The following is a 72,089-nucleotide window of genomic DNA, read 5'->3' on the forward strand; positions in this document are numbered from 1 at the left end:
TCTTGAGTTAGGTATTTCATGTACTTTTTCAACACTTAAACCTAGTTCTTTTCCTTTTATTTGTTCAAAGATTATATTATCAAATATAATTTTTTGTTCTGATGATTCTTTATTTTAATAGTCTTCCTTAGATATTATCTTTATATCATTTTCATACATTAGATTTCTTCGTTCATTGAATCATTATATAGATCAATATTCGTTTCTTCATTTCCTAATTCAGTTTCTATATCGTATAATTCATATATACTATCATTTTCGCTTAAATTCATAGTATATGTAATCGATCTGCATGTATTCGTCATTATCTATAATTACTTCTGCAATTTGTTTTCTTTTTGGATTCTTAGGTATCTTACAGTCTCTAGCTAAATGTCCTATCTTTCCACATTTGTAACAAGTACATTTTGTTAGTTTTCTTTTAGGTCTATACGGTCTTTTTATTTTATAATTTTTTACATAATATTTTTGTCTTGGTTTCTTGTATTTATATCTAGTTTTGGCTTTTCTATAATTTTTGTGTCGTCTAGGTCTTTATTTTTTATAATATTTATCTGTAAAACCAAACTGTGGTGCTGTTTTATCTTTAAAACATACTAGATTTTTAATTAGTACTTTCCCCATTTTTATTTTTTCCTTATAGTCACATAATTGTACACACCATTGTTGTAGAAATTATATTCTAGCTTCTAAAGTATCTTTTAATCCTTCATTGTTCCAATCTTTAATTATTTTTGTACTAAATGGTTCTAGTAGTTTTGTAAAATACTATTTTCTTATTTATTTTGCTTCGTTCGTATCATATCTTGCTTTATAATAATATCCTTTAAATGCACATGTATATTCTTCTATATAGCACATATTACATATAGCTAATTTTATCATAAGTTGTCTATTTATTATTTTTTCTCTATTTTGTTCTTTTATTTCTGTAGTCATGCAACCAAATTCATTTCGTATTGCTAATTCATATTTATCTAGTATATCTATATTTGTTGTTGATGGAGATCCTTCTATTTTCTTATCACCCCTATGTGTTTCTAGACTTTCTGGGGGTAAATTTCCTATCCATAATTTCGTTGTTTCAACAAATGTTCTTTCTATATATCCTGGTGTTTCTTTTGTTGTTATTTTGTTATCAATTATTTGTTTAGATATATTTCCTACCGATAGTAAGATTGCTTTATTTATATCTATGACACATTCTAGATCTAAAAAGTTATTGGTCTAGGCGTCCATTTTTTATTTAATCTGCTATTCCATATTGCAGTTGTTCTATCTGATCGTTCATAATTATCTGTATAATAAGTTGGTGTTGTCCTTCTGGGACTACTCCTAGGACTATTTGTCGGGGTTTTAACTCTTGATGTGCTAGGTTGATTTACATCTCCTGTATTTATTTCTAACTCTTTCGAGTTATTTACTTGTTCTAAAAATTCTATGTATGTTCCACTTATATCACTTATTTCTGATTTTTGATCGTTCATTGTATCTGATTCATTTATTTCGTCTATTTTGTCTATGTCAAGATTTTCATGTAATTTTTGTTTCATTTTATTTATTTCATTAGTCAATTCAAGGTATTTATCTTTTTCTAGTTCTTTATTTTTTTATTTTTTTTTCATATAATAATTTTAGCTCGGCTAATTCTTTTTCTAATTCACTTATTTTTATATTTTTAGTTCTTCTAGATGTTGTACTTCCTGTTTTGCTTGTGTTTTTATTTTCTCATTTTCTTTTGATTTATCTATTTCTTCGTTTTCCTTTGTTATTCTTACCATCGCTGTTAAACTATCTTCTAATTTTGCTATTTCATTTTCTAGCATTAAATACATGTTATTTCCTATGTTTTTTTATATCGTCTTCCTAAATTTGAAAATATTATTTTTATTACCAGTCCGTCTTGATTTTCATATGTTTTTTCGTCTACGGCAAATTCTTCTTTATTCATTATAATTCATGTTGTAATTTATATTCAAGGCAATTTATTTGGATTTCTAGCATAAATATAACTTTTCTTTATGCTAATATCGATTTATTACATACTCCTACTAACATATTTTCTTCTAGTCTTTCTTTTCTATATTTTAACTCTTGTCGTCTTTCAATTATATTTTTTATCAGTTGTTGCTTATATTTTTCATTGTTCATATTATTTTTTCAGATAACAAACATATTTATATTCTGTTTTAGAAATTATATCTATCAAATGATTTGTCTTGCTAGTATTTGTTTTAGTAAGTTGTAATAATTCATATTCTATAAATAACGTTTTTAACTTTTTCTGTATCTTTCGTAATTTTCTTTCTATCTTAGTTTTTGTCATGGTAGTTACTTTATATGTTGTCGAATTGTTCTTCATGATTTTAAGAATAAAATATTTTCCGTAATATTCTTTTTTAAGTTGATCTAATCGTTGAATTTCATTAGCTTTATTTGCAATATATTCTAAATATTTATTTTCTCGAGTTCTTAAATACTTGTACAAATTTTCAATTAGTAGCTTTTCAAGTAGTTCTATTTCTTTCTTAGTTTCTCTCCATAATTGTAAGTATAGATAATCAATCATTGATCTATGAATAATTCTAGATCATTATATAAATCTATGTCAAAATCATCTGGTATAATTAATTCTGCTCAACTTTGGGTTGTTTCTTCGAATATCTCGTATGTCAATAATTTTTCATAAATTATTCTTTTTATATCAGTATTAAGATCTTTCAATATATAGAGTATCAATATCTTGTAATTAACATCATCATCTAGTAATAAGTATTCATTTCAACATGTTTTTGCTAAAAATCTTATTCCTTCTAACCTCTTAAACAGATTATACTTTTTTATTATGTAATAATAATGATTTAATAGTCATCTCGTCTGGTCACTACTACGGTTTTCTTCTTTAATCAGTTACCCTAACAGCGCATCAACTCTGTTTTCTCCCCTAATCGGCCTTCTTGCCTACCGGTTTCAACTTTAGAATGGCATAGTATGGGCATACTTACTCGCAGAATATTTCTGTTACAAACTTTCTAAAGATGGTTATTATAACATTATTAAAACATGATAAACAATTATAATGAACAGGAGATTATTAAGAATAAAACAGTTTCGCTACTCATGAATGTAAATGAGTATAGCTGTTTTTGTAGATTTGTCATATCTGATTTGCTTTCCATAGCTTCAGTTTTAATGTCCTTTTTATTTAGATTAGTTTTACCTTACTGCTCTGATACTAATGGAGGGTGGAAGCGGGATTAGAAGAGAATATTAAAGAGGAGAGAGTTGTTTGTAAATGATGATTTTATTATTAGGGGAAGCCTCTTTTTATACAAGAAAAACCTACTACTTTGGCCAAGTGGCCGACACATTCTACTATTCTACTTTACACATGGATCTTTTTATTTTGGCCGACACAAAAAAACAAAAAAATCATTGTGTGAAAAATGAAGATATTGTTTTGAAGTTAGGACACTAGTTGCAATACAGGAAATATAAGCACCTCGGTGAGAGATTGAAGAGGATAGGTATTAGTGCGTGGTGAGTCTGTTTCATGGTCTGATTCCACATAATTCAAGACTAATAGTTATAGCATGCATAAAATAATGAGACTGATCGGGATTGATAGCCAAATGATTGCGAAAGATAAAATATGGATACTATTGTACAAAGATTTTGTCAAGAGTCATAGTGTGTCGCTTGAGGACAAACAACGAATTAAGTTGAGGGTGTTGATATACCGTGGTTTCACGGTATTTTTAATGTTTTTTCCTTAAGTTTAGTGTGTGTCCAAAAGCCTTTTTGTATTTTCCCTTTACACATTTCCATTTCTATAACTTCTTGTTAGGGTTTCTTTCCTCACCCCTTATTTACCCATTCATTCAACAGATTTGATGGAAAATTCATTATCTGGGTTGTTTTGAAATCCCAAGAAATCAGTAAAGATCCAAACTTTGAGCTCAAAAAAAGTGTCCCAGATTGGTTTTTTAGCTTTTCTTGATCTTACTTTCATCTTGTTAATTTTAGAAATTTAGCTGAAATTTTTGGATTTGGGGTTTTGTTAAGGGAATACATTGTTTTTGGTAGTTTAGATTAGTTTTTATGTAAGTGTCTCTTTATTTGCAGAAAATCTGTCTAAAAGATGAACGCGGAGGTTTTTGAGCAAGAAATGCAGAAAAGTACCACCTACGGAGTTTGTGACGGATCGTCGTGTCCGTGACAGCCCGTACGTGGCATCGTAGTGAAGATGCTTAAGGAAGATGGGGAAGTTTGACCAAGTGTGGGGTTACGGAGTGTGTGACGGACCATCGTCGCCATGACGGTCCGTCCTGCTGGTTCGTCATGAAGATCAGAGAAGTAGTCCAGTACCCAAATTCCAAGAGTTCAAGTGTTATGGAACGGAGACCTCGACGGACCGTTGTGACTGCGACGATTCGTCATACTTGCCGTCGAGGGTAATGAAGAGAGCAACAGAAGAATTTGCATAAGTATGGGACGACGGAGTCCATGACGGCCCGTCGTGACCACGACGACCCGTCGCAACGTCCGTCGACCCAACCGCGTTTTGATAGATTTCCAGCAAATAGAGTCCTTCTTTAATTAGGTTTTTGTTTTTTTATAAATAGTTCAAAAAACCTCGTTTTTGGGGTTAGACTCTTTGGTTATTAGACTCTCTTATAGTTAGACACTTGATTAGTTTAGTTTCTTTTCTAGATTAGACTTGGTGATTATTATTACACTTTTGGAGAATCTTTAGTCTTCAATTAATTTCAGTTGTTAATTGTTGGTGATTTTGTTGATTAATCAAGTAAATTTCTGGATTTTATTCTTTCTCATTGAAGTAAGTGCATCAATTCATATATTACATATTTGAATATTGTGATTATGACTATGTGTAACCAAACTCCATAACTAGGGTTGTGGGAACCATAGGTGAATAATGAGGTAAAACCTAACTAAAATAACAATTCTAGAATAGTGTCTTGCATGTATTGATAATTCTTTCGCTTAGAAGTCTTTTAAACGGATGGCCAACGTTAGAACTCGACTTAATGCTACTTGCCAGACCAAGGAGGTAGATAATAGGAAAAGAATTATCAACATAGATTTAGTGTATACTATCTTATAGGCTAGCATTGATTGGTACGAGGTTGTAACTTAGTCAAATATCGAATACGATGCTCAATATGAGGTAAAGGTAAGGGTTAGTATAGAAACACATGTAGCCGGACCAAGGTGTGGAGTGGAATTTTCTAGATGCTGGACCAAGGATTTAGAAATACAAAACTTATCACTTTGCATGCAAGATACTAGGAGTGAATTGTTATAGTATGAATTATCAAGTTAGGAACCTGTGGGGAACACTTAAACCGTAGTTACTTTTTTTAATTGATTTAACTCAAACATTTGAAGCTGTTAGTTGTCTCCTTTAATTTTGCTTGTTATTTTCATTCATTTAGAAGTAAAAAAACCCTTTTATTGTCTTTGTTTTCCAAGGAAATAATTGACTAAAGAATAGTAATAATAGATTTAAGTTAAGTCCAAACTATTTTCCTCGTGGGAACGATCCCAACCTCATTAGTTGTGTTGCTTACTTGATACGACCTCTTTACTTCTTATTTGAGAAGTAAGTTTGAGCGTATCACCTACCTCAACCAAAACTCACATTTGATATACTTGGCGAATAGTTGGTTTTTCTTAAGAACTTATAACACCACCCTCAAGCAATCCATGTGTTCACTCTCATTTTTCGAATATAGCAAGATGTCATCAATAAAGTCAATGAGAAATGAATCTAGGTATCTTTGAAACACCCTATCATGAGATCCATAAATGCCACCAGGGTATTAGTGAGACCAAATGACATTACTAAGAACTCAATGTGACCATATCTTGTCTGAAATGCCATTTTCGGTATATCTTCACCTCTCATCCTAAGATTGTGGTACCCCGATCTTTAGTCAATATTAGAAAAGTAGCTTTACCCTTGAAGTTGATAAAACAAGTCGTAAATCTGAGGGAGAGGATGCTTGTTCTTAATAGTTGCTTTATTGAGTTGGCGATAATCGATGCACATTCTAAGGGTCCCATGCTTGTTCTTTACAAACAAAACTGGAGCACCCCATGGAGAAATACTAGGTCTAATGAAGCCTTTGTCTAGTAAATCTTTGAGTTGAGCCTTAAACTCTTCAAATTATTCCGGAGCCATCCAATAAGGAGGAATTGAAATGGGGTTAGTATATAGTGGCAAGTCAATACCAAAATTAATTTCTCGTTCGGGAGGTATTCAGGGAAGATCATTAGACAAACCTTTGAAAATTCAATTATTACGGGGGCTAACTCAATGGGAAGATTTTCTGAGTCTAAATCTTTGACTCTTACAATTTTATAAAGACACCCTTTTTAGATCATTTTACAAGTCTTAAGACAAGAAATTATACGACCTTTAGGAATAAAATTCCCCCCCCCCCCTTCCACTCTAAAACGGGTTTATTTGGAAAATTGAACTTGACAATTCTAGTTCTACATTCAATGGAAGAAAAACAATCATGCTATCAATCCATCTCAAAATTACATTGAAATCGACCATATCAAGTTTTACTAATTCAAAATAAGTAATTCTATTGGGCAACATCATAGGACAATTTCTATATACCCTCTTTGCAAGCACCGACTCATTTACCGGGGTAGTTACCATGACAGGTTCATTAAGAATATTGAGAAAAATACTAAACTTTCTAGATATGAAGGGAGTAAAAAAATATAGTGTAGAACTTGGATCAAGTATATATACATCAATAGAGAAGACTTGTAACATATCGTCACCACATCGGGAGAACTCTCTTGTTCACCCTAGAGCAAAGTGCATAAAAGAGGTTCTTCTTTGGAGGATCTACATTAGAACCACTATCTTACCCGCTACCTTTGTCTTGGCCCTTCACATTTGGTCAATCCCTTACCTTGTGGACACTATTGCCACACCCAAAGCAACTGTCCGTCCCAACAAGGAAATACCATAATATTTCATGCCACACTTTCCACAAGTTGGCTTCTGGTTTGGTGAGCTAGTACCTCTTTCCTTTTGTGACTTAGGGCTAGACACCCTATCATCATGAGCATTGGGAAATTTGGATGTAACTTGATTAGAAGACCTCTTCTTAAACCTAGACTTATCTTGGATATGAAGCCTACCCTTGGAATAACCACCATCAAAAGACATTTTCCTATTGGCATCTCTATTCTTTCTGTTAACCCTTGTCTCTTCCACTTGTTGAGCATGAACCATGATATTCTTCCTTTCAAGTCACCTGACACTACCGTCACAAATAGTCTCATTTCACCTCTAGGATCGGAAACCAAAGAAGGAGCATACTTTCACAATTTAGTGAACTTAAAGGAGTAGTCAAGTACACTCATACCTCCTTGACGAAGGTTGATGACTTCTTCCACTTTGGCTTCCCTCTTCTCCCTAAGAAAAGCCTTCTTGAAAATCTCCCAAGTCACTGGTTAACCTCTTAAAGTTCTATTGTCTCTCCATTGAACATACCAAGTTTCGGCCACATCTTTGAGTTGGTAAGTGGCTAATTCGACCTTCTCACTAGTAGTCAACCCCAAAGCATAGAGGATTGATCAATTACTCCATACTAACATAATTGGATTACAATATATCACAATCTACAACTAGCATGATAAAAACATAGGGTAGTTATTCACACATTAAACAATTCAATTGAGTCAATACTATACAATTCAATTTAAGATCACAACCTAGGGTTAAGAGGAACATGTCATCTTTCCACAAACTAGGTAAATGTATAAATAATTAGTATAATTTAACCATAATACATGTTAATCTACTCATTATACCCAAAAGGAATCATAAACAAAGCAATTTACAAGATCAATTTCGTATTGGAAGAAAATCCACTTAGAACTCAACTTTTTGAAATTAATTTGGAGGAACCCTTTGGGGAAAGAGATCGCAAAGGTGAAAGGAATACCATAACTTGTTGATTGATAAATTTTGATGGAGAAACTTGAATCCCTAGAACCCTCTTGACCTTGACTTCTATGGTGTTCTTATACTTGGGAGAGAGAAAGAAGAGAGAAGGAGGAGCTGTTTGGGTTTGGGAAATTATGAGGGTTAGATTAGTTTAATTAAGTTAGAGTCTTTATATAGGTCATTAATTAACTTAATTAAACCTTCCTTCAACCCTAAATAATTAACTAATCACCTAATTAATTAATTTGTCTTACTTAAAAATGTGCAGAAAATCAGTGAGCTTACAGACGAGACCTTGACAGACGGGCTGTCAGTCAAATTACAGCCAAGAAACTAACATTCCTGTTGGTCCATCGTTTTGGACAAATACTGTCCAAAATAGGCCTGTCTCAAATTTTTCTAAGTGTTCATCGACGGTGGCGATCGACGCCCTGTTGATTGGTCCACGATCCGTCGTTTGCACTCATTGGTGGACATTGCCTTTTGGCAGCTTTTTACTAAATTGCAAGGGTCCTACTCAAGGCACCTTGGTTGATCCTTGAGGAGTCGTACCCAGAAGTTTTGACTATAAACTAACTCTAATATGCATTAGATACCCTTTCACCAAAATTCATTATTTTCCGACTCTTAAAACTTAGTCAAATAAGCTAAGGCACACTAGCAGCTCATTGAACTAGTTTCCAGACGTCATGAACATTCCTTGACGTTTTGATTCCTAAACTTCCTAAATTACTTATATTCATTGTAATTAACTTAAAATAGTGACACAACCTTTAGACACTCATGTTCGGCTCTAGAAAATATCTTATACTTTTGGAGTATTCACCCTCACCAAAGCATTTTCCGGTGAGCCAAAAACTCCAAATATTTTGGCCTCTCGTTTCTTCACTAGAAAATAGTAGCCCTCACTATCCTTTCTTCCTTCTCCAACGCTGAAAGGACTAAAGAAACCTGAAAACAGAAAACAACAAAATCATCCATGTACTTCCTTATTCAACAAATTTTCCCTCTCTTTCTTGTTGCTGCTAGCAAACAGTGGGGGAACAAGCTCAAAAAATGCCATTTTCAAACCTGAAACAACAAGCTCGAACAATAACCTTCATTTCTCAATTGTTTTTCCAGCGGAAAAACACCCAGACATCCTCAAAATAGTGGAGAACTCCGGCGAACCACCACCCCGAAAGAGCCTCTAATTTCTTTCCTGTTTTTCAGCGAACAACAGCTGCCCTTTTTGTCTAAACGAGAAAACAATCGAGCTCCAAATCCGGCCAAGCTCCGACAGAAAACAAACCCAATAAAGCAGCAAGCAAAACCCGGACCAAAATTTCTCCAAAACACCACCAGCTCACCTGCAAGCTCTAATGAACCACCACAGAGATCGCGAACAACACAATAGCGAACAAGACCCGATCTTGAACCAGTTCCCTTCCACCTTACCCTTACATTTTTTTTTATTAAATTCATTTTTTTGCATGTGAACAACTATTTGTGAACCATCTTAACCACCGGCGAACAATAACCATAAGCTCAAGCGAAAAGTCAATAACAACTAGACCCACAAATCAGTTCTCAACAGCACAACCAGATCTAACCGAGTTACGTTTTCACGGTGTTGCTCCGACAATGATACTGAAATATACTACCTATGGTCCGGCCATAGCATCTTAAACTCTGATGAGTTATTTTGGATTTTTAAATTTGACCCTTTGATTGATTTTTGTTAATATTATTTCCTTTGTGAAGAAAATATTTGATGTGGTTTCTTCATTGCTCTATATATTAAATGATTTTGGTGGTTTGTTGATAGTTATTATAAACCAATTGTGTACTTACTTTATTCATAATTAATGTTTCAATTTTGCTCCTGTTTGATATTGCTATGTAATTTTTTATTCGCAATATGAGTGGTGATTCCAACTAATATAGTTGTTGTTTATGATTTTTACTTTTACTTTGCTTAGCTCGTTTCGATATTTCTATTTGTTGAGTTCAATTAATTTTGTAGGGTACTCTTAGAATGGTAAACTATGTGAACAAAAGAAGTTCAAGCATGGAAATGATTTGGACATAGTTCTTGGCATGTACGTAGGTTCTTGGCTGTTGACAAGGCAACTTTAACGTGCAAGACTTATGTGTGAGCAGAAGCCATCGGCAAGATAAACAATGTGTTTTCTTGAAAAGGCAACGTTGTGTCTTGACGATGGCAAGGCAATGGCATTTATAGGAGTTGCCGAAATAAAATTAAGTGTTGAAAATTAGCTGAACTATTCTAAGGGTTGGAAGTATGCTAAAATATTATGATTATTGTAAAGTATGCTGAAATATTTTGTGTTGGAATGTTGTAATTTCAGTTAGAATATATTTGAATTCAAAATATATCCTATCTCTTAAATATATAGATATAATGGCTCTAAACACTATATTTGATCATTTTAGGACCTCATAAGCTCATGGAACCACACGTGAGTCTCTATTTGGACTTAATTCATTTTTGGGTCCTTATAATATCCCCCACTTGGGAAACATTCATCCTCGAATAAAACTTTTCTAAACACATCTTTAAATGAGCTACTCTACTCAAGCATCTCATCTTACAAGCATTATGCCTAAATGCACATACCCAAATCAAGGAACCTATTCAATTCCAATCTAAACATATCTACATATTGAGTGTGTTTGGTATGAAGGAAACATTTTCTCGAAAATGTTTTCCAATTTTCTCATGTTTGGTTGGGACAAAAGTTCTTGAAAATGTTTCCCAAATAAACTCATTTTCCTAAAAATTAAAGAAAATGACTTCCCTTCAAAAATTAAGGAAAACATTTTCCAAAACTCTCCTTCAATTATAAATTACATTTTTTTGGGAAAAATAACAATTTTTTTAAAAAAATTCAGTTTTAAATTTTTTTTTTTTACCAAATCTCTGACCCCCACCCACCCACCACCGGCCAGCTCCCCCCTCCCCAACCCCAACCCCTCCCCCAAAAAATAATTCTGCTTTTTAAAAATATTTTCAACTTCAAATTTTTATTTATAAAATCCCCCCCCCCCCCCGGGCAGCCCTTCATCCACCCCCCCCCCCCCCCGTGCAGCCCTTCATCAACTTCAAATTTTGAACCTATCCTTCTTTTGAGGCTCATCAACTGCACAACTAAGAGCAACTTGGTTGACTTCTCTTTTATAACCCTATCCCATTGACATCAATGATGCATAACAACCTTGTTCCCCTATTTGGGGAAAGCCTATGCTAACTCCTTTCTAATATCACTAATATTTCATATCCTTCACCCAAGGTGACTCATATACCATGGTGACTTACACTTCTACCCTCCTTAGAGGAGTCTATTCACCTACCCCTTCGAAATATTACTCAAACACTCTATTCCACCAATTCTCTCAACCTACCTCAAATCATGGCCTTCTACCAACATCAACATAATCACTCATACACCCACTCATACTAAAAACAACATCACATCCTATACTCTCAACTCTATCAAGTCACTTATCCATAATTGGCATTTTAGCCCACATTTCTCTCTCACTCCTTGTAGCAACCCTTCTAATAATCACATCATAAAGACCTTAAAATAAGGTATAAAAAAGAGAACTTATATATATATATATATATATATATATATATATGGTACGACTTAAAGAATAAAGAAGTAAAACTTTCTTAAGCATTCCGTAGCCTCTTACTAATAGATGTGTCGAGACTAAAATCGATAAATAAGACTCTGCTATACATGGTTTTGAGACATCGTAATACCATTTCATAAACTTATGCTCTGATACCAAGTTTGTCATGACCCGAGAGTATACCCTGGAATATATGATATTCTCGAATCTCTACGCGGAGTACTTGACTTCTCAAGGTCTTGTATAAGACCTTAGACACCATTCATTGCATATATATGAAAAGTAGTGCGGAATTAAAACTTTTTTCTTCAAATACATAATCCGTAAGTCATTTCTTAAAATATCTAAAATATTTCTAAAAAAAAATCTATGAAAACATGAGTACAATAGTCTTGGATCACGACCCATAAAAGTCTAAACATGAAAAGAACATAAAAGACAACATATTAGTGATGTCCTCGGATGCTATGAGGACTCGCCAATCTTTTTTGTTCAAAGCCTTTGAAAATATACCTTGAAAGCAACTCAATATCCTAAATACCTTAGATGGACAACATGTAGAAAATATACGTTAGTACAATATGTACTAAGTATGCAAACTATCATACCAAACATAAGACATCTCAAAGGGTTAGTCAATAATAGACATTATCATAAGAGATAAACATAAGCATAACATGAATATCATAAGCATGTTAAAGCATCATAAAAAATATAATATTTCATACTTAACTCTTTTTGTCCTTACTCAAATGAACCATATCACAAGCCACCTCCATGTATACTTGTGAAAGTGTAAGGTAGCATCCCATACTACTACCAAAACTAATTACCTCTCTTTTGTCATTCTTGATCATGATTAACTTTCATAAATAAGACCTAAATTCATCATAACATATGAAAATTAAGCCCCTAGCACACCTCAAAATACACTTGTGCAATGCGTGTGAAGTATCCAATACTACCTCATACACTAAGCATATTGTTAATTCACCCTATCTTGTTCCATGTCATCTAAGAATGTCTAGTAGACCTAGTTCCTCTTGCCAAGGAACCATCATTTGAAGTCAAGCATTTCTTGGAATGCAACTACAGTCACTATCCAAGCTAAGCATACATTATGCAGGAGCCATGTCATAGGTAGTTTTAAGTCATACTTGTGCCATGTATAGATGGAATCCTATATAACCATCCTTACTAAGTACTTCCCTATAATAATCTAAAACAATATAGCTTATCTTGTAACTTTTTATAGTAACCTCAACATACTACGATAATAGACCTACTACCATGGGAAACATCTCATTATACTAACCGAGATAACTCAGGAAAAATATAACCATCCTAACCACCGTGAAACCAATCATGTAGATGCAAGCTAATCATAGGAAAGAATGTATCCTTAACCCTAAGAAACCACGAGAAACTATTCTCAACTTATTCCATGATATACACCTGACATGAAAATCAACCTACCATTAGGAGAGTATAGGCATTTCTCTTAAAGCTACCATGAATTTTTTAGGCCAAATAAAGTCAAGCTACCATGAAGTTTATCACCTCAAGGTACCATTAGTAATTAACCTAATATTCCATGAGATTCAATATCTCAAGCTACCATGAGTATATATACTCAAGCCTCCTTGAGATTCACTATCCCTAGCTACCATTGAGACCTACCATCTAAAACTATCATGAGTATTTCAACTCAAACTACCATATCATTGGTGTTGTCTCACCAAGAATACTACACAATAAGTGACCATACAAATCATCTTCAAGATAATTTTATCCTACCATGCATTGATTCATTTTAGGTTTTTAAGTCTACCGAGGGTTCATATATTGTGAGAACTTTCTTCCGCTAATCATGCTCATGTCTAGGTGTAGAAGGTAAAGGAAAAATCAGCACAATCATCATAATTATGACTTTACCCCAAAATCCCTAACAACAATGCCGATAATCCCTACAAAAGACTACTTCATTTAATACTTCATGATACATATTCAATTACATGTTAATCTATTCAATTAGATTATTAGAAGGCATTTCTAGTCATACATGATCACATGGGTTCAATTCAAACTTCCTAGGCAAAGAACATTCTTAATCAATTATACCTAGTTCAATTTCATATCTAGGTGATTCAATCATGATCAAATACTATAGAATAATATTTAATTAAGAATATTAACATAAAACATTCATCTAGCCTCTAATGACATAAAATCACCATGATCGCCTTCAACACCAAATGCTATAATTCACCAAGACAACTACATGAAAATAGTACATAATAATTACATGAACATTAGTGAATTTTACCAACTCTATTGGGATCACAAACACACCTTACCCACAATGCAATAACAACTGTCACTAGATTTAAGTTCTTTGGATGCATAAATTAAGGGAAACAAGGGAAACTTAATGTATGGAAGAATCCATGTGTGAATAAGCTTCAACAACCTTAGATTAGAGGTTTAATCCCAGCGTTAACCATTGGTAAATTATTCCTAAGAGGCTTCCCCCAATTGTTCTTCTTCTTCAATGGAGTTATTGAGAATTCTATTATGAGAGAGAGGTTTTGATTCGGAGTCTATAATCCAAAGGGGTCTTTTATTGTTTTAATTCTAATATAATATCTAAAACTACCTAAAATAACAACCCACACATTTATTTGGACATTGGGTGAATTTCCCGATTCACCCCTTCATTTAACAGTTAGCTGCAAGAATTGCAGGCCTGCATCGACGGACGTCACCGATGGGGCATCGGCCAAAAGATGGACCATACTGGAAACATTGTCTTAGTTACATACATCTCAAATGGTCTTCATTTCAAGAGGATAATTTTCAACCTATGCCCCCATCGTTAGGGCGTCGACCAACAAACAAGGCGTAGGATGGCCTCGTCGCTTGGCATTGCCCAGATAGTATTTAGGCAAAGGTTGGGGTCCTCCCTGGGGGCCTTTTTAGGGGACCCTTAGGGATTCGTGCCTTGAAGTCTCGACCCTAAATACACTCATATACATGATAGGGTCCTTTCTTGTGATTTTGAACACCAATCACCCATGCAACAGACCCTAACTTTACTTAGAACACACAAGTACGTTTACGACTAAATTTTGAAACACCAAAGGACGTTCTTGGACGTTTCACCTCTCTCTAAAATCCTATATTTCTCTAATAATTTACCATTTTAGGACCTCATAAGCTCCATGGAACAACATGTTTGTCTCTATTTGAACTTAATACATATCTGTGTCCTTACAGTTAAGTTGCTTACAGACTCAGCCTTCTAGAAAGATTGAAGATATATTCCACTTTCTATGTGAGTTTCTAAAACCTTACTTTGCATATGTAGATTATCCAGATAGAAACGGGTAAAAAGGGATCCTCCATAAGTTCCTACACAGTTTGATGTGGAGATAGAACAAATCCTTCATCGTTAGGTTATGGGCACAACTAAGAAAAATACAAAGACAAAATTATGTGTCATGATCCGCAAGTACACACTAGAATTTAGTACATCCTTTGAGTTGTGGCACGATGTACTTAACCTTACGGAGTTCTTGTACAAGCCCTTAGATATCATTCATTGCATATATATGAAAAGTAGTGCGGAGTTAAAACTTTTCTTTTAAAACATAATGCGGAATCATTTCATAAAACTTCTAACATATGTATAAAAACCATCTGTTACATCATAAGTAAAATATTATTGGGTCAGAGCCCATAAAAGTCTAAATATGAAAAGAACATAAAAGACAACATAGTAGTAATGTCCTCGGATTCTATGTGGACTCACCAATCTTCACTTCTGGATAAGCCTTGGAAACTCTACCCTTGAAAGCAACACAATCTCCTCTAGACCCTACATGGACAACATGTAGGCAATGTGCATTAGTACGATATGTATGAAGTCCGTAAACTATCACACTAAACATAACTTATCTCAAAGGGTTAGTCGATAATAAACATAATCATAAGAGAATAAGACATAAGCATATCATGAGTATAATGAGCATATTAAAACATAATAAAACATATAAGAGTTCATACTTAAGTCATTACCTTTCTTACTCAAATGAACTACTTCACAAGCCACCTCCAAGTATAGTTGTGCAAGACTAACGTAACATCCCATAATACTACCAAACCTAAGCACGTCTCTTTGGTCATTCATGATCATAATCCACTATAATTATTAAGACATAAGTCATTCATATTAAAGAGTAGTATACCATTATGATCACCTTAAAACATGCTTGTGCAATGCAGATGATGCATCCCATACTACCTCACATACTAAGCCTATCTTGGAGTCATCCTTAACTTGCTCACTCTCTTTAGCCTTATCATTACTTGAATTGATTTATTAAGATTCTGTCATCTTTAGTTTACTTTAATATCAAAAGGCAACTCTAGTCCAATCCTATCTTCAACCTTTTCTTCATTAATGACCCTAGGTTATACTTTATGCAATGCACTTATGGTGCCCCATAACACCATTCATGTAAGGTAATAGTTTTGGATACTTTTATATAACTTCATAATTTGGAGCCTAGACCCTATCTTTATCTTTTGAACACTATGAGATACCTATTTAAGCATGTCTATGTTTCTTCATCATATGGATCCTAAGAGACACTATTTGAGGTATGTCTTGATCCATTAATAATCATGAACACTACGAGATACCCCTTGGGCATGTCTTAGTTCATTCACATATTATCAACACTACGATATAACCCTTGGGTATTTCTAACTTCATTCTTTGGTTTGAACACTACGAAATGTTTCTCAAGCATGTCTAAGTTCATAGGATAGATTCCTTAACTCAATTACGTGAATGAATCCTACCTCATATGACCTACTTATATAGTCATCACAACTAATATGTATGGATCTCGTTTCTAGTTGGAGTCTAGAGATTTGATAGACTATCTGTCTCACTTTGCATATCAACTTGGAGTAAAGCATATACTCCAAGGTTTTATTGTTAAGCCTTGCTCAACACTTTTCTCTCATGGAGAGATGTCCTAGACAATCTTTTCATGATAAAGTGAATCTATCACTTTCATTCAATCATCCTACATCTGCAGCCAACACAACCATCCAAACATTCATTATTCATCAGGCCATTCTATATTCATTCATGGGTAGAACATAGGATCTTCTAGCCTTAGCTTTTTTCTCACATTCTTTATAATAGGTGAACATATAAATTATTCATCCTTATAGTTAATTTCAATCAAGACAAGTCCTCATAAATCAAGTCTACTTCAATTCATACCTAGGCGCTTCAATCACGATCATGTAGTATACAATATAATGAATTAAGAAGATCAACTTAGAACCTTCATCTTGCCTCAAATGGTAGAAAATCACCACGATCACCTTCAATATAAAATACTACAATTACCCGCAATGCAATCACAACTCCCTCTAGATTTGGGTTCATTGGATTCATAATTGAGAAACACTAGGGGAACTTCATGGATGTAAGAGTACATGAATAACTAACCTTCACATACCTTAGAATAGATCTCTAACCCCAGCTTGATTCGTGAATTCTTCCTAAAGTTGTTTCCAATTTCTCTTCTTCTTCAATGGTGGTTTTTGGGAAATTTTTTGAAGAGAAAGTTTTTAATTTAGAGTGTGGGGTCTAAATTGCTATTGTAGTAATTGAAAACTCTTCACATACCTAATAAACGACCAATAATTAATCCCTAAAGTTTCCAAAAGACCGCTGCAACTATTGAACCATCTAAAAAAATTCTAATTTGACTTATAAACGATGCGACCAAATTTGGAAGTTTACTGCGCGTCACGGGGTGATTTTCAATTCAAGGTTCTGGAAAATTTCTTGAAAGAATGGTTCGCGTCAGCCTTGCGTCGCAGGGAAAAATTTTCCCATCTCAGTGCATCCTGCGCGAGCACATCCACTGCCTTTTCTTGGCTAGCGCGGCAGCTTGCTTGGACCATGTTTGGTCCTCCTTGGGGACCCTTTATTTGGTCCCCGGGCATCATTCTCAGTTTTTTTTACCTTTTACATGTAAGGCTATGTATAGTTACAATCAATACCGCAAGACTCCACTAGAAAATATTGCGATATACTAGTTCAACTTTGACTAGTTTAAAAATTTCATGGATGTTCTTGGACGTTTGACCTCCAAAGACTTCCAAACTTTATAAACTGACTCTTAAAAACATTTTTAGTCATTTTATGTCTTTATAAGTTCATTAATTTACCTAGATAATTTGAAAGGTGTAACAATACTCCCTAGTTGGGAACATCCATTCTCGAATACACCTTTTTACACACTTCTTAAAGTATAAATTCTAAATTAGAAGTCCATCTTATATGCATTATACCTTAATGCACATACCCAAATCAAGGAAACAATTCAATACCATGATAGATATAACTAAACATGATAATAATGAGACCTTATGAAAAGTCTCCTTATGCCCCACTTGGAATAAGCTAAACAAATATTTCTAACATCAGTTCCTCATTATAAGGAAACATCAAAATCAACAAAGTAAATCATAGGATATTCTAAAAATTTTCATAAATCATTAAAGAAACACATACCGAAAAGGGACGTAAGGAGATCATTCTTGATCACCCTTGGGTCGGAGAGCATAGAAGCTACCCTTAGATTCAGGAACATCTTCCTCACTATTTATATCAACTTTGTTGCCTTTCCTTCCTTTAGTCTTAATATCCGAACAATCTCTCAATTTATATCCATCCTTCCCACTCCCAAAACAACCATCTATATCGGCTAGGCAATACCATAATGACTCTTTCCAGACTTGGGGAAAGTAGATTTAGAACACTCATTACCCTTCTCCTTGTCAACCTTAGAGGTGTTGGAAGAATTTCTGTTGGAATATCTTGGTTTAGTTCTAGGCCTATCTTGTCCCTTGGACTTAGAATGGAAAGGCTTATCACCTACCAACCTAGACCTTTTGTTTTCTTTAGCCCTCTCTTTCCTCTGTTTTGACTCTTCTATTTGTTGATCAAATACCTTAAGCCTCGATATGTCCATGTCATCCACAATCATTTCCATACGACACTCTTCTTCTACTAGGTCGGACACTCGCGTCATGAAACTATTCATCAAATCAGCAGGGTTGGTTACCAAGCTTGGAGCATACTTAGAAGAAAGATCAAACTTCAAAGCATGCTCCTTGACACTCAAATTCCCTTTCTTGAGGTTTATGAACTCCTCCAACTTATCCTCCCTCAGTTCCCTAGGAAATAACCTATCAAGGAAAGCCAACTTAAAAGTCTCCCACTCTATCCGCCCCTATTGGTCTACTATCTTACCATTGTTCAGACCAAATTTGGGAAACATCTTTCAATTGATAGGCAGCTAAATCTGCCTTTTCAATGGAAGACACTCCGATGATTGCAAGCACCTCATACACTTCATCTATAAACTCATTCGGATCCTCGCCAACTTTGGAGCCATAGAACTCCGGCAGATTCATCCTAAAGAACTCCCTTACTCTAGTATCACCTATTCCTACTATAGGATTTCTCGGAGACACCTCTCCTCTATTAGCATGTGTCGTTATGGATTGATCCAACAAAGTCATTAAATCCCAAAACTCATCAAACAAAGTATTCCCCATTAAAGGATCATAAGGTACTCAAGGAGGAACTTTCTCTTGCACTTTGGGAGGAATCTCTTGCACCCCACTCCCATCTCCTATCCTCTCTTGCACTTTGGGAAATCTCTTGCGCCCCACTCCCATCTCCTATCCTTCTAGCACTAGACCTAGTCTTAGCCATAACATACAAAATCATAGGCAATCATTAAAAAGGGTCTACGAAAGCAAAACTCTCACGTCTTTAAGAAAGAAAAAGTGGAACTTTCATAAGCATCCCATAGCCTCCTACTCATAGGACTGTCATAACTCACACCTATGAATGAGACTACTAGACGTGGTTTTTAAGAAATCCTAAGACCATTTCATACTATTATGATTTTTTACCATGTTTGTCACGAATCACAATTCCACCCTAGAAGTTAGGGAATCCTTTTAGTTGTGGCACGATGTAGTTGACCACACGGGAGTCTTGTACAAGCCCTTATACATCATTTATTGCATACATACGAAAAGTAGTGCGCAACTAAAACTTTTCTTTCAAAACATACAGAGGAATCATTTCATAAAACTTCTAACATATGTATCAAATTAATCTATTAAATCATGAGTACAATAGTCTTGGGTCATGGCCCATAAAAGTCTAAACATGAAAAGAACATAAAAGACAACATAGTACTGATGTCCTCTATGCTATGAGGACTCCACAATCTTCACTTCTTGATAAGCCTTGGAAACTCTACCCTTGAAAGCAACTCAATATACTCAAGACACTAGGTGGACAACATGTAGGCAATATGTGTTTAGTGCAATATGTACTATGTATGGAAACTATCACACCACACATGAGGTATTTCCAAGAGTTAGTCGATAATAAACATAACCATAAGAGAATAAGGTATAAGCATATCATGAATATCATGAGCATAATAAAGTATCATTAAACATATAATATTTCAAACTTTACTCATTGTCTTGTTACTCAAATGAACTACTTCACTAGCCACCTCCAAGTATACTTTTAGAAGGCTAAGGTACCATCCCATACTACTACCAAAGCTAAGTACCTCCCTTTAATTTGGTCATTCTTGGTCATAATCCACTATCATAATTAAGACCTAAGTTGTTCATACTAAAGAATACTATACCCTTATGATCATCTCAAAACATGCTTGTGCAATGTACATGAGGCACCCCATACTACCTCCTACCTCACATACTAAGCCTATCATGAAGTAATTCTTAACACGCTCACCCTACATAGCCTTATCATTACTTGAATTCATTTATTAAGATTCTCTAATCTTTAGTCTACATTACTAGGAAATATAATTCTAATGCAATCCTATCTTCAATCTATTCTTATTTAATGACCCTAGGTTATACCTTGTGCAATGGACTTATGATGCCCCATAACACCATTCATGCAAGGTACTACTTTTGGATCGTTTTGTATTACTTCTTACTTTGGAGCCTAGCCCCTATCTTTATCTTTTGAACACTACGAGATGCTTTTTTAATCATGTCTATGTTCCTTCATCATATGGATCCTACGAGATACTTTTTGACGCATGTCTTGATCCCTTAATAATCATGAACACTACTAGATATTCCTTGGGTATAGTCTAAGTTCATTCACATATTATGAACACTACGATATACCCCTTGGGCTTTTGTAAGTTCATTCTTTGCTTTGAACAATACGAGATCCTTCTAAATAATTTCTAAGTTCATAGTATATGGAGATCTCTACTAGGATACCTTGACTCAATTACGTGAAGGACTCCCGCCTCATGAGACCTACTTGGATAGTTATCAAAACTACTAGGTATGGCTCCCCTTTCTCGTTGGAGTCCAGAGTCTTGATACACCATCTTTCTCACTTTGAATATCTACTTGGAGTCAAGCATATACTCCAAGGTTTTTCGTCAAGCCTTGCTTAACACTTTTCTCTCATGGAGGGATGTCCTAGACAATGTATCCATACTTAAATGAATCTATCTCTTTAATTCAATCATCGTACATTTACCTCCAATACAACCATCCTAAGGTTCATTAGTCATCAAGTCATTATATCTTCATTCATTAGTAGAATATAGGATATTCTATCCTTAGCTTTCTTCTCACATTCTTCATTAATAGGATAATATATCCATAATTCATCCTTAAGGTTCAATTCAGTTAACAACATCCTAATCAATCTAATTCAATTCATACATAGGTGATTCAATAATGATCAAGTAGTATACAAAATTGTAAAATTAAGAAGATCAACTTTGAACCTTCATCTTGTATAATGGACTAAAATCACCATAATCACCTTCAACATCAAATATTACATTGACCATGAAAACATAATATGATAATAATATGAACATGAATTAATACCACACAATTGGTTGGGATCACAATGAAGTCTTGCTCACAATGCAATCACAACCTTCTCTAGGTTGGGGTTCTTTGGAATCACAATTAAGGAAATCTTGGGGACTTCATGGATGGAAGAATCCATGAATTAATAAGTTTCACATACACTAGATTAGAGATTTAAATTATTACTTGATTCCTTGATGAATTCTTCCTAATGTTGCCTCCAATTTCTCTTCTTCTTCAATGGTGTTTATTGGGAAAATTTTGGAAATCTGGGGTCTAAGTGGCTATTATACTGCTTAAATACTCTTCAAATGCCTAAAATAATGGCCAATAATTAACCCCTAAAGTTCCTAAAAGACCCTTGAAACTATTGGACCATTTAACCAATTCTAATTAGACTTAAAAATGACGGGACAAAATCTAAGAGTTAATTGCGCGTCGTGATACGCCCAAACATACTTCTCAAATATGAAGTAAAGCGGTCGTGTCAAGTAAATAACCCAACTAGTGAGGTTGGGATCATTCCCACGAGGAAAATAGTCTAGACTCAACTTCAACCTTGTTATTACTATTGTTTTGTCAATGATTTCCTTGGAAAGTAAAAACAATAAAGGGGGGGGGGGTTTCTAATTCTAAATGAATGAAAATAACTAACGCAATTGAAAGAGACACTTAACAGCTTTGAATGTTGGATTTTAATCAATTAATCAAAGTAACTAGGGTTTACGTGTTCCCCAAAGGTTCATAACTTGATAATTCTAAGTATAACAATTCTTTCCTAGTATCTTGCATGCAAAGTGATAAGTTATGTATTTCTAAATCCTTGATCCGGCATCTATCTTTTCTGCACCCCAGTGACATGTTTGAGTACCAACCCAAGCTCAGTTCTCATCTGAGCCATTTCTTCACGAATCTCATCTATGGCTGGGTTGTGAGTGGACTGCACTGCGAAGGTGTTTCTCCCAGTATCGGACTTTCTAGTACTCCAAGCTTTATTGTTTGGGAGATTTTCTCTAATTTTTCAGCAATCTCAGCATAAGGACACTCCCTATAAGATCCACCTGCTATAGTGTCCAACACCGCTTTGTTATTATCATCCTGACCCCGATAGAAGTATTCGTTCAGTGAGTCATCATCTATACGGTGATTTGGATCACTTCTCAAGAATGAGGTGAATCTTTCCCAACAACTACTAACTGACTCTCGTGGTAGTGCCACAAAGTTATTCACTCCGTCTTTATGGTTTAGTTTCTTGGAGAACGGATAGTAGCGCGCTAAGAAGACATCCCTTAGTTGGTTCCAAGTAAAGATTGAGTTTTATGGGAGCTTAGTGAACCACATATCAGCCTCTCTTGTCAGTGAGAGAGGAAATGCTTTGAGACCTATTACATCTAAATCAAAATCAGGCCTCCCTACACAGCTTTTGCACACTGCGCTTACCTTAGCTATATGGGCATGTGGATCCTAAGAATGTAGCCCTGAAAACAAACCTTTGGTAGTGAGAATTTGCATCAGGCTACTAGTTACCACAAAGGTGTGGCCTGTAGGTAGATGAGGCAAGACATGTGGCCCATCTGAGTCTGCTATGTTATCATAGCCTATGTAGTATGCTTGGGGTCGTGGAACGGGATTTTGTCCCATCTGTTGGTGTTCAACCGAAGCATCGGGTAACATCTGACCATGAACATCAACCGGAGCTGGGATGTTCTAGTTCGGATCATCATCATTTATTCCCAAGTTTTGATTCATATTGCACAGTGTACGCTCTAATTCGTGATCGTAGGAAAACAACGGTTGTCTTCCTCTCCGTGTATTTGGTATACAAGGAGGATAGTTCTGAAAAAAAATCAAAAACAATAAAACAAAGTAAAACCAAGAAAATATCAACTAAACTATAGTAATAAGTTCAAGTTAATCTAAAAGCTATATTCCCCGGCAGCGGCGCCAAAATTTGATACGCTCAAACTTACTTAAAAAATAAGAAGTAAAGCGGTCGTGTCAAGTAAATAACCCAACTAGTGAGGTTTGGATCGTTCCCACGAGGAAAATAGTCTAGACTTAACTTCAACGTGTTATTACTATTGTTTGGTCAATGACTTCCTTGGAAAATAAAAACAATAAAAGGGGGGTTTCTAATTCTAAATGAATGAAAATAACTAACGAAATTGAAAGAGACACTTAATAGCTTTGAATGTTGGATTTTAATCAATTAATCAAAGTAACTAGGGGTTACGTGTTCCCCACAGGTTCATAACTTGATAATTCTAACTATAACAATTCTTTCCTAGTATCTTGCATGCAAAGTGATAAGTTATGTATTTCTAAATCCTTGGTCTTGCATCTAGAAAATCTCACTCCGCACCTTGGTCCGTCTACGTGTGTTTCCTTCCTAACCCTTATCTTTACCTCATGTTAAGCATCGTATTCGATATTTGACTAAGTTATTACCTCGTACCAATCAATACTTGCCTATTAGATAGTATATACTAAATCTATGTTGGTAATTCTTTTCCTATTATCTACCTCCTTGGTCCGGAAAGTAGCATTAAGGAGAGTTTGAACGTTGGCCATCGGTTAAAAAGGCTTCTAAGCGAAAGAATTATTAATACATGCAAGACACCATTCTAGAATTGTTATTTTAGTTAGGTTTTATCTCATTATTTTGCTATGGTTCCAACAACCCTAGTTATGGAGTTTAGTTACTCATAGTCATAATCACAATATTCAAATATATTAAATAAGAATTCATGTACTTACTTCAATGAGAAAGAGTAAAATCCGAAATTTTGCTTGATTAATCACAAAAAATCACCAACAATCAATGATAATCAAAAGTCTAACAATATAATGTTTTCTAAAACGGTGTCTAACAATCTAAAAGCCTAACAATATGGAGTATAACCTCAAAAATGAGGTTTTTCGAACTAGTTATAGAAAATAAAAACCTAATTAAACAAGGACTATATTTGCTGGAAATTTGCCAAAACGCGGATGGGTCGACGGACCTCGTGACGGATCGTCATAGTCACGACAGACTGTCATGGACTCCTTCATCCCATACTTATGCAATTTCTTTTGCTACTCTTCTTCATTACCCTCTACAACAAGTATGACGGACCATCATAGGCACAACGGTCCGTCGAGGGTCTTCGTTCCAAAACACTTCAACTCTGGAATATGGGTACTGGGATTACTTCTCTGAACTTCATGATGAACCTGCAGGACGGACCTTCATAGACACGACGGATCGTTACAAGCTTCGTAACCCCACACTTGGTCAGACTTCCCCATTTTCCTTCAGCAGCTGCACTACGCTGCCACCTATGGACCATCACAAGCACGACGGACCGTCATAAGCTCCGTAGGTGGTCTCTTCTGCATTTCTTCGCTCAAAATCTCTATATTCAGCTTTGAACAGATTTCCTGCAAAATAAAAAGAAACTTATACAAAAATTAGCACAAAAAGGCTTTTGGACACACTAAACTTAAGGAAAAAGTATTAATAATAACGTGAAACCACGGTATATCACGTCGCAGGGTCATTTTCAAGTTTTCATTTTGGAAAACTTTTTGGGTCATAATGGTTCGTGTCGTCCATGCGTTGCAGGGAAAAATTTTCTCATCTTAGTGGTAGTGCAACCACTTCCTTTTCTTCGCTGGCACGACTACTTGTTTGGACAATGTTTGGGTCCTCCTTGGGGACTCTTTGAATGGTTCCCGAGGTGTCATTCTAGAACATTTTCACCCTTTACATGTATGTCTACGTATAGGAACCATATATACCAATTCACCCTCAAACTATAATCCAAAACTCCACTACAAAACACTATGACATACTATTTCAACTTCTACTAGTTTTCGGACGTCATGGACATTCTTGGATGTTTGACCTTCAAACACTTCCATACTGTATTTACTGACTCCTATCACTATTTTTAGTAATTTTAAGTCTTTAGAGCTCATGACACACATGTTAGGCACTAGAGTTAGAAAACTCATTTAAAGGGTGTAACAATACTCCCTTACTTAGGAACATTCGTCCTCAAATGATACCTTCTTAAACACTTCTTAAACGATCAATTCTAGACCATTATATCTCATGAGGCCTACCTTGATATTCATAACAACTGCTAGGTTTATACTTGGAGTTCGTACCCTTACTAGACTATCCGTCTCACTTTGATTATCCACTTGGAGTCAAGAATGTAATACACGGTTTTCTAGTCAATCCTTGCTCAACTTTTTTAACTCATGTAAGGATGTCCTAGAAAATCTATCCATTCTAACGTGAATATATGACTTTCAATCAATCATCCTACATCTACATCCAACACAAACATCCAAAGGTTCATTTTTCATCAAGTCATTCTATCTTCATTTATAGATAGAATATTGGATTTTCTAGCCTTAGCTTTCTTCTCACATTCTTCATTAATAGGTTAATATATACATAAGTTATCCTTAAGACTCAAAGAGTGGTGTTAGATAAAAAAAAATTGACCCTCTTTCAGGTACTATCACAATGGTTTAAGTGTTTTTCCTTTATTGATGGTTGTAATTTTTGATCTCTAATACGTTAAAATTGGCCAGTAAGAAAATCTCTCTGTCGGTTTTAGAGGTGTCCCTAATGTTAGAACACGGAAATTTATTTTAAGTTCATATATTGTTAAAATAACCGATAAAAAAATTATCATCGATTTCCAACGCCTCCCATGTTAAGAAGGCAGATTTTTTGTTTTTAAGTTATTCGTTGATTCAATTATTTCATTTCATGTTTTATTTATTACCAACACTTTTACTAAGTGTTTCTATAGGTGCAAAGAGTTGCTTCTCATTGAAGCTATTCAAATTAGGTTCAAATTATACTCTTATTATCTAATGTATGTTGTTGACCATAGAGAAATTTAGCTCGATTCCTATATTATTGTTTTATTACTAATACATTTACAAAGTGTTTTTGCAGGCACTGAGAGTTGCTTCTCATTGAACATATTCAAATTAGGTTCAAATTATACTCCTATTCATTATTGTATGTTGTTGATGATAGAAAAATTTAGGTCGATTCCTATATTATTTATTTATCATATTTTTTTTATATTGCATGATTATAACACTTGTACATTATTTTTGTTCTTTTCTTCAATTTAAAAAAATGAATTCATTCTGACCCACATTTGTTGATTTCGAAGGAAGCCTAACCCCTCGCTTTGGAATAACTTTGAGCCCCATACGTAAAATCAATTGGTTTTGTAGAATTTATTTTAAGTTAATTAATTAACTAGTTTTTTTGTTTTTCTAAAAATTAGGTGGCGACTCCATTTTAACTCCTTTAACCCTTTTTAAAATTCTTTTAAAATTAAATTACCACGACTTTGAGCCTTCTTACGAGATGTTAACAATCATGTTAGTATTTTTGAGTTAATTAGTGTTACAAAACTCAGTTATAACGTGTTATTTACATAATCAATTGGGAGTAGACTTAATATCGAGTGGACTAAGGGTTGTTCACCCTCATAGTGAGATCTGTGTGCCCTTGTAGGATAAGGCCCCTCATTGGGAAACATATTTAGTGATCACGGTAGTCATGCTTTTATACCCTTGGCGGTATATTTACTCCTCTCGATAGGGAAATACATCAAACTTCACAGATAGCTCTCGTGGTTTTATGTCGATTACTAGTACCTTCCATAGTCAAATCTAGTACATTGACAAAGTTATAGGTTGCAGTACAGTATTCAATGTCAATATGTCATGTACATTGTCATTGCATTAAGTTTGCTTAATATCCATCATATTTTAGAATTTACATCATGTTCATATATATCATTTCTCTTATTGCTTCGTTTAGTTATGTATATACTATTCAATTTTATCCTATCATGCATGTTTTGTACCTTTCAAGTACTGACACATAGTCTATGCTATATATTCTCATTATGTAGGCGCAATTCATCAACATTCAGATTATGCAATGATCGGTTTCCGATCTCCATTTCAGAAACATTAGTGGTGAATCCTTATTCTTCAAGGACGACTGACATGTTATATTTCTATTTTCAGTCTTTTAAGTTAAGTTATTCTAGAAGTTAGCTGGGTCATGTCCCAGCACCTTTAGTAAGTTAGAGGCTTTTATTCAAACATAGTTAGATTCAACATTTAATGATTTTGATATTTCAATTGTCATTAAACACAATTTTATATATTTAGATTTCGAATGGGTATTCCCCACCATTTTTACCCTTTTATGTCATATTTTAAAATTTCACACAAAATTATCTTATTTCAGATATCCTAGTATGCTTGTGATATGCCAACAGGGTTAGGTTGGGTCTCATGATCCTAAGTCTCGTGTTTAACGTCTAGTGAATAGCCTCGGGGGGTGACACTTAGAATGAAAGGATAGTAACTTAGTGACTGTAGGATTATTTATATTTTACTTTAATTCCAGCTAAAAGATTTTTGAAGGGTATATATATCATCGTATTCGGGTTAAGGATTCAAACTCTGAAAACCCAACTCTTGAATAAGCCGTCATAAATAAGTTCCAGAAGATCTTCCCAAAGCTTCTCCTTAAAGGGAAACCAACTTTGGAATAGATCTCCTTCAAGATATCCAACCAATTTTGATTCCTTCTTATCAAATGGCTCTAGCTGAGCTAAAGGAATTCAAAGAACAATTGAAAGACATTCTAGATAAGGGCTTCAAAAGACTCATTATCTCTCAATGGGTGTTCTAGTGTTGTTCATGAAAAAAATTGGTTCTCTCATAATGTGGATTGAATACCATTAGTTGAACAAACTCATAATAAGAAATAAATATCCTATCTCCAAGATAGATTAATTGTTCGACCAACTTCAGGGTGCTAGTTTCTTTTCTAAAATAGACCTCAGATGCGGGTATCATAAGGTCAATGTGAGAGATAATGACATCCCAAAGACAACATCCAAGACTTGGTATGGTCACTATAAATTTTTGTTATGTATGGTAGACTAATAAATTCTCATTCACCTTTTATTGATTTAATGAACATAGTGTTCAAATAGTATTTGGACTTGCTCGTCATCGTCTTTTATTAATGTAACGACCAAAGGGAATACCTTAGAAGTTACACGATGTACTGTAACTTGGAGAGGTCTTATACAAGACTATCAGCTTCATTCTATAACATCATATAAAAAATGAAGGGAATTTAAAGCTTTTCTTCAACCAAAGTACAAAAAAATTCATAATAGTGGAAGTCTTTGTAACATGTCTTTCAGAACCATCTACCATTGCAAGAGTTACAATGTCTTGGAAAGCAGCCCACAAAATTCTAAAACATAATAAAAAGTCATAAACGGAACATAGGGGTATTGTCCTTGATAACTATGAGGACTCAACAATCTTCAATGTCCTTCGACTTAGGACCCTAGCCTCAAAAACTCAATCTCCTAAGAGCCACTACATTTAGTTAGAAATGTAGGCAATATGTATGTGTACAAAATGTATCAAGTATGAAAGCTAACATATTTATGCGTAAGATATGTCAAAGGCTTAGTCAATAATAGACATAATAATAATATAAGCATTATATCATAACAAATCTATATAAATCATACTTCAACCATTAGTCCTTCATAGTCAAGTGAACTACTTCCCAAGTAACCTCAAAGTATACATGTGCAAGCCAAGTTGGCATCCCATTCTACTACCAAAGCTTAGTACCTCTCTTTGGTAATCCTTGGTCATAGCCCACTCGCATACTTATGACCTAGGTTTTCATGATATAATATCACTATACCCAGATCACCTCAAGTCACGTTTGGTCAATGCATGTGAAGTATCCCATTCTACCACACACATTAAGAATATCTTGAAGACATCCTATTATTGTGTTACCCCTTCATAATTGTCACTATGGACCTATTTCTTCTTTGACAAGGGACTATCATCTTAAGTGAATCATACCTATAAGGCAACTAAAGAAACAATCCAAGTTAAGCGTACATCACATAGGATGTAATTTCATAGGTAGCTTCCAGTCATACTTGTGCCATGTACGAAAGGCATCTCATTCTAACCTTCACACTAGGTACTTTTGGCTAACCTAATCCAAGCTAACCTATCATTCATTCTAATCGATTGAGATTAGATTACCAACATAATAAACCTACTACGATGGATCATCATAACATACAATCCAAGCTAACAAAGGAAGGATATAAGAATAAAAATCTAGCCACCATGCAACCACTCATGTAGATGCAAGCTATCCATAGGGGAGCCTAAATCCTCAACCCTAAGCTAATCGTAGGAGATTCACATATCTCGATCCTAAGCTACCATGAATTGTTTTTTGCCTAATCAAAACAAGCTTCAACGAATGCACTCTAGTCATTCTTCTACAAGCTAACCCTAGGACAATATTGATTCTCCATCCTAGGCTTTCATGCCTACGCTAATGCAAGCTACCATGACAAGCATTCTATCAATGCATGATCGAGAAAACCATGGAAGAACTTAACTCCTCTAACCCAAGATACCATGAGACACACAATCCTAAGGTACAATGAAATTATAATATCCCATGCTACGTAGTTCAACTATCCATGAGAGAATCCATAGGTTCAAACCCAAGCTAATATATATTAACAAGCATGCCTCATTTTATGTGATTAACCTTTCACATAATACATGCATGTAAGCTACTCATCATATTAGACTCATCCTATAATCTCTAATGATCCACATTGTGACTTCAATAACTACATTCAACCATTAAATTATATACTATTCTAGGTTTCATGAAACATTAGTTCTAAGCCTTAGTCATACGCCAATTCTAAGCATACTTCATCATAAAGTCCCGATTCTAATCAATTCGATCTAGTTTATATCATACATACATAAAATAAGGTTATTTAATTTTTTCATAATTATAGTCTTGATTAAGTCCTATACACATTAATAACTCAAGACAATCTAACATGAATCATGAATTTCTCATTAAAAGCCTAAACCCACATAATCTAGAAATTAGGGTTAATAATGAACCCAACATAAATCCTTCATAATCACATGAATAAACTTAAATGTAACTATATATGGGAAGAATCCAATGTTTTCGAACCATACCACCGAATTCCCATACATTTGAACCAACCCTGCCTTCATTGGGGTTCTTCTTCACCAAAATAAGGAAATGTAGGGGACTCTATGGGTGGAAAAACCCATAGATGAAGATATTTATATATCATTAATCAAAGCCTTGAAATAAACTTGAAATCTTGGTTAAAATTTACCTTGATGTTTCCTCCTTTTTCTCTTCTTCTTCAATGATGGTTCTTCTTACAGAGAGAAATTTTGGAAGAGATGATGGTTTCGAAAATTGGATTCCTATTTGGGTAATGATGTTTTTTATTGGTAAAAGGATTGATAATGATCTAAAACCCGTTTCTAACTATTCCCCAAAGTACCCAAAACACTCCTACACTTTTGGACTTAAAACTAGGGGTCCAACTTGACTTAAAAATGACGCGACCAAATATGGAACTTTGCTGCATCATGGGGTCACCTCCATATGTTGATTCTTAAATTTAATTTGAGGAAGAATTTTTCTTTTGGATCCCATATCGCAGGACAACTTTTGGCCTTTGAGTGTTAAGTGCGCGACGCGCCATGGGGTCCAAAAATATGTTGCCCGATAGCTTTTTTGACAAACGTTTGGGTCCTCCTGTTAGACATTTAGGGTGGTCGTCGGGTACTCGTAATCAAACCTTTTTACCCTATATATGTCTATTTATGTCTACGAAACCTTGATACTCAATTTAACCTTCCTGCCATTCTCCAAAACTCAACCACAAAACCGTTCGTCACATTAATTCAACATGGCTAGTTTCCGGACGACTAGGTCATTCTTTGACGTTTAACCTCCAAACATTTTAAATCAGATTTTAAAAGAAATTCCTCATTATTTTAACCAATTATTAACTAATAAAATTCATGTGAAGCTCTAGTTCATCCTATTTAATTTTTTGGGTCATTACAATTGATGATATCTTCATTTACAATATGAGTGAGGAAGAGAATGCGACTCAACCGAGAGTTGCTCTACCCACCCTCAAAGATTTCCAGCTATTTTCTAAGTTTAGAAAATTTAAATCATTGTACATTGTTCTACTTCCTTTGTCATATGGTATTCAAATAATGGATCTGAGTGAATTCTCAAAAAATTGAGCCACATAACTGACCGATATCAAAAGTTTCGTGTGTTTGGTTAGTTACTATCAGAGGTTTTTTAAGGATTTACATCCATATCATTCGCAATGACCAAATTGACTTAGAAGAAGGTCAAGTTTGAGTGGTAAGATGAGTGTGAGAAAATTTTCTCAGAACTGAAAAAAAAACAGATTAACTGCAGATCCTATCTTGACACTACTAGATGACTTAGATGATTATGTTGTTTATTATGATGCATCTAGGGTCAGCCAAGGTTATATATTTAAGAAACACTAGACAACTTAAGTTATATGAGAAGAACTACCTAACTCATGACCTCGATCTTTCAGTTGTAGTGTTTGACTTTAATATTTAGAGACATTACCTGTACGACGTTAATGTTGATATGTTCACATATCATAAGAGCTTCCAATATGTGTTAACCAAAAAGATTTGAATCTTTGTAAGTGGGGATGGCTTGTATTCATTATAGATTATGACATGAATGTACTCTATAATCTTGTTAATTCAAATTGGTTGTTGACACCCTTAGCAAATTATCCATGGGGAGTGTAGCACATGTTAAGAAAAAAAGTAATAATTAGACAAAGATGTTCCCCTCCTTTCTTTTTTGGAGTTGAATTATAGACACGTAAGATGATGGTGTGATACTTCAAAATGGGTCAGAATTTTCATTGATAGTGAAGGTTAAAGAAAACAGGATAGTGATATGATATTACTTCAATTAAAAGGTGCAATTCATTAGAAGAGAGTTGATGTTTTGTCCGAAGGGGGAGATGATGTACTTCATTACAGGGTCGCTTATGCATTCTAATGTTGGTTAGTTGAGGAACAAGATCTTTATTCTTCACCTGTTCAAGAGTAGCCAACAAACACAATAAGTTCACTACTAAACTTTACAAAAAGAACTCTAAACACTACTCCCTAGCAACGGTGCCATTTTTTATAACATTCAGCTACACTTCATCTGATTCGAAGTGTCGGTGATTAATATCAAGTATAAACCCAACGAAGAATTGGGTTCGATCCCATAAGGAGAGATACCATAAGAAAATTAATTACGAAGTGTAATTGAGTTCTAATAATTTGTAGATGTAACCATTTCAAAGAAATTAAAGCAAATGATAGGGGTTTGACTATTAATCTAAAATTGGGGGGGGGGGGAGGGGGTTAGAGTGAACAATTTATACATAATAATGCATGATGGTAATCAATTAGAAAGGGTTCATTTGGAGTGTGATAGATTAAGATTTAAATGGATTATTATCACTTGATATTAGTAGTTGAGTATTAGTGGGTAGGACAGGATTTAGGTGTCATAGCCATTTCTCAATCAACTATGACAAATCAAGTGAATACTCTTGAACCACAACAAGTATAATAAATATAAAGAACCCAATACCTTAATTAATTTACTTTTTCAAGCTAGATTGATAGAATTGAATTTAGAAACACATTATAAAGTTAAGTCTATGATAATCCAATCACTACAATAATCAATTTATAGTTTTAAATGTACAAACTCTTTCTCAAACATACTTGGAATGCTAGCTAGAACTTCATTTGTATTTAAAATTTATCGATGAAAATTCAACTACTAACTGAAACCACTTTAAATACACAATATATTTAGTAAATACTAACACCCTTATGCTAATTAAATTGTTTAATCACATCACCAAACCATCAAAAATTAGGTTTTAGGCACGCATAATTAAAAGAAAGAAAAAAGCTACCAACTATATTTTCCATTAGATTGGGTAACAATCCACAAGTCTTCAAAATGCATCAATTGAATTATATATCCATTAAACCCTAATTCTCTGCTAAAACATAAACAACAATGTTAGGGATCAAAAACCCAATGTATGAACTCTCCAAAATTTTAGAACTCTTGAAAACTCTTTTAACTCTGCGGAGTAAGTCAAAATTCAATGACCAGGTTGGAGAATCACTAAGGTATCCTTTACATCGCCTTATTTCGTTGTCTTTTCTACACTTTCTTTTTGTAACTTCAGGTGATTAGAATTGTCATCACCGATGTAGTCGACGCTTCACCAAATTACCCTTTATGTTGAATAGTTGGCTTTGTCCATGGGATGGCCTTTTTTAACTTTTGGAAAGCTAAAGATCCACTCGGTGAGTCAGTGTGTGTCTTTGGTGACCATCAACCTTGCTTTTCTTTAGATTTTTCTCTCTTTTTTGCTTAGTAATGTCCTTGTCTTGATCTTTTCATTTATTTGAGGCAAATTAACATTTACCTCAAGTTGAGATCATAATTTAGGTATTGAGGACACTAAAATTTTGAATACTAAGCCCTAAATGGGTCCAAATCCCCGCCTCATCATCTTGTTACGACCTCCATCATAGTATTTAAAGGATTCATAGATATTAGTAGTTGATGCATCTTTTCCATCTTCATTGTGAGGTTAAAATCATGAGTTGAACAATTATGTTATTGAGTATGTTAGTGTATATTGAGTTAAATTATTATTATTAGTGATATTCTTATGATTTGAGTTTACATTTGATGTTCCTATATAGTTGAGTATGTCTTTTGTTGATTAATGAGTCAAGCCAAGGGTGTGCTTAGGGACCAAAAATGGTTCTTGAGTGCCGACCACGTCTAGGGTGTAGACTTGAGGGGTGGAAAATTTAGTATCAAATCACAATGTCTAAGAGTATTGGGCTATGAAGCCATACCTGTAGAGTCCTGTTTATCGGTGTGAAGTATGCACCATCAATAATCAGGAGGCTACAACATTTAGGAAACATTTAAGTTTCTTCTTACTCTTTTTCGTGCAATAGAATTACACTCTATAAAAGTTTCCTTCTAATTCATGCTTGTGTGTATCCTTTCATCATGCCTTCATGAATAGTTGTTTAAGGTCGTCATGCAAGGATAGATATTAATTCACAAGACCAACAGGTACCAAATTCACAACAAGTATAAACCCTTTAAGGATAGGTGACTAACACTTAATTCTGATATACTATTCGGATGTTTATTCAAGCTGACACCAATAAAGATGGTAAAAAAATATGGGTTCATCATGATGCAGCTGATACATACATAATCCGAGAGTTTTGAGAATGAATCCTCAGTAATTCATTGGGTCAAATGTCCTTGAGGTTTAGGAGAACTTGGTGGAGGTGATGGAGAAGTTGTTTAAGGTTATATATGTTTTAGATGTTGAGCGAGTAGAGTTAGTTGCATACCAAATCAAGGGTTTAGATAGGACTTGTTAGCACTAATGGAAGAAGAAACGGCTGAAGGATCACCAATTGTGAGCTAGGCTACGTTTTAAAGTTCCTTCATAGGGCATTTCTTACCCCGCGAGTTGAGAGAGGCAAAAGTAAGAAAATTTCTCACTCTTAAGTAGGAGTCCATGTTTGTTCATTAGTGCAAGCTCAAGTTAATTCAACTAAACTATTATTCTCTAGAGATGGTTTTTGATATGAGGGCCATGATAAGTTTGTTTGTCTTTGGATTGTCTCGCTTGTCAAGTAAAGAAGGTAAGGCAGCTATGCTTATTGTTGAATGGAAATGCCAAATCTTATGATCTGCATGAAATAGGTTGAGAAAGACAAGTTGAGAGATAGGGAAGATTTACCCAACAAAAATGCGAACCGACCTTATTTTCAAAAAAGTCAATCGGATCTACTCCATCATATGCTAGTGCACCTGCACCAAAGAGAATATGGGAGTTCAGGAATTGAAAAAATCATAGAGCTTCAAATCTTTACCCAATCAATATCAGGTTAGTGTTTCACAAAGAGCAATTGGACTCCTACATGTGTGAAGTATAGTACAAACCACCAAGGAGCGCATTGTGATTGCTCCTCTGTATGCTATCACCAATCGTCAAGAGTAGGATAATTCAACATATCTTATCAATGACATGATCAAAGTATTTACTTTTGATATACATGCATTACTTGATCCAAGTGTGACTCTATCCTTTGTAACTCCTTATATTGTTTTGAGGTTTGATATTCTTCTCGAATGACTTCTTTATCCCTCTATGTTTCAACACCTATTTATGAGTCCATTCTAGCATAGAGAGTTTATCATGAATGTATCATTTCTGTCAATCCCAAATACACCTCGCTGACTTAGTTAAGTTACACATTCTGGACTTCGATTTTTCTAGGTATGGACTAGCTTGATGATTGTTATGCCTCAATTGATTGTAGAACTCTTTTAGTCAAACTAGTGCCTAATGAGCCAATTATGAAGGGGAGGAATAGTTTAAAAGGGCCTAAGGGTCGTTTCATTTCATACCTTAAGGCCATAAATTTAGTCTGTAAAAGGTGAATCTATCACTTAGTCTAAGTTAATAATTCTAGTGTCCAAACATTGACTAGTCGTTCACTATTAATTTTGAGTGAGTATCAAATGGATTTTGAAGATGATCTTTTTGAAAACCCTCCTGAGAAAGAAATCGACTTTGGCATAGACATTCTTCGTGATAATCGATATATCTCTATTCCTCCATATAGAATGTCTTTTTCTTAGTTAAAAAGTTAAAAGAGTAGTTGAGTGATCTTCTTGCAAAGGGTTCCATTCGACCTAGGGTGTTGTTACCTTGGGGCGGTCTGGTGTAGTGATTAACGTAAGTTTAATAAGGTTCTCTTAATGAGGATTGATGATCTATTAGATTAACTTCAGGGTGCCACTTGCTTTTTCAAAGATTAAGCTATCATCAGTTAACACTAACAGAAAGTGACATCCTAAAGATAGCATTAAGGATCCCTTATGATCACTATGAGTTTCTTGTCATATCTTGTAGCTTGACTAATGCTCGTGCAGTGTTCATATATTTTATGAATAGAGTATTGAAGCCATATCTTTAAATGTTTGTTATCGTTTTTATGGATCACATTTTGATTTAGTCGATTAATGAGGAGGATAATGCTAGTCATCGTCGAATAGTTCTCCAATCTCTCACACAAAGAAAGGTGTATGCCAAATTTTCAAAGTGTGAGTTTTTCTTGAGTTATTGTAATTCTTAGGCCATATTGTATTTGGAAAATGGATTCAAGTTGATACTCAAAAGATTGAAGTAGTAGAGAATTGACCTAGACCCACATATCAAAGTGATATTCTCAGGAATGGACAGTTTTTATAGAAGGTTTGTTAAGGTGTTCTCATCTATATGGTCCCCATTGACAAAGTTGACTGAAAAGACAGTTAAATTTCAGCGGACTGAAGCTTGTGAGAAAAATAATTTAAGAATTTAAAACCTTGTTAACTACTGCCTCTATGTTGACCCTACCGGATGGTAAATGAGGTTTTTTTGTGTATTGTGATGCGTCCAGAGTTTGATTGGGTTGTTTATTGGTGCTAAATAGTAAGATTATAGGCCGTGCCTAAGGAGAAATTAAGATTCATGAGAATTATTACCCCACTCATGATCTTGAGCTAGCAATGGTATTATTTTCTTTGAAAATATGTCGTCACTATATCTATGGTGTTTATACAAATGCGTTCAATGATAAGAAGAGCATTCAATATGTTTTCAGTTAAAAGAGCTTAACCTTAGATAGAATAGATGGTTAGAGTTACTCAAGGATTTCGACATGAGTATCCTCTATCACATAAGTAAGGCTAATGTAGTTATTGATCCCATGAGTAGGTTGTCTAAGAGAAGTAATACCCATGTTGAGAAGGGAAAGAGAAAGAATTGGCCAAAAATGTGCACGAACTTGCATGATTTGGAGCCAGGTTGTTGGATTACAATTAAGGTGGAGTTGTGGTGATGAATATGGGTGAATCATCACTAGTGTTTGGAGTAAAGAAGAAGCAAGACTACGACCCTGTTTGGCTTGAATGAAGGAAAATTTTCACAAGCAGAAAGTTATAGATTTTGAAAATGGGTGAGATATTGTGTTAAGGTATCATGGAAGATTGTGTGTACCAAGGGTGGATGAGCTAAACAAATGATCATGGAAGAAGCTCATAGCTTTAGGTATTCAATTAACTGAGGTTCCATAAAGATGTATCGTGACTAAAGGGAAGTCTATTAGTGGAGTAGTATGAAGAAGTGTATTGTACAGATCGTTATTAAGTATCCAAATTTCCAAAAAGCCAAGGTAGAACACCAAAGGCCCGGTGCTACGGCTTAGTCTATATATATTTAGAAATGGTAGTGGGAGATGATTAATATGGATCACATTACCGGCTTTTCATAGTCTCGCGTGAAGCATGATTTAATATTGGTGGTTATAGATTAGATGATTATATCATCCCATCGGTAAAGACTACTTATTCATCGTAGGATTATGCCAGATTACATATTCAAGAGATAGTGCAACTTCATGGAGTTCCTGTGTCAATCATTTAAGATAGAGGTGCCCAATTGACTATATAATTTTGGATGTCTTTCAAGAAATGTTTGGGCTCGATGGTAAATTTGAGTATTGGTTTCCATCCTCAGACTGATGGTAAAGTAGAGCACACAATTCACACTTTACAGGATATGTTGATGGCTTGTTTGATTGATTTCAAATGTAATTGGGATGATCACTTACCTCTCATAGAGTTTGCTTACAATAATAACTATCATTCTAGTATCCAGATGACTCTTTATAAAACACTTTCTGTGTGAAAAGTAGATATCATATTGGATGGTTTGAGGTTGTGAAACTAGGTTGAAAGTGACAGAGTTAGTTCATCAAGCTATGGAAACAACGAAGGTCATTGTAGAGAGGTTGAAAACAACACCAAAGTCATCAGAAATCCAGTACATATGTTATGAGAAGAGACTTAGAAATTAAGGTTGATGATTGGGTCTAATTGCAGGTATCACCTATGAGAGGTTTTATGAGATTTTCCAAGAAGAGGAAGCTCAGTGTCCGACATATTAGTCATAAAGGATATCCAATAGAATTGGCATTCTAGCTTATGAGTTAGAGCTACCATCGAAGTTAACTTCAGTCCATCCGTATTTAACATTTCTATGTTGAAGAGCTGTATAGGCGATCCTTCACTTATTAAACCTATTGAGAATATTGGATTTAGGGAAAACCTAGCTTATGAAAAGATACTCATTAGAACTCTTGATTGTTAGGTTTGCAAGTTGAGGATCAAGGATTTTGCACTACTCAATGTCTTATAAGGAATTTAATTTGTTGAGGAAGCTACTTGGGAGAGTGAGGATAATAAATAAGAAATACTCATATCTCTTTGCTTCTGGATAAATTACAAACTAAGGTATTAACTTTCAGCACACAATGAGCTAGGTGATCCATGAGGTGTAAAATTGAAGGTTGTTCATTCCTCTTTCCAATGCCACTTAGTTTGCTATATTTTGACTTCAGATAAAGGAGATATGCTTGTTTGAGTGTAGCCTATCTAGTTAAGACAATTCATCCGTTTTAAGAAGGGGTATTTTGGTGTTTTCCACATATCACTAGCCTAACAAGTTTTACCCACCTAAGATAAGAGGTTTAATCAGATCAAGTGAATTTTATTTTGTTCTAAAATGTTTCGTAAATTAGGGAAAATTTCAAAACGAGAAAAGAAAAGGTTTCAAGACGTCCTTCAAGAATTTGGGGAAAATCCAAGAACTATATTCTTACAAGGTATGTAAGATTTTACAGTGTAGAGTTTGTTCAACCTCACGCCAATCATAAGATTTATATATGAATTCTTCCATGAGATTGAGTATATTGAGATTCTTTATAATGTTCTTAAGGTTTTGTGCTTCTTTCTTTAATTATGGAGTTTTGTTGAGTTCTTATGGTGGGGGTCTTGCGAATGAGTGTTGTTCTTGAGGTATTCTGAGTAGAATTTTGTTAATTATGTTGGATTTATGAATCTAAGGGAGTTTAGGAGAAATCAATCGAACATAAGTGAATTAAGATAAAAATAATAAAGAAGAAAAAATTGACAAAATGATCTGGGATTAGGGTGGGGCGGCGCGCCCTTGTAGAGCAAGGGAGGTTGTCGCCCTGCGGTCACAATTGCACCCAAACAAGCCCAAGTAATTAAAGGGTTGGCGCAACGTGCCACTTATGCGCCAGGGGTGTCAATTCCCTTCCACCTCCATATTTCGTCCCCTATGCGTTCCTTTCACTACACCATTTTCGGCCTACAACAGGCTAAACTAGCAAAAAGTGTGGCCTTTGATAAAAGGCTACATTTTTGGACTTTCAACAACACTTTTTAGGGGCTTCCCAAAAGAAGTGTAACCTTTGACATTAAGCAACACTTTTTAAATGTTTCCATCTTTGGCTACACTTATAAAGCGTAGCCAAATAGGTATAAGGGCACACTTTGAAGAAGTGCATTAGCAACACCTATTTTTTTATTTGACTACACTTAAAAGTGTTACCTTTTCAGATTTATTGGTCACACATAAAGTGTTGCCTTTTATTGGTCATCTATTGCAACACTTATAAAGTGTAACTTTATATCTCATCTATAGCAACACTTATAAAGTGTTACTTTATATCTCATCTATAGCAACACTTATGAAGTGTTACTTTATATCTCATCTATAGAAACACTTATAAAGTATTAATTTTATATCTCATCTAGAGCAACACCTACGAAGTGTAACTTTATATCTACCTAGAGCAACACTTGCAAAGTTTAACTTTATATCTACCTAGAAAAACATTTATAAAGTGTAACTTTATATCTACATAGAGCAACACTTACAAAGTGTAACTTTAACATTTATAAGCCTACATGTAGCACAAATATATATATATATATATATATATATACATGCATACAAGCGATCTAAAACAAAAAATTAAGTAATCATTGAATCGAAGCTATATATTTCAAATAAACTTCGAGAAATATTTCATATACAACCAAAACATAGAAAGTGATTGCTTAAAGATCTCTAATATCAACAAGTTCCAAAAAACCAAATGTGTCATTCAAACGTATATGAAAATAGTACACAAATTTCTTCATCTTTCGCCACAATAGATCTAGTTTACTTCTGGCCAAATTAAAATTCAATTACCTGCATTTTCCTTCACATTCAAAATAAAATTTAAGTTTGTAAATTAATGGTGGAAGTGCATAGTTAAAGAGAATTCACTGTAAGACAACCAATCCAAATCTAAATACAATTTCAATGTTAAAATTACACACTATAAGGACTACAACATTTGTGCAGTCTTCTGTTGTTGGCTCTCCAAAATTAAACTTCAAAAGCTTAAACATAGATTAAAGGTTTGTCATAGGACAAGTGATATAATTGTTGAGATATGAATTCTTTAATTGCATATAGAAAGAAGTATATAATATGAAGAATGATTTTTTCTAATCCTCTACTTACTCTTTCAGACTTCACAGATGGAAAGTCTTGAATGGATTATAGTAACTTATGAAGCAACAAAACTACTTAGTAATTATGCACTTTCTACTTCTAATAATTCTGCACTAACAAGTCTTCAATGGTACATGAGTTACTTCTAATAATTCTTCACTAACAAGTCTTGAATGTTGTAGGATAATTCTCTGTACTTGCCTTGATCACCAAATAAGACAGACTCATCACACTATTCCACTACTAATTATGCAGTTGATACTTCTAATAATTTGATTGATCTTTCTATGAAGGATGAACAAAACAATCAATAAATAAGGATACAATGGAGACACAAATTAACAATAAGTCCAGCATCAACAACATATTGGGCCTGAGAATACTCACAAAAACAGACAAATAGTTCAAACAAACAAGAGATGAACACTGGAAACAAGGTTCATAACATAGTTTAGAATGACAACAAAAATCAATACATAACAACAGGAACATGATATTTTTAAAGACATGACGCATAGGGCAAGGTTCATCATCAGAATGCATCTCCACTGCATACATGGAAGAGCCAAAATATTCTAAAGGTTAAGTTTATGCAGGTACTCCATTCCTAAGACCCTTTGCTAATATTGTTGTTTAGAAAATGATCAAGAGTACTAGCTGGTATGACCGGCTTCCTCTTTACCTGTTTGCAATTCGGTAGATCTACTGAAGCAATAACATCTTTCACATGTCGTACCTCTCCATTACCTAGTGTTTTCCCATTCACATGTGCTGAAGCAATAACATCTTTCTTGAATGACGTAATCAACCTAGAGTTATTCGTAGGAATTTTAGTTCCATTATCTTGAATCGACTCTTCAAATTGAAATAGCCTCTGTTTAGTTTGTCATTTCCCTGCAATCATACATGAGGTTCTAAGTTGTTCCCTTGAAGACAATTGAATGACTAATTTGTGCCCAAGCAATTTACTATTTCCTTGTTGTGGAATGAAATCCTCAGAATTCTTTCGTTTTTGTGGTATTGGTGCCTGCTCTTTATCATTGCGTTCATTTGCAAGTTGTTCTCTCTTAATCTTGAATTTGTTGGCCAATTTCAACGGACTTTGATCTTTGTTTGGATTCAAACCCTTTTTCTTTAGCATTGTTGATTGATTCCTTCTTTTCGCTTTGTTTAAATCTCTTCAATTTATTTCCCAAAAGTAAGTAAACCTACAAAATAATAAGATTGTTTAAGTGAATGAAGTAGCAGCAATGTAATTTTGATATAAGGTGAGAGATGGATAGCTTATTATAGTAGATTGCAACATTTGACTTTCTAAAATTTTCAGAATTTCTATAATTTCTAGAGCTTCCAGAATTTCCTGAATTTATACATTAAAATACTGTATAATATTGCAGAACTTATACAAAACAGTAATGTAATTCCAGAACTCGTTCTAAATCACATAATAAGTCACACGCACATACACTAAATAATCAACACAACAATCTTTGTCTGAGGCTTCTGATGGCCCCAACATATTTATTGTTACTATGATCTCTACTTCTTAGCAATCCAATTCCACCAATGTGATTACTTTTTGGCACAAATGACGGAAGAAGGAACTTAGACGGATCAAAGGAATAGCCACATGATCGGAACAAAGCTTTTAATTGGTATTGGAAGCAAGTAATGAAACATGAAATGAGCATAATGGGTTTTGTAATTAGACACCTTTATTTCATCCAAGTGCACACACCAAGATATATTGGAGGCACTACCATCAGGTAGCTTGATTGTCTTTAAAACTCCACAAAAGATGGATTTCTCTCCATTTGTCATTGAGAAGCACACCTTTGTAAACTTTGTTCTCCTACTATCTTCTGTATCTTGTGCATGAAGGTTCTTCCTGATTCCCATATCTTTCAAATCATACCGTGATTTTGCATGATCCTTTGTTTTTCCTGAAATATCCAAAAGAGTTCCAAGTATACTATCAATTATGTTCTTCTCTATGTGCATTACATCAAGGTTGTGACGTAACAAGTTTTGCTGCCAGCAACATAATTCAAAAAAAATTGACCTTTTTGGGTTGAAATATATGATGCTTCCAGAAATGAAACTTTTCAAATGCGGGCAGCTCTTATCTGGACAATCAGTGATTTTCCTGCATATGCTATGTTATCTGGTTGGAGTACAAAAGGAAAGTTTGCTTTCCCTTGTATTAACAATGGCACTGATTCTCGCTATCTTAAACATAGTCAGAAAATATGCTATATGAATAATCGTGTTTTTGTACGATGGATCATCAATGGATATCAAACAAAAGATCATTCAATGGAAAAATTGAATTCAGGCCTCCTCCAGCTCCTTTAGTGGGAACTGATGTTCTTAATCAATTACATGATTTTGAAAATGTGTTTGGGAAGAAGAGAAAGACATCAAATGGAATCGCTTATGTGAGGGGAATCAGCCGTTTTGGCTACCACAATAGTGTATTCCATCGCTCCCCTCTCCTGTAAAGTAGTTACTAACTGGGCCAAAGAAGACATTATTTTTCCCAATAGCTATATAAACACAAATTACATTTTGACCTTGTTGATTGAGAATCGTATCTGTGGCTACCGCTTTTTTACCGGTCTGTCTGTCCCTAATAATTTTTCTCATTGACCACGTCCTATAGGTATCATCAAATCAAAAGCAATAAGTCCGGTTCGAAGAGGCTCATATATGGAATGACGCAAAATAAGACCGGGGGCGGGATATTCAATTAATCGAAATTCAGAAGCTGAAATTTCACCTCTACCATCAATAGGTTTAGCCATGGAATTTACAACACGACCCAAATAAGTCTCACTCACGAGTATCTGAGCATTTCTTCCCGTTGCTTTTATAGAACTTCCTTCTTGTATCAACAAACCGCCACCCATTAATACAACACCAACATTATTTGATTACAAATTCAGAGCAATGCCTATTGTACCCTCTTCAAATTCTACTAATTCACCCACCATTACTTCATCAAGACCGTGAATACGAGAAATGTCATCGCCTACTTGAAGTACGGTACTTGTATTTACAATCTTTACTTCTCTATTATATTGTTCAATACGTTCAAGGATAATCTTTATTCTTTTTTGAAAAAAAAATAATACCTAAAGTAGAAAGACTAATAAGTTATTTCTTTCATTTTTCCCAACATGCCAATATTTGCACTAATGGTACGTAAATGTAACTCATTGTTCAAACAACTATTCAGAGTTCCTAGAGCTCCTCGTAAGGCTTGTTGGAAAACCCGTTGTGGGATTTGATTAATTTCCCTTTGCTATTTAAACTAAATCGTTTCGTTTTTGTAATTTTGTAATTGTTCCAAAGTTTTATAAGTTGAATTAATCAAATTGAATTTTTCTCGTTCTATCTCAGAGTATCCATTCACTCAAAACTGCTCGGCTTTGGTTTCTACTTTCCGTAAACGAGAACGATCTTTTTCGAGTTGTTTAATAGCCACCCCCCCACGCAATTTTTCTGAATTTCGAATAGTATTCAAGATCCTCTGTTTTTGATTATCTGATAAATCACTTAATGAAAGTAGATTATTTTTCCATTCCTTTCAAAAATTCCATAATCCCTTCCTGAACCAAACATGAATCTTTCGATTCATTTGGCTCTCACGCTCAATTACTTAAGGTAAATTCTCATATCTTTTTTTATGAATGTAATGAGCCTATCTTCTCTTCTTTGTTCAGATTCCAAAAATATATCGAAACTAATGTAAGACCAAAATAGTGGGAGGACTCTTCTGACAAACTCAAAAATATGTAATTGTCAGCAAAGTTGTTTCTTTTTTTCAAATCCAAAAAGTCCTTCTTACATAGAATAGGTCGTCGATTGAGCATTAGATAAAGGGGGTAAAATCCCTGTTTTTACAATTTACAATAAGCGGTTGAAATCATTTTATCAATATGAGTATCCTATATCGATAAAATATTTATTTTGAAACCACCTCTAACATAGTGGTAGAAAGAGTACAATGTTGCATCTAGACTTCAAATAGTTTGTTTTAACCATGTTAATAGTTCCACATTATTGGTTAATAGAGAATCAAAATAAATTTACCAATGAATCGCGAAATGTTATGGTTCTTACATATAATTTATGAATTTATACAAAAGTAATTCGCGAGATCATGCACCTCTCTTTCCTACTTATAATGGGAAAGGGTACAGTTTTTTGGTCCAACCTATTCTTGAAATAAACAACTCGCACACACTCCCTTTCCAAAAAAATCAATACTCCAAGAACTACACTTAGATTTATTGGATTTGTTGCTAAAATATCGGTATTAAACCCGAAAATCCTGGCAGATAGATAGTGGCCCAAAGAAATGAAAGTATCGGTTACGTTTTTCATATGATCTCCTCTTATAAATAGATTAAAAAATAGAACAGAGTTCTTTTTGTAGCACTTCGCCCCTCTTTTTATTTATTCTTTTGTTTTTTCTGAAATTGAGTAAAATAATAAAAAATATTCGAGTTAGATAGAAATTATGAACTAATGAACTAGCCCTTTTATTGGTTTTTGGAACACTAAAACTTACTAATAAGAGTTTCCCTTGGTCTAGAACAGGAAGGATGAAAGCGAGTCAGTAGTCTAATTCCTCATCCGTAAATCAGCCCTTCCCCTAGGTTCTTTTCTCAAAGAATAAAGAATGGTAGGGGGGAAATCTTGATAGAATTTGAAAAAGCAAACAACAAGTTGAAGGCAATAAAATATGAAAAAGAAATATATTTTTCATATTTCTAAGCTAAGATTAAACAAAAGGATTTGCAAATAAAAGTGCTAATGCTACAACCAGTCCATAAATTGTTAAATCTTCCATAAAAGCTAGACTAAGCAATAGCGTACCTCGTATTTTGCCCTCTACCTCAGGCTGTCTCGCGATCCCCTCTACAGCTTGACCCACAGCAGTCCCTTTACCAACTCCAGGTCCAATAGAAGCAAGCCCTACGACCAATCCAGCAGCAGTAGTGGAAGCGGCAGAAATAAGTGGATTCATGATAAGTTCCCCGTACCAAAAAAAGAAATGGTTAATGATACAATCAAACCAATGAATTAGGACTTAGTTATTCCCTCACTAGGACTCATCCAGTCGAAGTAACTAAGAACATTGGATTTAAGTAATAACATTCTTGAATCATCAAAACAACTTCGATATATCTTTTTTATTTTTTTGCCACAGAGTCTTTCTGAACCTATAAGACTTTCATTCTTCCATTTCTTGTTCTTGGTTCGAACTGTTAGTTGAATTATTTCTTGATTTCATCTGTTTATTCATTCAATTCACACTTAGTAGGGGTCGGAAGAACTTCTAGTCTATTTGAATCCCCTAGAAAAATATATCTTTAGTAGTTAATTTCATATATAACTAGCACTAGGCAATATCTAATATCACATATACATGTCTTTCTTCCATAATGTAAGCCAAGCATTCATGTTAGATTCAATCCTATTCGAGAATCATGCGTCAAAACATCTAGAAGGGTTCGATTATAGTTATTCAAGTACAGATACCTCCAGCCCCTTTCTAAAATACTAAAAAAAACTTTTGAAAAATTCTTTTGAATCTTACCTTTTCTTATTATTCCACCTAGAGAAATCTATATGGACAAATTGATTAGAACGACAAATTCCATAGGAATAGAAATATCATTATTTGATTGATCTAAGTTCATGCACTTTATTAATAAAATTGAATAAAAAAAATATTCATTTTTATAATTATTTATTATTAATATTTTGGTGAATCGTTGAATAAAATCACTGAAAGGAAAATGATTTCACCATTTTTTTATTTAATTATACGTCGTAAACCTATACAACAAGAATTATTGACAAAAATTCTTATTTTCAAATTGTTTTAACAGTGAATTATAATGAGATGGAATAAGCAATCTAAAGTGAATATTCATTAAGACGAAGTATGATATTAAGTGAAGGAAAGGGGAATTTTAGGAAAAAGATCTTTGTTTTTTGATCTTTTTCCCCTTACTCTTTAATATCATCATAATGTTTTTGCTATCACTCTACATCGTATATAACATAGTTGTATATTTAGAATCCCCTATTCTATTCCGTAACTTAAGTAATTCTCTTAAGCCATCCACCATATACATTTATACATTGCTGTGGGCTAATCTAAAAAAGACTATTTCAATGATGGCCCTCCATGGATTCACCTATATAAGCCGCGGCTAAAGTTGCAAAAATAAGAGCTTGAATACCACTTGTAAATAATCCAAGGAGCATGACAGGTATAGGAACTACTAAGGGTACTAAAGAAACAAGATCAACAACTACTAATTCATCAGCTAAGATATTCCAGAAAAGTCAAAAAACTAAGTGATAATGGTTTTGTGAAATATTCTATGATGTTAATGGGTAAAAGTATTGTGGTTGGTTGAATATATTTTGCGAAATTACCTAATCCCCTTTTTGTAAGACCCGCATAGAAATATGCAACGGATGTGAGTAAAGCCAAAGCAACAATAGTATTTATATCATTCGTAGGTGGGCTAACTCCCCTTGAGGTAATTGTATGATTTTCAAAGGTAAAAGATCTCCTGACCAATTAGAAACAAAAAAAATAAAACATTGTGCCAATAAAAGGAACCCAGGGCCCATATTCTTCTCCAATTTGAGTTTTACTAACATCTCGAATGAATTCAAGAACATATTCGAAGAAACTCTGACCCCCAGTCGGAATGGTTTGTAGGTTCCGAACAGCTATAGTGGCTGAACATAATAAAATAGCAATTACAACCCACGGAGTAATAAGTACTTGGCCATGTACTTGGAAACCTCCTATTTGCCAATAGAAATGTTGGCCTACTTTCACACCGGATATATCGTATAACCCCTTTAGAGTACTGATGGAACATGATAGAACACTCATATTGCCTTGCCCTCTGAAAAAATCGAACTTCAAAACAAAATTTTTTTATTCAACCATCTCTTTGTCTACTTGAATCACATATTTTGAATACCAACTAAGATTTAGAATACTAATAAATCACATAATATCCCCAGTTATTTTGATCTATTTTTGGAAATTCAGAAATAGTTAGCGATTCCATAAGGGATTTCTAGGGATTTTCTGAATTAAGTTATTTATCTTATTATGTTATTATTAATCAAGGATTTCGTATATAGCTAGAACGACCCTCACAAATTGCGAATACTAATTTGTTAAGAATTAATCGGATTGAGGATATGGCGTCATCATTCGCTGGAATTGCAAGAGTTGGAGGAGGCTTGAATTCAGTTTTCCATTGAATGATCTTTTGTTTGATATCCATTGATGATCCATCAGTAGAAAAACACGATTATCTATATAGCACATTTTCCGACAATGTTTAAGATAGCGAGAATCAGTGCCATAGTTACAACAAGGGCAAGCAAACTTTTCTTTTGTACTCTAACCAGATAACATAGCATATGCAGGAAAATCACTGATTGTCCACATAAAAGTTGCCCGCATTTGAAAAGTATCATTTCTTGAAGCATCATATGTTTCAACCCAAAAATCCCATAATAATTTTAACTCATCTATAAATGGTTGTAAGTAAATATCAATGTCATTTCTAGGTGATCGCGGTCCAGGTAGAAGTAAAGAAAGTATGGACTATTCAGATATCATGCACATCCAAGGCGGCAGATTATAAACCATCAACATAACTGGCCATGTGCTATGTGATATACTCATGGTTCAAAATGTATTGAATCCATCACTTGACAAGTCAAGTTTCATAGTCATGGTTCAAAATGGATTGAATCCATCACTTGACAAGCCAAGTCTCACATTGCAACAATCTAGTGTGAAATCTGGATGCACCCTATAAATGTCTTTCCATGCTAGACCATCAGCGGGATGCCTTAACTTTCCATCTTTCGAACGTTCCTCTTCATGCCACCTCAAAGCATCTGCCGTCTTTGAGAACATAAATAGGCTTTTGAGTCTAGGAACTAATAGAAAGTGTTTCAAAGTATTTGTTGAAACTCGAAGTTGTTTTTTGAAGGCTCAAGCTCACTATAAACTTTAGGAGATTGAATATATCATGAAGCTCCACAAGTATGACAAAATTCGTCATACTTATGACCATTCCTGAACAACATGCAATCATTTCAACATGCAGCAATTTTCTCATAATCCAAACCAAGATTCTTAACCATGGATTTGGTTTTATTGTAAGACTGGGGAATGTTCAACTCGGGCATTGCCTCTTTTAATAACTCTAAAATAGAAGTTAATGATTCATTGCTCCATCCATGTAAAAAATTCAACAAATATAAGCGAAGTTTGAATGATAATTTAGAGAAACCTATACAACAAGGATATAATTCTTGGTTTGCCTCTTCAAGTAAGCGCTAGAATTTCTTGGCATCTTCATTTGGACCATCATAAACTCCTCCAGCCTGTGCAACATCTCTAAATTGATCATTCAACAACCCATCAATATCATCACGCGAGTAATCCATATCATCATCAACTTTAAACTTAATTTCCCATTCCCCGAGATTGATCCATCTAGTATAGCCTTTAACAAATCCATGGCATATTATATATCTAACACTACATTCCTTAGGTTCCAAAGAATATTACAGTATTTCGCACATGGACACTGAATTTTATCTACATAAGGATCTCCATATATGTAAGAAAAATCTAGAAATCATTCAATGCCATCAATATACTCTTTGCTATACCTTGTTATATTCATCCAATCCTTGGATGGGATATGTGAACTCCTAGAAGAAGATATCAATATTTAATGTTTCAGCAACAATCATTAACTAGTTCACAAATAAATTTTAAAAGTCACGAGTAATCTATCAAAATTATTTGTTATCAGATGATAAAAGTTTCTTACCTAGTCATGAGACTTTCGCTAAGCCAAATCAAACATTGAATCCTCCACAAATGTTTTTCAATGTTGATGATACTATAAAGGAAAAAATAAGTAAAATTAATAGGATATACATAATTAATAAAGAAAATAAATAAATAGAATTTAAATGATTAAAAGTTAAAGTTTTGTAATTGAATTTAGAGCTTTTGTGCTTTTAGAGTTTTATGAGCTTTTAGAGTTAAAGCTTTAAAATCTCATTCTTCTACACACCCAATCAGGGAAGTATCAAATATCTAATACCATGTTTAAACATTCAAGCCAACATTCATATGATCCTATAATAGATATTCGATCAACAACTTATGAATGTCGCTTTGTATTAGTAATGCAATAATTTTTATATTTGTTGTCTTAGTAATACAACACTTTCAAAATTTTAATGTATTAATGACACAACAGATTTTTATATTTATAAACTGTTGTATAAGTGATACATGCAGAAAGATATTTTTTATCTTTACCTTTTGTGGTGAATGTTCTGTAAGTGTAGTATTTGTTATAAATTTTATCATGTTATTAAGATTTCAACAGGAATGAATGTAAACTAAAGAACAACAATACTCCCAACCCAATCAATAAAAACATTATACATTATAGTCCAAGGATATTCAAAAGGTCAAGCATAAGAGTAGAAAGAAATAACTTTCAGTGAAATGATGAAAGCATCAGAATGACGATATGAAACCTCCATTAGTGGCCTAAATTTCTCAAGAACTTCTTTACTCCCCATAAGTATCCATATGGGGGGGGGGGTACTCCATTAGATGCTTTACAGAAGACTCACTCGGTTTGTTAAATCAGGTTGCATTCCCTGATACTACTTTTGCTTAAGTTTTAACTTTGATTTATGAAGGATTTTTAAGCGTGTTTATCTTTTATGTATGTCCTATATGTTCTGTTTGCCTTTATAGTTCTCTTACAAATCTATTAACTATATTTATGAAACGTAAAGGATGTGGATTTATCTTCTTATGGTTTAACCAGTACAACCGAGTAAGCACGTCAAATCACCAAAATCGAAAAGTATTTTGAATCTAATTCAATACAAAAATGATACATGAATCTAATTCAATACCAAAAACTATATCATGATAAACTCGAGATCATGTAAGTAAATAATCAGTCAAAGAATTTTTGAAATTCCATAAGTATTTCATCATGTGTTTCTTCAACATTGATTTTTCATTACACCTGGTAGTACCCCTAGTGTTTACAAAGAACATGGTTAGAACCACCAATAAAGCCAACATTCTTGTGGAGCAATGATTCCTTATCAGTCCTATTTTATCAAGGATTAAGTCTACTAAATACAACATCAATTGAAACCAAGTATTTCCACATCCATAGAACAAGAAGTCAACAAAGGTGACTAGAAAAAATCAACAGAGATACATGACTTTAAAATGCATGCTTATCTATTTGAAAAAAACGTTTTACACAAACTTAACCAAATCTCGTAAGCTACAAATGTAGTTACTGGTGAACTTTACAAGTTTAAATAAAAATAAAAACAGGATATTTTCTTGAATCATCTAAAACAGTCAAAGCATTTAGCCCTGCAATTTTTGTAGTCATCTAAAACTATATAGACAAAGGTATTTCAGTCTTCTCGTATTGTCTGATAGCTGATTTATATAAGTTGATAAAATTATCAGTCAGCAGGTGCAGGGTAGTCCACGTTGGTCATCAAACATTTTTTTCTTGGATTCTTTGTTTGCAAAAAAATGCAGAGAGGGGTAGGGACCAAATGATCATGTGTTACATGAGACACTATTTAGTATTGATATGCTAAGCAAATGCCAAGTGGTCACTATATATAGTAATACCTGAGTTAAACTGCTAATTCTCATGTGTTATGTTACAACTTTTTGTATTTTCATATCTATGGATAAGAAATGAATGGATCATAACACATTATTGTTAGTCGAATGAGAACACACGTGACAAGGGGGAACAGTCTTCCATGGATTTGCCTTCTCCGATAACGAAGTGACATGTATCAACTCTCAACTAAACACCCAATACTATTAACCCCTTGCTCTCACAACCCCCACCTTTCATCTTCACTCTCACTACCACCTCAATCATAATGGAAAATACATCATTCTTTCTCTCTTTCAAATTATTTGTCATTTTTCATGATTACAACAAAATTGATTATTTCTCCTTTCTCATTTTATATGTGCTATTTTTCTAAGTGAACGTAAAAAAGAAACAATAAATTGTAAATAAGTGAGGAGGTTCTCTGTGATTAGGAATGTAAAGAAGATATCAAAATTGTTTCCTGATGTTGATTCTGATATGTTAAAATTGCTTTTTTATTTAGTTTTATCACTAAGATGAATAGAATCTAGTCTAAAAGATATGGTCACAAGTTTCAAATTTGTAAGCATACAAATTACAACATGTTTATTCTTCAAAAATTACATAAGAATAAATAGATTTTAAGCTCTTTAGTAGGCTTATTCTTGTTCATTACTAACTGGAATATATATAGTTTGACATAGACTAAAGGGAAAGGCATCCGATCAACTAAAGTCACAGAGAAAAAGTGTTGGTGGATACCACCATAGGTCTCCCCCCCCCCCCCCATGAAGCTTAAAATAAAGCCAACTTTGTGGAGCATGAAAGAACCATTGAAGTCTATAGGAAGGAGAAACATAAAGTCAGTGAGGAAAAGATTGATAATGAAGTTGTTAACTTCATCAAAAGGACAGACGTAGAAATATACTTTAGCATCATCCATGGTGAGTCTTATAGCACTTGACCATAGACTATCTTTACAGTTCTATTTAATTATATTTTATATAGAAGAACTTGACATGTAATGAAATTAGAAATTTACAAGCTATTTCTCATCTGTTGCAGTTAGCGTATCAAATACGACAGACTTTAACATCATACAAAACTTTATTTCCATTTTATTTGCGCTAACTTCTCCTTATTTTTCTAAAATTTAGATGAAGCAAGCCTCACATTCAACAATATCCAAAACTCAACAGGTTTTCCATACTACAAAAACAAATCTTATACTTCTATTCTGTTATTGCTAGTAATAGTTAGAAGAAAAGAAATAAAGCATAATCCTCAAGTTGAAAGTAGAAAAAGAAACAAAACAATTAAAGACGTAAAAACAATTGCTTTACTAAGGATTAATTTGTATACATTAACAATTAAAGCATGTTACGCTATCCCTGTAGTTTTATTAGTTATAGAAGGTAATAAAATGGGCACCAATCAAATTTATCATATACAGTTACTTGGTATTGTAAAAAATAAGATATTATGTACTGTCCAGCCACAAAAGTTAAAATCAATTACTTTTTTTTTCTAATAGATCCCTTTATAGTAAGAAAATTTCCTATTTGTCATAATTGTAATGTCCAGCTCTTGCAAAACACTCTCACAAGTTACTTCTCCCTCTCTACCCCTTCTAGACTTGAAAAATATATCCTATATCGTCTATATCTAAGGCATATGATTTGTTTTCTCAATAGTGCAACTCAAAATACAAAACAAGTTTAGCAATTTAATACTATGGGGTGATCCCAAAACAACTAAAAAATATTGAACTAAAATTTCTGATGTGCACTTGAAAATGCACAAGAGAAACAAACAAATGACTTCTAGACACTTCAAGGCATGTAGTAAAAAAAAATTTACAAGAAAATAGCTACAAGACATAATCAATGTGGTTGACAAAGGAACAAACCAAGCTTAAGGTGAGCACAACTATGAACTCAGGAAGACTAAAAAAGTAGAGACATAAAAACAGACATTAAAAACTTCTGAAATTCATGTAGAGTAGCTATTTACACTTGACCAAAACTTTATTAGGGACAAAATATCGTAGGTGTCGCCAGCTTCAACAATTTAGTTCTTCGAAGAAAGACGACTTAGCTACAACTCAGTTCTTTATATAAAGGCGACTTAGCTTCAACTTCTATATTCAATATTCAAGAGAAAAAACTAGTCATTCAAAGATAATCATCCCATTTATACTTCATACAACTATAAACTAAACTTCCAAAATTAACCAAATTCTTATCAACAACACAAGAACATAAAAGCCCTAACTTAAATTTTGACAGACACATAAGAATATAAAAATTTTAAAGCTATAGTTTAGACTTTTGAAGGTAAAATCTCTTATCTGATAAACTCTATTCCAACAACCTAAAGCTTTAAGACATGAGGCAAATTGATTTGTGAAGCATTTTCTTTCAATTTTCAAAAGGAAATCTGATGGAACAACAGTTTACCCAGAAATCTTTGAAGAAAATTGTCTTCTTCAGCTCTCCAATCTTGAACAAGGAAGCTGAGAGAAAAATCGTCTTCTTCAGCTTATGTTCAGAGAAATCGCAGTGCTCTTCTATTTTTCAGCTGAAAATGGTGTTCTTCAGTTGATGTTTGACAGAAATGTGACAGAAATATCGTAGTACAAATTGATTTTTTCTGTTCTTTGATCCTTCTTTAGTTCATGCAAATGGTGTTCTTCTACTGAAAATGGAAGCTTCAGCTGAAGTTTTAGGAAATGTTGCCTTTTTTTATTTCTTTAACGTTTTATTATTTTTAATTTTTCTTTAATGTTTCATTTTTTTGGCCAAATAAAAATGGGAGGGAGATCAAATTTTAATGTTAAAACTTTGGAGGGAATATAAAATTTTGGTGAAAACATTAAGGACACATTTTTAATGGGTTGTATTTACAATTACAAAAATAACACACTTTAAAAGTGTGGCCATTCATGTAAATAGTTGTTGCCAACTATAACAACACTTATAAAGTCTAGGTTATACCATTAAAGAGTACACTTTAGAAGTGTTGCTAAAATTAATGTAGCTAAAAGTATAAATATTTGGCTACACTTTAAAAGTGTTCCCAAAAGTATTTTAAGCAACACTTTAAGAGTGTGGTCCAGATTTAGTGTTGTTGTAGACCTAAAATGGTGTAGTGTTTGAATCATGTCTACGTTTTCTTTTTTAATACCAACTACCTAAGTCTTATTTAATCATGGAGAGATACTATATATTCTAATCATAACTCTTGAATTTACTATCCAAATTCAATTTGTAGTTGAGATAAAGTTGAGAAAGTCTTTTGGAGAAGTCTTATACAATTATATATAAATTGTTTTAAAACATGATGAAATGATTATGAGGATGAGTAGAGTTGAGTTTCATATTTTAAAATAAGTATAAGGGAACTAAGTGTTCCTAATTCTAAACACATTTACATTTTAACAAGAGGAAACCTTGATTTACAAATGAGTTCATGAGGAGATTTTGAGTACTATCTCTTTTAAGTGTCTCTTTTGAGCATTGATATGAGGAGAATTTCAGACAACTAAAGTCCTCCTAAACCATGTACGCCTACATGGATAACGGATCATACTTATATTAATGATTATTTATTTCCTTTTAGTGTTTCTTAGTTTATCTATTTAGTTGAGGATGTCCTATACTCCGGCGAGGTGTAGAACTGTCCTACTAACGTAGTCAAGACGTTGTATCATCATGTAGCTCATAGTGATGGTTGTTAGTTAGAGAATCTCTCAAATAATATGAAAAAGTTTATTATTGTATTTTTATATACATTGAGTTTTACATATTGTTTTAAAAGCATTATATATGTTTCATCTTATATGGTTGCATTCATATTGAGTTAAGTTGAGATGAGTCGGGTGAGTATGTTTTCTTTCTATCATTTTATCTATCTATCAACATATTTAGTTTTCCCTTTAAATGATCATACATTCAATGTACTAACGCCATTCAGCCTACATCGTTTGGTGATGCAGCTACAAGTATTTAGGATCATTAGTCGTTCAATATTAATCCCGTCATATTCTAGCAAGCTTTGGTGAACCATCTTGTTTTTTGGAGGGCTTCACCTTTTGGATTGTGTTTGTTAGTATGTCTTTATTAGTGGCCCGATATCCATCATAGTATTTAGAGGTTTTATATACATTAGTACTTGAGGTATCCTTTCCATCTTCTTTGTGATCTTTTAGAAACATGAGTTGAACAGTTATGTTATTGATTATTTTAGAGTATATTGAGCTAAAATATTTTTCATAATGATATCCTTATGAGTTGAGTTTACATTTGATGATCCTAAATTCTTGATTAAGTCTTTTGCCGAGTAATAAGTTAGGATAAGGGTTCTCTTAGAGACCAACAATGGTCAAAAGCCATCCTCGTCCACGGTGTAGACTTGGGGCGTGACAATTAAACCCATAGAAATATACGTATTTATTTAAAAACATAGATAAAAGTATTTTCTAAATAAACTTATTTTCCTCAAATATAAGAAAAAATGACCTATCTCCAAAAAGTAAGGAAATTATTTTTCAAGACATCTTTTAAACCTCAAACCTCAATTTTCAACTCTAACTCAAGTCTCACATACTCATTCTTTATAATAATTCAAAATCTGACTCCAAATTCTTGATTTGAGACCTGTATGCTAATTTCAATTCAAGATCTAACTCTCACGTTTTAGGTCATACCAAGATCAAATCTCAATTTGTAGATTAGATCTTATGTAAGGATTCAAGGTTGGATCGGGGTTAGTGCTAAGTTCAAGTCTTGAGTCACGTATCGAGATGAAGTTCTTAATCAAGTTTGAGTTGAGATTCAAGGACAATGTTAAATTGTGGTCCAAAATTGGTTGTATAAGTACGGTGTTGGGTTCTGATGCTTAAGTTAGTCCCCTTATGGGGTGTTAGAGTTGATTTCTAATTCATAAGTTGGTTTTTAACTTAGGTGTCAAGTTTAGGTATCGAATCCATCATTCAGGTTTATTGTGGGGGTCAAATATACATTTGAAAGTCAGATCCCAAATCAGATGTCTAGGTTGGATCTCAATTTGAAATTAGGTCTGACATCATAAGTCGAAATCAGATCCTAATTCATAAGGTGGGTCTAATTTAGGTCTTTTTCTGAGGTCAAATACTAACTCAAGAGTTGTGGTCTGTTCCTAAATCTAATGTCGGGTTTGAGTTCATTATCGATCATCAAGGGAAAGTGTTGAGGTCGACCTTTTGATCAAATATCGGTTTGGATTTGGGTTTTAATTGAGTGTCGAATGTTGGTCCCCATTTAAGTATCGGGGTAAAATCTATATTCAAATATTGTATCTCGAGTCAAATGTCGTGCTCGAGTCCCAAGTTGAAAGTCAGGTCTCGATTCAAGAGTTTGGGTTAGTCCTAATTTAGAAGAAGTGTCTCAGATCGGGTCTCAATTTGGAAGTTGGATCTCGCATTAGATGTCGTATTTATATTTATGATATGGTAAAAATAAAAAAAACAATTTCAACATTTTTCATACAAAAAAGAATAAATTATTTTCCCCATATTGAATTCTAAAGTTGAGTACTATTTAATCATGAAAATATGAGTCACCATATATTTTACCAAACTCATTTTTTAGAAATGAATTCAACTTTTAATCTTTTCCTTAACTCTAACTTGAGCCTTACAATGAATTTAAAACGTAAGTAATACTAAGAACATAGAAAACTTTACTTTTACTCACCTCATAGCTTTATACTTGGCTTCTTACGTTCTTGACTTTGACCTTAATTTCCCTTCAATTCGATTACAGACAAAAGGATTCTCATGTTTATGTATGATTTCATGATGTTTATATGTACTTTAGAGTGTTGAAATAAACCAGGAATGAAGGGTACATCACTTAGGAACTAGTACGAAAGATAGGAAAAAATGGAGTCTTCAGGGGGTCAAGGCGCGTGAGAGGCGCGGGGTGTGAGGTCCTGTCAGACAGACCATTGTCTGGGGTGCTCTAGCTGGCACGCTGCGCAAGTTCCTGTCACACAGAGTCGTCCTTGAGGCGCTATGGCTGGCGTGGCACTCCAAAGGGTGTTCGACGTTATTTTTGACTTCTTCTATGATTTTCACTTCTAACTCTTAAGCTCCCATGGATCCAACACCAAAAACTAGGGATCACCCAATACTTCATTACCTAATATATTAGACTCAAAAAAGGCCGGAAACATGGATTAAAACTACAACATATGAACTACGATTGAATCAACAAGATTCCATAATATTTTTACAAAAAACTTCCATGTTCATCATTCAATATTCAAACCTTGCTGAATATAACCAATTTGGGTGTGGGTGAAAGGACCTATCCCCTAATGACATCACAAACCTGATAGGGATCACCCATGACGAAATCCTCGCAATGAATTATTGGCGTGCTTGTGTCTTCTTTCTTTCTCCTCTTTTCTCCTTTTTTTCAAAGCCCTAACTTATTTTCTAAATGTGTAGAATTATTAGGATTAGCTTGGAACGTAACTTAATAACCCCAAAATGTAATTAATAATTGATTTAGGAAAATACCAAAACGCCCTTAACAAATCCGAATTAGAAACTCCTCTACTCAACATCTTCGCTTCCAAATGACATATCTTCCTCATACAAAATCAAAATTTACCAAACTTTTTATAGTTGAAAAGATCTTTTGACGAGATTTCCTTCCATATAAAGAAATCATCCAAATTCTCTCTGAGATGGAACTTATGGTTGTTTGAAAATGACCAGAACTCACTAATGAAATCTGGAAATTTTCCAGATGTCCTTACTTATTTCCAAATTTGAGTATTCTTGTTTTTTATTTCAAAGCTTAACCTTAGATAATTCTAGATATGAGATGTTACAATTAGAGCCACTTTATTCCTACAGTTTTAGGAAGGGTGATACCATTCTTTTTAGCTTCGTCGACAAATTTAGCATGCAAAAAAATTCATTTTTACAACATGACATTAAATGATTACTCAATTGTCTCGTCCCACCCTATTTCCCTACAGTTTTATGATTTATTATATGTTTACGTTTATTACATATAGCTTGTGTTTATCGTCATGCTGAGTCATAAATTGTCATACAACTGGTTTTTAGCATGTTCTACCTTAGGCTAGGGTCTACTGCGGGAACTAAAGTAGGAAAACAAAAGAGAATAGGACTAGGAGCGGGAGGGGGAGAGGGACTCAAAGTGGGAGTAGTAGTTGTAATTAGCTCAGTTTGGTCATCATCATATTCATCAACATTATTATCAGAATGTTTTAAATATAATCATTAACATTATCATGTTCATCATCTTAAGGTTATGCCTCATCAAAATTATCAAACCTTCTTTGTAAATGATCATGATAAGGATCTATTCACTGGTACTATCATATTAGAAACAGTTTCATCGATATGCATATAATCATTCTTATTTATTCTTAATAGATAATTTTTTTATCTTTAGATTTAGAACTACTACCGGGCTTTTTATTTTCTTGAATTTTGATGTCCATAGATTAGTGAACAAATCAACTATGGTTGTTTTACCCTTGTAAACATTGTTTTTACCATAATCAATATTCAAATACAAAAAGCAAATAAATTATATATAATACGAAATGTAACGCAAAATCTTAAAAAATAATTGACTAAATAGAGTAGAGACTAGTTACTCTCAAATAAATAATTAAATGCAAACAAATAAATAACCAAATGAAAAGTGAGTCGGAATGAATGTGCCAAACGTCTACTTAAAAAGGTAGACATATATGACCTAAAGCCGAAAATCAAATGTTGAAGTATGAAGCTCCAAATCCAATTTCCAAAGACCAAGTTCATAATTTTAACGAGAATAAGAGACTAGAGACTAGATACTTGAGTGAGGCTTTTGATAGTTGTTGAGAGAGTAGAAGATAATTATTTTTTTGAGCTAAAAGAATTACAGATTTGGGGGTACTTATAGGCAAAAAATGGATGTAAATGTATTTTTTAGAAGATTAGGGTTTTAAAAAGAGTTTGGGGGGGCTAGGGGTGTTTTGGGGAGTTATGGAGATGAAAGAGCCGTTGGTGGGTCCCAAAATCCATTGTCCAATGAACTTCCAACGGATATTTTTGGATTTGTTTAAAAAGCGAACCGAACTAGTAAATCCTGGTTTTCGTCCCGTTACCCATATCAAACTGTAACGACTGGGGAGCCACCCTTAGAAGTAACCGATGTCTTTGTCGTTAAAGAGGACTTGGACTAGCCCTTAGCATTCTTCATAACATATTATAGATCAAAATATGGAAAATTAAAAGATTTTACATTATGAGTTATACATAGACATGTCACATATCATATATGGAGTTTAGATAGACTTCTCGCTTATGAAGCTTTCATAGGCTTCAGACATAACAACAACATAGCTATGATAGAGATATGGTAACATCCCGGAATATTGAGGACCTACTAATAACTTGGGAAATATATCCAAGTCTTCTTTCAAAGTGGCCACCTATACTTCAATGGCCCGAACCTACATTGTTTGGGGGAAAGTGGGTTAGTACAACCACATGTATTAAGTATGGTAACATATGCAAATAAAATAATTGAAATCATGCTTAAAAGGACCTTTTGTTCAAAACCATGCTAAGTCACTTTTGAAATACTTTATGCACATATAAGAGCATAGACAAGTCAGTAATCACAATATAACTTAAGACAAATTCATATCAACACAAGACCGACACTAGAACAAATTCATATCAACATGAATAGCATCATATTAAGGTCATATCAGCGTAATGTCACAACAACAATTCATGTTCTAGAGTTCAACACATCAAACATGTAAGACCTTTACTCACAACCCCTTCCCAAGACTATAAGTGTAATGTTTATGTGAAGCCCCACAACTGTACATAACCAAGTAAACTAGAAAAATGATCATAAGAAATGTCTACATTTAATATATCTTCAAATCATGCATATTAATCATCATGTCATCATCTTTGATCAACATCGTGTTCATTAATATAGCCAATACCATGTAAAGTCAACATCATTTAAAGTCGACAGTTGTAGTTCATTCATGTTATAATTACATAAGAACAACCTCCTAAGACTTCCCTCAATTTCAACTTGTGCCATGTATAAGTAGATTCCCACACCCCTACTTACACTAAGTAGAACCCCTTAACTCACCCAAGTTAGCGTGCACTTTATTACATTCATTTTACTTTCGGGAACAATAACCTTAACTGAAAAAAGCACATGTGATCTAAATATGGAATTCGGTGTCATTATACCCTACAAAGAAATAAGGTGGTCTACTTGCTGAGGTAGAACAAAAACATGAACACAGCATTCTAGGTGGATCCATTAGCTAGTATTCCTATGGGGGAAACATAGTTAAGGAATTAGGAGATATGTATTTAACCCTCTATATAGACATTGGCATTGGAGTCCTCATCTCATGAGAATCATTGTGAACCTACCTTCCCACATTGACAAGGGACACCTCTCATATCTAGTTCGCTCGATGCTAAGCTAAAGTCCCTTTTTAAAATGTCTTTAAGTCTTTGTTAATCTTCATATCTTAATATAGGTCATATGAGACTAACCCATTGAATATCATGTCATTATCTCATTAGTTATTGCATGATAACTTACTTTCATAACAACCCTTCATTTGTAAGATCAATACATCATAGTTATCTCACAAATAGCATATTCAATACATTTTTATCACATTCATAATATCATCATATTCGTAATCTAATCATATATAATACTTCAATTGAATACCAGTATCAAGTATGAGCCATCACCATTGAAGTTAAGGACTCAAGATTATAAAGTCTTACCCCATAGCCTTCATAAGCCTCCTTCAAGATCTTACAATCAATCCAATGATATTCATCCACCAATTCACTTAACAAAATCATAAAATAGGAATCTATACAAAAACTAATTCAATTGCATTATAATTAATCAATTTAATCTTAATTAATAACCTAGGGTTAATGGAAAAGGGTTCATTCATGAATTATTCCATAGAACTAGGTCAAAGACTAATAAATACCAAAATTAACGAATATTCAATCATAATAGATCAACAATAATAAAATAAAACTAACATCAAATAGAATTGAAAGATCATTCAAGAAATTGGAAGAACACCCAACTTTTAAACATTATTGTAAACCAAATTTGAAGAGCCTATTAGGGAAAGGGATCCCAAGAGTGAATAGCTTCCATACCTTAATATTCCTTGAAATTTTATGGATAAAATATGAAGCGTTGAATACCTATTAAACCTTGAAGGTTTTTCTTCAATGGGTCTTTGAATATAGAGAGAAAGAAAATAGAAGTTGGAGAGAATTGGGTTTGGGAAATATGGTTTGTTAAGTTAGTTTAATAATGGTTAGTCTATATATACTCACCAAACTAACTTAATTAACCATACCTTAACCCTTAATTTATTAATTAACCAAACCCAACTTAACTAAATCGTAACAGTGAAGTCAACCCTCCAAACCACGAAAGCCCATCTACGCCCCGTAGTCCAAACGACGGCCCTATACTGGAAAACCATCGTTTGTGAAAGAAAGGGTATTTTGACCCCTTTCTCAAATGATTCTTTGTCTTGATCAATGACCACCATCGATGGGCCGTTGACCCATCAATGTCTTATCATTTGGTTCGTAGACTGCCATTGTCAATTTGACAGTTTTGGGGTCAAATGTTAGGGTCCTCTCACAGGACCCTTAGGGTGGTCCTTGGGGACTCGTACCTGTAAGTTACGGCCTCAAAAATACTATAATACATTTTTAAGACCTTTTTACCAAATTTAATTAGATTCCAACTCCTAACACCCTTAGAAACATGCCAAGTCGCATTAGTTCACATTTCACAATTCTTCGGATGTCATGGTCGTTTCTAGACACTTTGACTCTAACACTTTCTAATTAGTTTGGATGCATTAGTTTAGGCTTAGAAAAAGTGTCTCAAGTCTTATTTTATTGTGTTATTTTCTATACGAAGTCATATACTTATGGAGTTTTACATGGATCCCCTAGACACTAACCCTAACCGGTACAAGCCAAAACGAAACCAGATCGGTAACAGACCGGGATGAAATGACCGGCACGATACCTTTCAATTTCGTTTAAAGGCTTAAACCATTCATTGAATTTTGTAGTGTGACATGTACCCCCTAACCTTTGGACCTAACCGATATAAGATGGAACCGAACCGAACAAGTAATGGATTAGGACGGAACGGTACCAGCCCGACACCTCCCGATTTCATTACAAGGATTAGGTCTATGAAACCTCTACTAATAGAATAAAATGTCTAGACCGGGTTATGTCCCCTGACATACCATGAAAACCAAAGGAAAGCGATAAAGAAAAGTCCACTTTCTGGAAAGTTCACCACAATATTGATTGATACCACTAAATGATTTATTGTTTCCTAGAACCACAAACATGTGTCTCTGGTTCTACAACATCAAACAATGTAGCATACAACGAGAGGTTAGTAGGATGTGTTTGTCATACAATCAAGTGAAAAGGATAAAGAATATACATATATACAACATAACCATATAAGAAAGGCAAAATTATAACTACATGTCGAAAACATTAAGACATAGATCTTTCAAAAATAAGTAATCCTGAGTAAGGTGTTGTCATCGACATAATACGACACACATGATATGTGGGTCTAGAGTCCGCCAAACCAAGGGCCCCAATCCATGTGTGCCACATGGATTTGAGAAAAATAAGAATATACGCAAACCAAACTATACCAAATGAAAGACTGTAGAGGCTGCTCCGATTAACAAACTAAAGTGGTCATCCATATTTTTCATCCTACATAAAAAATATTGTTTCAGTTGATGAGTCAGAACAATTTTACACCTTCTCAGTTATATTACTATTAGGTCTGTAAGATACAAAATATGTTTGTGTTCTATGATTCACCCTTGAATAATAACTAGCCAGTTCGATCCTTTTTATTTTGATATTTTTTGTAACCAACTAAGGGGGGTTGTAGAGCAATAGATCGAATTACAATATAAAGAATACTTGTACACTATAGGACTTATTGTTCTAGTAGGAATATTTCGGTTTTTGTTGTTCGTACTCTTCGATAAAATTTTCTTTAAGCCCTCACGAAAACATTTACAAGTTTTCATTTATTAAAAATTATCTGAGTAAGGCATATTCTCATTGGTATCATCATACAAAGACTTGCAAAGCATAATAAGTCTTAACTCTTCATTTAAAAAGCAAAGACTCATTTATGTTAAAACATTCCATTTAATTCTAAGATCCAAGTTATTCCAATCCATAAGAAAACATAGAAATGCAAAATAATTAGCCTTTAACCAAGATGGAAAATTATCCTTTGTTCACCATTAAATAAAACTTTCGAAAGACTCATAGAATACCAAATCCATTATTTATAGGACAAACCCTTTTCAATATCGTATGAGGAAATTCACTCATTCAAAACCCACAACTCAAATTATGACATTGTTATAGAGCAATTTGAGCACAATTAACAAGAGAGGAACATTTTAAATCAATTCTACCAAAACTGTCTCTTACCCATTACGTCAAATCGTAATTTATATAATACGAATAATAAGATATTATATGAAGCTTTTATGAGTAGTTTGAAGTAGGGAATGTTCAAACATACCTTTTGATAAAAAAAATTAGGAAAGCGGCCTTGAGAATCAATCTTAGATCTTTCTTTGATATGTTGGGAAAGACGAGGCAAGTGTTTGACACTACTTTTTAAATCTCATGGACTATGTATTTTAAGGGAATTTAATGGGATGAGGAAAGAACAAAAACACACCTCCTAAAATTTCAAGAGAATATAAGACTGAAATAATATCAGAGTCGATGCGTGGTTGAGTACGGAAGTTCACATGAACCTTACAGTAACACTAACTTCCCCATGTGGATGATTTCCACTTCGCATGATCGATGGTTTAAATCTAGACTGCTCAATAAAATGGACTTAATTAGCCTTTAGCATATAACTTTGATTAACGAATGTTTGGAGACGCTTGAACAAGGGATTCACAACCTTTCATTTCCTTGGTATTAGCCCACAAAATCTTAATTCTATAATATTCCTTTCTGACCTTAATTCACATAAAAATATCTTCCCAAGGAAATAATTAATTAAAATACCTATTCAACATTAGAAATCTTCATATTTGGATCCTACAAGCATTTAAAGAATGTCTCAAGTCATAGTTTTGAAATTTGGAGAGTTACAATATCCCTCGCCCCCTCTGAATGATCCCTCCTTGAATGAGAAGTTAACACACGCTTAGTACTATGTGAGGCATGTTAACACCTTAATAACCAAAACAAACTCTTTTAGATCTACCAACACAACATAGAACCTATGAACACAACCATATTCGAGTTGTATCGAAGGATAGGCACGAAGATAAAAATATAGAGTGATATAGAGATAAGATTAGCTTCGTTAGCCTCATCTAGATGAGTGAACAAAAAGAGGTATCTATGCTTCATGCCCTATAAAAATTAGTAAGCATCTTCGTCTACTTTGTGATTCCCCCATAATACTCTAACTGCAACTATTTTCATTGTCCTCAACTTTTGGACTCGATGATCTAGATTTTCAATAGGGACATTCAACCTTGTCTCCCTACATGGGAACGACACCTCCTCTTAGATGAAGCTTCGTGTTCGACCATTTGAATACTAGATTCGTAGCTATAGTTATATACAAACTTACTTAGGGGTAAATGGTCTGCCAAACCTCCCAAAAACTAATGACCCATAACCCTAAGCTAAGAAAAATTTTCAACTAGTTTCTACTATGCTACCTTCGACATAGAACTCCCTCGCGAAATATATAATTATATGAATTTGAGTCTACTACATAGTGTTCTCATGTTAAAGCTTAATCAGGAGTCAAAATGTTCTAGCATAATCTATATGGCTCTATACTAGGCATCCCTCTTAGAATAGTACACCATCATATCACTACAATCAAAAGAATTCAAGTTCTAGTCAAGGAGTACTAAATGCATAGTATCATGGTCTGCGAATCTATCAACCACAATATTCAATCCTTTCTTTACTACACCCACTCTATGGATTCCCTTACCAAAAATCAGCAACTTTAATCATTTTTTATTTATCTAGACCACATATCTCCTTTCTGCCTATCCACAAAATGACTGATCATCTCACTCTTCCTTTTTTAACCTATAATCTTAGATCAATTTGTCACACCACAATCTTTTCAATTACAAATCATCTACTCTCTTATCTTCATTGTTCCGTTTCTTTAAAATACCAGTTGATAGCATCATAACATAAGGGAGGTCAATGAGATACTTGATTACTTTCTTCACGAAATAGGAGTGATGCTACTCAATTATGATTCGTATTTATTGCACTATTCAAGAAAGGAGTAAGATATGGTACAATAGACACAGATGCTTCATCTACGCAACACATAAAGAATGAACAAATGATCATTTTTACATACATATAACATAGGCTGAGTTCTTAGGAAATAAGCCTATCGGGAAATATAAGTTTATAGCTCATGATAAGGTCACCACAATGTTTTGGGATCCATCGAATACTAGGATCTTGAGTTAAAGTTGAGCTACCATTTGTGAAATTTTTCTCCTAGTTTAAGGAGTGAAGCATGCTTTAGAATTTGCATGAGTACTTGGGCCTTAGACATAGGCTTGGAACGAGAAAGTATTCGTGCTTGATGCAATTATAGAAGATTAAGATATGACTAAATATTTTTTATTTTTATTTTAATAAATTAAAATCCATTAATAACTATACACATGTTCCAATATAAGAACCTAACAGTAAAAGTAGAAGGGTAAGTGACAAATCTTCATAAATTAAAATATATGCAATACTTCACTAATGAAGTCTTTGAGGAATCAAATGAACACATATAAAAAAAAACATTTAATGGGCACACTTTTGATGTGAAAACTTGAAATTAAACAAAGTCTCAAATGGGGTAAAATTATGGATCTTCAACCAAAAGTTTTGGCAGTGAGAAATTATAGAAAAACTTCTGAATCCTCCTTGAGGAGCTTCCTCGAAGATCATTGGATCATTTGGAAAATAAGTCATGGAAAATTTCTTTTACTAATGGTGAAAAATAAAAGAGGTTCCTGCATAAACAAATCTTGACCAAAGTATGAGTTGTGAAATTTTAAAGGCTATTTAGTTTTACAATAGGATATCACTAAATGCAGTTCAATGTCATTTTCATAACATTTAACATCTCCAACAAAGTGGAATATATGTTACTTGCCTATACAAAAGTTTCTTGAATAGTAATGGGAACATGTACAAACATGTTTACAGACAACACGATAAGTGCATATTACCGATGAATCTAAATAATCTTATCTACAAAATAATTGAAATCTAGTTTCTAAATAGTAGCAGAACCATGTAAGAGTTCTTATATTTAAGATGTTTAGATACAATATTGTGCAAGATCATTTACAATTGGTTGCCATCATCTAAGTCTAGATGACGTCCTAAGAAGCAACATTATCAAAATTTTCTTGAAAAGAATTAATGGAAATCAATTAATCACATTCCTAGTAGTGTTGATTCTTCCTCACTAATCCATAGAGTAATTTCATAATCATTATAACAATTCTGCTGGAGATTAAAGATTATTTAAGATTGTTGATTGATCAAATATATACCTGCATGAGCATCATGCATGGCTCTCGTCTACTGTATTTTCTTTGTGGGTGATAGGCTGACCATACTTCAACACTAACACATACTTAAACTAAGTAAATATTAATTTGGGATTGGAAGTAGTAAAGCCTTTGAAAGGGTAAAGCCTAAGATCCAAATTAAAAGGTGTATATTTGAAATTGTTGTATGTGCTAAATTTCATATTTGTTGGTTTTCTATAACAGGACGAAGTGTCTAGAAATCACGATCAAGAAATTGATCAATTTTGTATTCTTCAACAAGTCAAAGAATTCTGAAACGAAAGATCAATTCCATGAATTTAATGTTAGTAATTATAGCAAGATTTTTTCAAGAAAGTGTGACAATCTCTCGAACTATTTAACACACCAGAACAAGAAAACACTCAACTAAGATCCTGTAAATTTGGGGAAAGTGTGGATATACAGTTTTCAGTTATAGTCACTCGTAGGGGAAGGTTGACTTGACAGAGGTTCTGCACCAAGGTGTGTAAAGGTTCGGTTATATCATGCCTCAGTACATTGTGGATGAGTTAAATTAAATGATGCAAATGGGGACTGAAGATTAGTACCAACATATGTTTGAAGAACTGACCACCTATATGACAATCATCAACCCATTATTTCATGAAACCCATGCATTATGTTGCAAGTTTCATAAGTGGACTTAGCCCTGAAATAACGTGATTGGTAACATAGCAACAAAAAGAAGGTTTTAGCTTGTCACGACCCAAAAATGGACGTGATGGCACTCGTCTTATTCCATCAAGACAAGTTAGCGTAAAAATCAACCATTACAATAATGTTCTGAAATAAAATATAAGTAACTTAATAAAACCCCAAAACCTGGTAGTCACGTGTACAAGCCTCTAAAAATATAACAATTGATTCAAAAGAAAACTCAAGTCTCAAATTAACTTATTTCTAGAATAGAATAAGGAGAAGAAAGTCTGATGAGATCGAAACAGCTACCTCACAAATCTCCAGGAAGCCTCAGAAAAAAAGAGAATGACAAGTACTATAAAAATTCAGGCTCATAACCTACAAAAAAATTTGTAAAAGCAAGGGGTGAGTACCAAATCACACGGTACTCAGAAACTAAATCCCTAAACACAAGCTAAAGGGGTGAAATTCGGGTAGTCCTACCACCCCAACAGAACCTCCAAAACTACAACCTGCATAAAAATTAGCCCAACCTAATAGCTTACAGTTTACATAGTACATAGCTCAACAACAACACTTTGACAAATTACATATCCTCAACAACAACACTTTAACAAATTACATCTCCTCGACAACAACACTTCAACAAATTATATATCCTCAATAACAAGCTCAGCATTCAACAATCACAAGTTCCGCAAAAAGTCAACCATTAGATTAGCAAAACACAATATCAAGTTCACTAATGATACGCATGTGCAATGTAATGGAATGCAATGTCAAGTATAATGATGCATGTCTGACTTAGTGATACACACCCGTTGTCTCTGAGTTCGGGACCCATAGGGGACATATGTGTCCATGCATCTGTCGCGGTGCATGACACGACCCTCGATAATAGTAACCATCGCAGCGCGCGATACGTCCCTCGAAATGGTACATCCTCTTAAGTGCCCATTATTTCTCAATGCACATAACACTTGTCACAACCAATGCCTCAGAATAATGCAAATGACAAGTTCACACAAATAATGAGGAGATGACCATTTTCATAATATCGCACAATTCACAAAAACACAAACATGAAGTTACATCAACAATGATTCAACAAGCCTTCAACCTTTTCTCAACACAACACACATAAACAATTAATCACATTGCCTTTTGTTATCCCCATTTTTTTCATCATTAGAATTAATCAATGTGAACAAGTCAACCCATCACCAATTCCATTACTCCCAATAATATACCACAAGGAAATACACGCATTTCATACACTTAACAAGAGTTTAGAAATTCACTTGCCTCAAATAGTACAACAATCACTTCAGGGCTTGACCCTTCCCCTTTCGTTGAACATTCAACTCAAAGCAATCTATTCAAATCAGTAATCACAATAAGATTTTGAAACTAACAACACATATATGTCTATCTTAGACCCAAAACTTACTCAAATGTATAATAAAATTCCTAAATCTTGATTCCAACCACTAACTCCAATCCCATATTTTCTAAATTTCAAGTATAGGATTAAGTCATAATATTTCAAAATAATTCAACCCTAATAGTTTTCATATAATGTAATACATAAATATTTTATTACCTATATCAATATATCAAAACTTAAACTATAATGTGATAAAAGAGAATATAAAAAAACTACAACTCCATATACCCACTGCACTTAACAACGAACAGAAACTTCAACCCTCAACTATGCTTTATTTCCATTCCATCACTCCTCAATAATTACTTAATAATTGCCTAATAATTAGTATATACCTAAAAATTAACAATCAATTCAATTTTCAACATTATACTTGTCCACCAAGTCCAAACACGTTGTAGCAGTAAGAAATTCCCACTCTAACATTGAGATTTTATTACTTTTCTCTTTGTTTTATTTTTTTTCAACTCGAATAATATATATATGCAACAAACAGAAAATAATGAAAGCATAGACAAAGAGATTAGAATTTTAGTTGAATTTCCTTACGTGATGCAGTTCATCTATCCTTGGTTCGTTTTCACGCCGCAGCCTCACGCAGTTCTTCCTCTTCTTTATTTTATTTTCTAAATTAATTAGGTTCTAAAAGTGATAAATTATATTAACTTATTTTAATATATATAGACCAAATGGCATAGAATTTTAAATAAATTTCAGATTTGGCCTATTATTATCTATTAAATTTTTATTTTATAAATATCTGTCAATTAACTAACCGTAGTCAAATAAATGGTTTAAAATTTTTCAAACAACCTTTACCAATTGACCAAAAGTAACTCGAGACAACTATCGAGAAGGATAAAAATACCAATTTTACAAAAGTTTATAAAAATGACCTTCCGGGTCATTACATTTTAGCGGCAATAAGTATGTGCATTAACAAAGAGGGCTAAAGTTTTTATCAAGATCAGTTAGTTGCCGGTGGATCTAATGTCACTATAGGCTTTTGAGATTTAAACATAGAGTGTTAATTTTCTCCAAAACATATTTAGTGTTAATTAAGTTATTATTGTTAATTAATTGTCGCTACAGATCATTTTTATTGTGTAAAATTTGTAAAACGAACAGGAAAAACATGAAATATTCCAAATTTATATAGATCTTTTAAGTGTCTAGGCATGAATTCAAAGGAAGTTTTTAAAGTGGAGTGATAGCTACGATTGGCGAAGCAAAATGCTACGGGTAGAATGTATAGGTGAGTAGAGATAGTTTTGTCGAAGCAGTTTTTTATATGCTTTATGTAGCTTTTGTACGTTTTTGAGTCCACACCTTTATAGATAGTAGAGTCTTAGTAACTATGTTCAACTTTATAAAGCATCATACCTAAACAATGTGAATATTTTTGAGGACATGGTTCACAACATCAAAGGAAGCAAGGGAGAACTAATGTATTTGTAAAGATTTGACACATGTGTCTAACTCAATAAAAAAAAGCTAGCTCATGCCGGGAGGATTACTCAAATCTGTATAAGGAGACCACCAGCCTATTTCCCAACAAATTTGAAAATGTTAGTCACTCTAACCCCCCCCCCCCACTCCTAGACCTGACTAAAGAGTGGATTGAGAGCCCAAATAGGATAGAATTGGCTCTGGTACGATGTAGTAAGTGATACGCTCAAACTTACTTCTCAAATAAGAAGTAAAGTGGTCATGTCAAGTAAATAACCCAACTAGTGAGGTTGGGATCGTTCCCACGAGGAAAATAGTTTAGACTTAACTTCAATTTATTATTACTATTGTTCAGTAAATAACTTCCTTGGAAAGCAAAAATGATAAAAGGGGAGTTTTCTATTTCTAAAGTAAATGAAAATAACTAGCAAAATTGAAGGACTAATGTTGGAGTTTAATCAGTCAATAAAAGTAACTAGGAATTACGTGTTCCCCACAAGTTCATACCTTGATAATTCTAACTATAACAATTCTTTCCTAGTATCTTGCATGCAAAGTGATAAGTTATGTATTTCTAAATCCTTGGTCCGGCATCTAGAAAATTTAACTCCGCACCTTGGTCCGACTATGTGTGTTTCTATACTAACCCTTACCTTTACCTCATATTAAGCATCATATTCGATATTTGACTAAGTTATTACCTCGTACCAATCAATACTAGCCTATTAGATAGTATACTTTAAATCTATGTTGATAATTGTTTTCCTATTATCTACCTCCTTGGTCCGGCAAGTAGAATTAAGGTGAGTTCTAACGTTGTCCATCCGTTAAAAAGACTTCTAAGTGAAAGAATC

The 72,089-nt window shown here is 33.8% G+C and overlaps 1 protein-coding gene and 1 long non-coding RNA gene across 2 annotated transcripts; both read right to left on the reverse strand.

Annotated features, from left to right (window-relative positions):
- Positions 1 to 8,616: 8,616 nt before the first annotated feature.
- On the reverse strand, positions 8,617 to 10,508 carry LOC138339065 (uncharacterized). The gene is made up of 2 exons (XR_011212096.1): positions 9,074 to 10,508; positions 8,617 to 8,953 (listed from the first exon to the last, which is right to left on the reverse strand). It is a non-coding gene; the product is annotated as an uncharacterized lncRNA (long non-coding RNA).
- A 7,933-nt stretch (positions 10,509 to 18,441) lies between these two features.
- LOC138338765 (uncharacterized) lies at positions 18,442 to 19,297 on the reverse strand. The gene is made up of 2 exons (XM_069289853.1): positions 18,990 to 19,297; positions 18,442 to 18,925 (listed from the first exon to the last, which is right to left on the reverse strand). Exons 1-2 carry the CDS (start codon positions 19,295 to 19,297, stop codon positions 18,442 to 18,444), a joined length of 792 nt encoding a protein of 263 aa, XP_069145954.1.
- Between the last annotated feature and the right edge of the window lie 52,792 nt (positions 19,298 to 72,089).

The sequence above is a fragment of the Solanum lycopersicum genome, chromosome 10, assembly GCF_036512215.1.
Source record: "Solanum lycopersicum chromosome 10, SLM_r2.1".
NCBI classification, from domain to species: domain Eukaryota; kingdom Viridiplantae; phylum Streptophyta; class Magnoliopsida; order Solanales; family Solanaceae; genus Solanum; species Solanum lycopersicum.

What these genes read in the sequence shown, in the direction of transcription:
- LOC138338765 (XM_069289853.1), bottom strand. Translation starts at nt 19,297, where the DNA reads ATGGGGAATACTTTGTTTGATGAGTTTTGGGATTTAATGACTTTGTTG. An exon ending in CAAATTTGGTCTGAACAATG is followed by an intron (nt 18,926 to 18,989) that starts GTAAGATAGTAG and finishes TTTCCTTGATAG; the next exon opens with GTTATTTCCTAGGGAACTGA.